The sequence below is a fragment of the Apium graveolens genome, chromosome 2 (assembly GCF_009905375.1).
Source record: "Apium graveolens cultivar Ventura chromosome 2, ASM990537v1, whole genome shotgun sequence".
Classification (NCBI taxonomy): domain Eukaryota; kingdom Viridiplantae; phylum Streptophyta; class Magnoliopsida; order Apiales; family Apiaceae; genus Apium; species Apium graveolens.
In genome coordinates, this window is record NC_133648.1 from 155435990 (window position 1) to 155508078 (window position 72089).

At 35.7% G+C, this 72089-nt stretch overlaps 1 non-coding gene across 1 annotated transcript; it reads left to right on the forward strand.

Moving 5' to 3' along the window:
- The first annotated feature begins 31046 nt into the window (after window positions 1-31046).
- On the forward strand, window positions 31047-31153 carry LOC141710302 (small nucleolar RNA R71). Its single transcript, XR_012570829.1, has one exon. It is a non-coding gene; the product is annotated as a small nucleolar RNA R71 (small nucleolar RNA).
- The last annotated feature ends 40936 nt before the right edge of the window (window positions 31154-72089 follow it).

Sequence of the window (72089 nt, forward strand, 5' to 3'; positions counted from 1 at the left end):
ATCCCCCAGGTTTTGAGCGAGTATTTAAATCCCCTTCGAAAGGAGGATCTTAAATATAAAAGAATGAGTTTTGGGATCCGCCCTAACTTTTAGAAATCATTTTGAAGACTCGAAAATATTTTTAAGAATGTTTGGAGTACTGCTGATTTATTAAAATAAATCAGTCCCGATATATTAGAAATATCTGAATATTATTATTTAAATAATATTCTCATAAAGATAATCCTTATAAAAATAATCGAAGTAGAAGTTTTAAAACTCATACATGAAATGGATATTAAATAACCAATGATATACTTATATGAAAGTACTATCTTTATTTGAATAATCGAAAATAAGTTTGATTATCGAACATTATTCTTTAATAAAATAAAGAATATTATTAAATAATAAGCGGAGTCATAATACCTCGAATGAATATTATAAATAATATTCATTAAATAAAATAAACGAAGTCATACATCCTCAAATGAATATCCAATTAATAATCATTAAATAGAATAAACAGAGTCATAAGTCCTCGAATGAATATTCAAATAATTTTCATTAAATAAAATAAAGTTATCGAATAAACCTTATTCGATCAATAGTTTTGAAAACTATATATATATATATAAATATATATATAATATACTCGGGAACATCGACTCCTGGTTTAGAAATATGTTCACCTTTGGGTCCCCTATACTAAGGGTATACGCAACTACTGCTTATCTCTAGCATAGGTATTATGCAACTAATAAGCATTTGAACCAACAGATATATAAATCAAGAATACGAAACAAGCATGCATATATACCATATCACATGCTCCAATATATCGCAAGAATTTGCTAATAACAAATATGCATTTATCACAAGATCATGCATATACACATATACATCACAACAACAGTTTATACGGGTAGAAAACTTGCCTGAGCGACTGGGGGTTATAAATGGCTCGGGACGAGTCTGGTAATCTATAAACAACATGTGAGTTGGAATTAAACCAAAGTCACTTGTAAATCTATACTTTAACCAAATTAGACTCCAACGCTCGCTTTGCGCTTTCTGATTCTCCTAAGTCACTCGAGTACCCTCGGCTCCACCATTTTTAATAATTTAACCATTATGAGTTTTAAGGTGATTCCTTCGCGAGTGTCTTACCAACTGCCTATTACACTTTACATAAATGTTTCATACTCCAATTAGTCCTTTAAGGTCTTTATCCTATGTTTCAAAGTAAGGCGAGGGGTAATGGTTCGTTCGCGAAACGTCGTTACGTAAAACGGCCGTTTCTCCTAAACCGTACATCGGAATCAAACGAACCATATATCAAAATGAAGCTCGTAACATGAACTATCTAAACATGGCAATGGTCAAAACCTAGCAGGGAGTTCTCGGGTCCTAATGTTATGAACAAAAGCAGTCTAAAGTAAATCGGACATTACGACGGCTATGTTTACGCGATTTCCCAAATTTATACCATTCCAAAACAATCACCAATCAACCCCAATCCATTTATACAACCAAAGTCCATCCATATCACACTACAACAGCCCCCAAAACCTCAAGTTCTCCAATTTATGTTATTCTCAATCATGAATTTAAAACTATACTTAAGTCCTTTACTAATCAACAAGTTTCAACATTCAATTCACTACAACTCCAACCCAAACTCTAAACCTACAAGCATTAAGCTACTCTTTTACCATAACAACCAAAATCATCCTAATATACAAAGTAAAGCTAGGGTTTGGAGATGATATACCTTCCTTGAAGTGATGTGAGTAGCTAGGAAGCCTTAAGAAGCCTTGAGATGTCTTAGGGATGCTTGGATCTTAAAGGAAAAACAAGAAAAATCAAGTTAAAAATCTTGAAATCACTATTCATTATCTTCTTCATTGATTTCTTGGAGAAGATTGTGAATGATTTGGAGGCTTAAACTTATAGAATAGCCATAACTATGCATAAGGAGTACTAGATAATTATCTTACCAATTTAGGAAGCTTGGAACTTGAATTTTGAAAATTCTTCTTCTTGAAATGAAGAAAAGCCGAGAGCTCCTTGGTTGAAGAAGAAATGATTTTGTGTTTTGCTTTGCTTTGTTTTGGTTGGTTGATTTTCTTTTGATTTGTTTTGGTTAATTACCTTTTTAACCTTGAACTTTGTGTGGTTTTAAATCATCCAATAATTCCTTCCCTTATGTCATGCTTATGTCATCATGTGATGTCACCCTCCCCTCTTTGTCCTCTTCTCATTGGTTGGATGACATCATCCCCTCTAATCTCTTTGATTAGCTTCTAATTACTTGGCTAATGACCGTTGATCTGTTATACGGTTCGCTTAACTTTCATTTTCGTTTATCGTTTGAGGGATCATACCCGAGATTTTATTACTTGGGTTCCCTTAACCTTTCTCAATACATTATATTCCTTTTATGATCCTCTCTTATAATCCTTGAATTTAAATCCTTTCAATCATGTTACCTTATACTCAATTCTTTCGGTATCTGGTGGATTCTCGAGAAAAATCAAAAGGTTCAAATTTGGATTCTGACGATCTTTACATACACTTATATACCACATAGAGTACTAATAATATCCCAAAAGATCAATAAAAGAACCCCTACATAGTGTGGCATGAAAAGTTTTCTTATTCAGCATAACACTATTCATAAGGGTTTCAAAAATTCCAAAAATTGGGGTTATTAGATTACACTTATATACATATTTTATTACGAATTTTAATTAAAACAACTTTAAAAAGTCATAATAATTAATCCACACATCAGAAAATTATGAAAAAATACCTAGACGATCTACAACACTTGTAGAACCCATATCTACAGTCAAAACAATTTTGAGATACAATTTCTAATCAATCATAATTAATCCATGATATAACTTGCAAAAATCATAATAAATTCATACAAGATTAGAAAATTCTGAAATTTTTATCAAAGATCTATATGCATACAACCTAAGCTCTGATACCATTGTAGGATTTTATACATCACAGAAGCATGGTAAAACATTTTCTTGATATAAAATCCATATTAATCGCATACAAATCATGGATAAAACATATGGGATCGATTTCTAAACTTAAAAAGCGATCCAAGAATGATGAACGGAGATCCCTAGCAGCTGATTCTCAAGTGTGAAGCACTCCACCGGTATCCACCAAGAGAGCGAAGTAATGACGGAGGAAGGGGTTGAGAGAATTAGGGTTGCCTCCTTTTCTTTTCTTCTTTAGAATTAGGGTTTGTTTTTGGGGTTCAGACAAATAGGGTTTATAATAGTATATTTATAGACAAAAATTTTAGCTGAAAATTTTCCCATAAAATATTATTATTATTATTAACCCTTTAATTGATTATTCTCATTAACCAATTAACTAATAATTAAAATACCTTTTAATCATTAACCCTCTTTCTAAACACTTTAGAAAATAATTCTCTCACTTGATTTAATTTCCAAAAGTTAAATTCTTAATTTATAATATTAAGAACTTTTTCTTAATAATTTATAATTAATTAAATCTCATTTAATCAATTATTAATTTTACTAATTAATTATTTATTTCACAAATAAATAATTACCAGTCATTATTAATTAATTCCTCCACCATTAAATTATTCCCTTTTATGGTGTGACCCTGTAGGTTCAATATTAAGCCGTTAGTAGAAATAAATAATAATAAAACTATTTTATCATTATTTATATAAATTCTCTAATTCATTAAATATTATTAATTAATAAATTAATCATATTTATTCTACATCGTGAGGGATACTTCTCAGCATATCGCGACTATCCGGATAATACGAATTCACTGCTTAGAATACCAAGAACCCATTCAGTGAATAGTTACCGTACAATCAATTCCTTTTACCCTGCAATGTCACGATTAAATACAAGGCATGGAACTCGTGTCAAGCCTATCTTATTTAATCATATGCTTTCCCATTCACTATGCTTAGTTCTAATTAATGGGAATTAGAAACTCCCTTCTAATTTCATTCACTCTGGGCAGAGATTCCTGAACTAGCATAAGTGGATCAGCATTGAACATTCTCTTTCTTCACTGGAAGGGGTAGATCCTTTATTGATCATGCACTATCTTCGTATACAAATTCCTACACCCAGTAGAGCCCCTATTATTGTCCCTGGAGACTAAGAACTAAACCAAAGTATAGTTCAGTGTACACAAGATGACTATGATGACCTCAAGTCTAAGGATACTTTTACAACTATCACTATATGAACATCTGCTGACACGTGAGTGAACTCCATCAGTTGTTCAGCTGTGTGAGTCATGTTCAGTGAACTTATTATATAATAAGCACCTACATACTAGCTATAGTGTCACTACACAAATGTCTATGAGAATAGACATCCTTCATAATGAAGCAAGCATAGTATATACCGATCTTTGCGGATTACTAGTTATTAGTTAGTAATCCTACGATCAGGAACTATTTAAGTTCAGAGTTATTATCTTTTAGGTCTCATTATTATGATCTCATCATAATCCATAAAAAGCTTTACTCTAAACTATGGTATATCTTATTTAAACACTTAAATAGATAAAGCCCGCAATAAAACCAAAACAAGTATTTTATTAATATCAATGAAATCAAAACAGATTACATAAAAGTTATTCTCAAATCATCATACATGATTGGACTTAAGACACATCTCTTTCAATTTATTCCATAATTACATATTTAAATAATAATTAAAATATACGGGTCGTTATACCCCCATCATCACTTGAATTAGACAAAGATTCATGCTACAATACTGAACACATCAACACAAATGCTTATTTGACCATGCAATGGATGAGACCCAAAAAGACCTATGCAATAATACCCATATAGTGAGCGTTAGGTTAGCGGATCCCAGACTGAACAAGCCTTAGGTCATTAGGCACTAAGTCCCCTAGAACTTAATTGCTCGAGTATTAAAGAGCTCACCCGTGGTCAATTCTGTATAATCATATATAAACACAATTTTTTTTCTTTTCTCTCTTTTTTTCTTTTTTGGAATGAGTGCGTTTCGCTCAATCTCATCCATCCCTAGACTACTCATGAGCGCTACTAGCCTTTTAACGCCTAACTTTTATTAACAACTAGCAATGAAATCCATGGTTTACCCTTTATATTTTAGTGCTCTTTCATCATCAAGGGAATAACAAACATTCTAAATGTAAACAAGTGATTAAATTTCAACAACCAAACCAGTATGGCCTTGATCTAGCCCAAAAGCAACCAATGAGACTCGTGAATAAGCTTTGCTTCTGGACATGCAAGTCAATTCATAAGAACTTAATCATCCCTCTATTCATCATCACTACACCCAAATCAACACTGACCTACCAACCGAAAATAGCTTATCCAACGGGATCATGCTATATGCTATGCAAATGCAATTAAATGGATCACATAATAAATATAAACAATTATGCAAACAATTATGGTCTATATGAATATCAATGCAAGATTATGAATGAACTACCACTACACATGCAATATGATTCCTATATGAACACGACTCTACTACAACTAATCCTTAAATTACCACCCCCAAACTTAAAATATTCAATGACCTCATTAAAGGAAATAATAAGTATAGAAAGAGTATACCTAACTGTCGGCAGGATCATCCTCTTCGGGTGGAGAATCAGGCGGCGGATACACTGTGTTAGCTCCAAAAGCTAGCCAATCAACCTCGACACCAGTGGCTCGAAAATCACTACCTAGAGCCTGTGCCAAGTTCTCTACAAAACGGCGGTGGATGTCATGCATTGCACCAATACACCGAGTCAAACATCTTTACTGAGCATCACAAACACTCGACCTAGCACTACCTAGGGTTTTGGTTTTTTTGATTTTTGTTTTTTTAACAGCGGGCAAGCGCGGGCGTGCTGAAAGAGAGCGCGGGCACGCTGAAAGATAGCGCGAGAATGCTGAAAGAGAGCGCGGGTGCGCTGAGCTTCTGCCAAAAAACTATTCTTCCCTTATTTTTTTACAAGCTACAGTACTCCAGAACGCATGGGTTGTCTCCCACGAAGTGCTTGTTTTCCGTCTTTAGCTTGACGTAAAACTTCTAAAATCAAGTCGTAGCAAGAACGACGATCACCGCCTCATGGTTCACCATACCTTTCCTTTCTTTGATTTCCGACTCGAATTCCTGAAGCAAGAGAATCCATCGAATCAATCGAGGTTTTGAATCTTTCTTCGAGACCAAATATTTAATAGCTGCATTATCAGTATAAATCGTCACTTTTGTCCCAAGCAAGTAAGGTATGAATATCTCAAACTCGTAAACAATAGCCAAAAGCTCATTCTCCTAAGTAGTGTAATTCAACTGAGCTTCATTAAGGGTTTTACTAGCATAGTAAACCACATGGAAAATATTCTTCTTTCTCTGACCGATGACAGCTCCCACTGCATAGTCGCTAGCATCACACATCATCTCAAAAGGCTCACCCCAATTAGGTGCAGTAATAACAGCTGTTGTAGTTAACATTTTTTTAAAATTTGAAGGGAACATCCTTCCCCAACAAATTGTACAAGGGTTTAGAAATTTTGGAGAAGTCTTTAATGAATCGCCGATAAAAACCCGCATGACCAAGAAAACTGCAGATTCCTTTAATTGAGAATGATGGAGGAAGATTTTTGATTGTCTCCACTTTCGCGTTATCCACTTCCAGACCCTTGCTACATACCTTGTGCCCAAGAATGATACCTTGTTGCACCATGAAGTGACATTTTTCCCAATTAAGCACCAGATTGGTCTCAACACACCTTTTCAGCACTTAGGCCAGATTATGCAAGCACTCATCATATCAAGATCCGAAAATGGAAAAATCATTCATGAACACCTCCATATTTGTACCAATCATGTCAAAGAATATGACCATCATGCATCTCTGAAAAGTAGCAGGTGCACCACAGAGCCTAAAAAAACTCGGCGGAAAGCGAAAGTGCCAAAAGGATAAGTAAAAGTGGTCTTCTCCTGATCTTCTGGGGCGATACAAATCTGATTATAACTAGAGTACCCATCCAGAATGTAATAACCCCAATTTTTGAGAAATTTTGAAACCCTTATGAATAGTGTTTTTGCAGAACGAGAAAACTTTTCATGACACGCTATGTAGGGGTTCTGTTATTGATCTTATGGGATATTATTAGTACTCTATGTGGTATATAAGTGTATGTAAAGATCGTCAGAATCCAATTCCGAACACTTTGATTTTTCCCGGAAATCCACAAGATACGGAGAGAATTGAGTATAAGGTAACAGGATAAAAAGGATTTAAATTAAAGGATTATAGGAGAGGATCATAAAAGGAATATAATATATTGAGAAAGGTTAAGGGAACCTAAGTAATAAGATCCCGGGTATGATCCCTCAAACGATAAACGAGAACGAAAGATAAGCGAACCGTAAAACAAATAAGTGACCAAGAGACAAGCTTGTACAAGAAGCCAGGGATTGTGACATCATCAAACCACAAGGTGTGGACAAGTGGGAGCATTATGACATGTGCAAGGTGACACAAGCATGACATGGGAAGGAAGGAGGTGTGGTGGCTTTTTAACCACACAAATTCAAGGGCAACAATGTAATTAACTAAATCAAACACAAAAACAAGCCAACCAAGCCAAGCAAAATCATTTTCATCAAAATCAAAAAGAAACCAAGGCATGGTTCATCATGCTCTCGGCTTTTTACTATTGCAAATGGGCAAGAATTCAAAAACTCAAGATCCAAGCCTCCTAAATTGGTGAGTTAATTCCCTAATCATCTTCATGCTTAGTTAGGGCTATATCATGAGTTTAAGCCATCAATTCCTTCTCCATCTTCTTCATTTAATCAAAGAAGAAGACTATGAATAGTGTTTTCAAGTTTTTAACTTGAAGTTTTTCTTGTTTTCTTGAAGATCCAAGCATTCTTAAGACTTCTCAAAGCTTCTTAAGGCTTCCTAGCTCCTCCCACCACTCAAAGGAAGGTATACCATCTCCAAACCCTAGATTCCTATATATTATAAGATGATTTTGATTAGTAGGGTGCTATTGTGGCTTGTTGTTGTGATTTAGAGTTTGGGATTTGAAATGGTAGTGAAATGGAATGGTGAATGTTGTGGTTTTGATTAAAAGGGCTTAAGTATGATTAAAGTTAAGCTTAGGCATAAGTATGAATGATTAAATTGAATTGGTTGGGGTTGTTATGATTTGATAAGGATGGATGTTGGTTGTATGTTGGATTTGAGGTTGATTTGGAATGGGTTTGAATGGTTTAAAATATTGGAAATCGCGTAAACATAGCCGTCGTAACGTCCGATTTTCTTTGGACTGTTTTTGTGCATAACATTAGGACCCTAGAACCCCCTGCTAGATTATGACCACGGCCATGTTTAGATAGCTCATGTTACAAGCTTCGTTTTGATATGTAGTTCGTTCGATTCCGATGCACGGTTTAGGAGAAACGACCGTTTCAAGTAACGGCGTTTCGCGAACGAAACTTTTCCCCTCGCCTTACTTTGAAACATAGGTTAAAGACCAAAAAGGGTTAATTAATGTATGAAACATTTATGGTAAGTGTGCTAGGCAGTTAGTAAGACACTCGTGAAGGAATCGCCTTAAAACTCGTAAAGGTTAAATTATTAAAAATGGTGGAGCCGAGGGTACCCGAGTGACTTAAGCGAATCAGTGAGCGCAAAACAAGCGTTAGAGTCTAAGTTAGTTAAAGTATAGATTTACAAGTGACTTTGGTTTAATTCCAACTTACTTGTTGTTTATAGGTTACCAGACTCGTCCTGAGCCATTCGTAACCCCAGTCGCTCAGGCAAGTTTTCTACCCGTTATACTGTTGTTGTGATGTAAATATATGTATATGCATTATCTTGTGATAAGTGCATGATTGTTATTAGCAATTTTTGCGATATATTGGAGCATGCTGATATGGTATATATGCATGTCTGTTTCGTAATCTGGTTATCTATCTGTTGATTTCAATGCTTATAGTTGCATAATACCTATGCTAGAAATAAGCAGTAGTTGCGTATACCCTTAGTATAGGGGACCCAAAGGTGAATATATTTCTAAACCGGGAGTCGATGTTCCCGAGTATATTATATATATATATATATTTATATATATATGGATATGGTTTTCAAAACTATTGATCGAATAAGGTTTATTCGATACCTTTATTTTACTTAATTGAATATTACTTGAATATTCATCCGAGGACTTATGACTCCTTTTATTTTATTAATCGAATATTATTTCGAATATTCATTCGAGGGCTTATGACTCAGTTTATTTTATTATTTGAATATTATTTGAATATTCATTCGAGGGCTTATGACTCATTTTATTTTATTATTTGAATATTCATTCGAGGGCTTATGACTCAGTTTATTTTATTATTTGAATATCATTTGAGTATTCATTCGAGGGCTTATGACTCAGTTTATATTATTTAATGAATATTATTTGAATATTCATTTGAGGATCTATGACTCCGATTATTTGCTAAGATATTTTCTTTATTTTATTAAAGAATAAGGTGTCGATAATCAAACTTATTTTTGATTATTCAAATAAAGATAGTACTTTCGTATAAGTATATCTTTGGTTATTTAATACTCATTTCAAGTATAAGTTTTCCAACTTCTACCTCAATTATTCATTATGGGAATATTATTTAAATAATAATATTCAGATATTTCTTTTATATTGAGACTGATTTAATTAAATCAGCATTATTCCAAACACTCTTTAAAGTGTTTTCGAGTCTTCAAAATGATTTTAAAAGTTAGAGCGGATCCCAAAACCCGTTTTCCGATTTAAGATCTTCCTTTCGAAGGAGACTTGAATATTCGCTCAAAAATCTCGGGGATCCGGCTCTGTGGTGTATTTTATATTCGCGACATGGTTGCTGTTTTGAGAAAACAATTTGATTACTTGCCCAATGTTCGGGAAGTAAGTCCATCTGATTGAGTCGGCATAAGCGACAGGCCGGGGTACGGTCTATAAAGTGTAAGTGGCTGGGTGGCAGTCCATCAACGCGTAAGAGGCCGGGTGGCGGTCCAGCAGAAGGTCCTTATGTGGCCAGGGTGATGACCGGTGGGGGATTCATCCATCTACTAGTAGAAAAGGTTACTTATTGGTATCTTTGCCTGATCAGCAAGATATCTGGTTTATGCCAAAATTCTTTTCCTTCCAAATTCATTGGATATTGTAACTCTGTTCATACTTTACATGACAGTGGTTTTCAGGAAATGTATGGGAGATATATATGAATATATTTATATATCGGGACTTAATGAAGTATCTCGTAACTTCGTTATTTATAATGATATTCAAAGATTGAATCTATTCAAATCTTGTCTTGTAGTCTCATCTATGTGTGAACCTTTGAAACTGATTATAACTTGAACGTGGGTAGTTCAAGTAGTATTTGGGAAAGATATAAGTATATTGGAGTACCTTATAACTTCATCTTTTAAACTTATATCTAGTAAATGATTATCTTATGCATGACAAAGATTTTCAGAAAAACGTTGAGACAAGGTTAGATATATGAGATCACCTTGCAACGATATTTTTATACAGTTATACACTGGAACTCTGTGTATATTATGCATGGAAGAGGACTTCCCATATTTTGAAAAGTATATATGTATATATATATACTGAATATTTTGCGACTTCATCGCATTAAGATATCAACTTGGTTCATTTCTTTTGACCAAGACTTTCATGAGTGCTATGAGAAGGCTCATATATTGTTAATCTTTATACATATTATTTTGGTGGGTTTGCTGCTCACCCTTGCTTTCTTCTTTCATCACACAACAACAGTTAGGAAAGATGGCCAGACTCCAGCAGACCCAGCGCAAGCGCATGGGAAGCGTTCCGCGTCTTCCCGTTGATGTTGTAGCTGCTATAGCTGCACAGGTAGACCTATTGTAGATCAGACCATCTACTTTTGAGAATCAATTATGTATAATTATAACTTGTGGCAGATAATGGCAATTAACTGTAAATTTATCAAGTAATCATTTTGGGTTGTAATAACTTTTAAATTGTGGATTCAAAGACTTGTACTTATTTAAATTTCATCTCTGAGACTATAACGGGTTGTGGTGTGTGTTAGTGTGGGGTCACAGCATAAGGTTATTTATTATTAATTAAGTGAAGTGATATTATGGAAAGAAAGACCGTGACGACCCGGATCCCCGACCCCGGATCTATGGGTGTTACAGAAATGGTATCAGAGCTAAGCGTTATAAACCTCAGAGATGATGGGACGTTAAGATAATAAGTTAACTAAGATAATAAGAACTCTTGCCAAGTTCATAGTCGGGCTACCTAACGTAGCACTGACAGTTAAAACCCTTATGGGAACCCTTATAAATATTGTGATAGGAGCATAGTTCGTTATCGTATATGGTAGCGGGACTCCGAACCCTGAGGTTGAGGAGCAACATCGCGATGATATTTTATTACTAATTGGAGATCGGATTGTGGATCTGATAGAGTGTCCTAATGCAGGACCGGATGATGTTGATATTGAGGATTTAGCGGTTGAGGATGTTGTCCTAGAAGGGATAGTTGTTGAGGAGGATCCCATGGAGGATCCTGACAGGATTGGATAAAGGACCACTGATGAATTGATGACCATGGTTTGGTCGACTACCAGAGGTAGGATTGGCCGGTCACTACCGGAGGTTCGTTCAAGTTGTAAAGATAGTAGCCCCTTTAACACGGCTTACTCGTAAGACTGAGAAGTTCGAATGGACAGAGAAATGCGAGAACAGCTTTCAAAAACTGAAGCAGAGGTTGGTGATGGCCCCTATGCTGGCGTTGCCGGATGGAAAAGGAGATTTTGTGAAGTGTAGTGACGCTTCGCACAAGGGCTTAGGGTGCGTGCTTATGCAGCACGGTAAGGTAATCGCGTACATGTCAAGACAATTAAGGTAGTATGAAATTCGATATCCCCGCTCATGAGCTTAGGCTCGTGGCAATAGTTTACCCTAAAGATTGGAGGCACTACTTGTATGGAGAGAAGTGCGAGAATTACCTAAGCCATAAGTGCTCTAGTACATTTTCACGTAGAAAGAGCTCAACATATGCCAGAGGAGGCAGTTAGAGCTAATCAAGAATAATGATTGGGAGATTCTTTATCATTCGGGGAAAGCCAATATGGTGGCTGATGCCCTTAGTAAAAAGGAGAGACTCAAGATGATAATGTCTTTTGGAGAGTTTATAAGAGATTTTGAGAAAATGGAAATAGAAGTGAAGGTAACCGGAGCCGGTACCGAAAAGCTGTTTGAGATTGCAATACAGCCCGAATTATTGGAAAAGATCATATTGTGCCGGAAAAAGTTGTGAATGAAGGCAGAGAGCCAACAATTAGATAAAAGATTAATATCGAGAAAGATGATAAGGGAATAATGAGGTATTCCTATAGAACTTGGGTTCCGAAAGTTCAAGAGCGTAAGGATGAGAACTTAGATGAGAGCCATAGTTTGAGGAATAAGATTTAGAGCAAACCCTGAACGTGATAGTCAGGGAGGTCGCCATCAAGATAGAAGGAACCCATGACATAATGGAGTGGAAAATGAGGATTTTAAATTAAAAGATGACCCCAATTATGGGGAGTATGATGAAACATTTCATACTAAGGAAACAGAAAGTCGAGTAAGGAAAGGAGACCCGAGACGGTACTCCTATACGGCAATTCATGGACCTGTCTAGACAGAACTTAGACTATTATCCCCAACCACCACCTTGAGGAAACAATGTGGTGTGAAATTCTTTCAGGACCTCTAAGTCGCTAAGCTCTCAGAGTTCCAAGGAACAAGCTGGCCCAATCGAGGCAAGAGCCTGGCTAAAGGAAATATAGGAATCATTTGAGATTCTAAATGATTGACGAATCTCAAAAGGACTGTTTTGTCACTTACCCTCCTAAGAGAGAGACCACCCGCTGGTGAAAGACTAAGAAAGGCACGGAGCCAGAGGTTAGAATAAACTGATTTAAGTTCAGTCAATTGTTTTCGGGAAAGTAATTCCCAAAGATAAGGAGATAGTGTAAAAGCTTTGGAGCTAGAACAAAGGCAGATGAGTATGATAAATTATGAATCTAAGTTGTAAAAGTTGTCAAGATTCGTTCTGAGGACACGAATCCAGAATGACGGGATGTTTGAAATCAATGTTTATGTTGTGTTGGTCCATGAAATAACGATAAGAGAAAGGAAAATAAAAAGAAACTGAAGTGGAAAGGAATATAAAGGCAATAGAGTTTGAGGAATGATAAAGGAATTGGGTATGAGGAAACCCTAAAGACTCGTAGCAATAGAAATAGAAAAAGTATGTAATCGTCACGATGAGGGTGATTCACCATGAGTTAAAATTGCTGGGTGAAGGCATAAGAGATACATATATTTTATCCCCTGTAAGTTGGGAGGATTTGAGGAAAACTTGAGATAGTTCGAAGGTTAAATATGAGACGCGGATAGACTGAGGAGACAAGGAAGTAAGAAATTAGGAAAATTGGATGAAGGAAGTGACCTTCAAGAATGTGAAGTGTAAGACCGGTGGCTTGATACCCAGAAAGGGAGACGCCAGGTATGAGAGATATCCCAACATTGAGGTGACTGTTGAGAAACAACAAAAGTAAATAAGGAATTATTAAGAAGAAGTTCACGTTGAACACGACCAATATCTTCCAGAACATCCTTGTTATCGTTACCAAATTAGGCAAGACAAGCAGATAACCGTTGTTATCTTTTGGAGGCCATATGGATTGACCTCAATATGAATAAGGATGCTATTATGAAGTTAGGTATAGACTATCGAGGTGGGAATGATGAATATGATAATCTATCAGGGATATATGACTTTATTTATCCATGGAAGGATGCTTGTACCTTTTTAAAGGTGGAATTAAGGATAGAACATCGGTAACTTAAAACGAATCCTAGGGGAATGCATAAAGGTTGGCATTTCACCCTTAATAGGGATAGTATGAGTTTTGACAGTATGAATTGGAAAGGATTAAGGTAATAATAACCTTTAAGGACAGTGGAGAAATTTTTCAGAAGTATATAGACAATGGTTCTAGTATTAGTAAATGGTATTTTGATATGCCCTGTATATAGGGAATACAGGAGGAATGATTGAACGATAACCTTAGAGGTTTTACAAGGAGAAAGGAAATATTCGAAATTCTCAAGAATAAAAATGTTGATAAAGGAAATATGACATAATTATAATGATGCCAAGTGGGGCACGTGTTAAACCACGAGAAAGTATGGATCGAACCAGTAAAGGTCGAAATTGTTCAGGGCAAGTAGGACCTAAGATAAAAGATGTTCTAAGTATGATTGAGAGTCAGTCGTGACAGTGATTAACCTCTAAAGATTGAGGCAATAACTTATGGAAAAATGGTGATATTTTTTTTTTACTTATCAGATTTTAAGGAAAACATCTTCACATAAGCTGTGATTGAAATGAGGTAGAAAATTTAGTTGAAGGTGGTTAAAAGACATTGACGGTAAGGAACTATTACTATCAGAAAAGGCCAAAGAGGTGGCCGACACTTTAACGGTAAAAGGAAAAATTATAGGCGCGTGTGCCAAAAGAATACAGTGATGATGGTTAAAAATGTGAAGGTTGAATTATGGTTTGGAAGATTGACATTCCTTCTGATGACTGTGCAATACCCAACCGTAATAGTAGTTGGTAAAGGTTTAATTTGTGTAATCGCCATGAACGGGCTATCTATCTTAGAAGGTCCTATCTTGAGATAAGCCAGGACCATGTTTCAAAAAGGACCAAACAAACCTTTGAGTTAAGTCTTCTATTGAAGGCATATGATTAAGAATGGTATTAACCTGCTATCGGTGCTTTGATTGAAACTCTTCTGCAATTTTATATGCTTCATGTCATGTATGTATGTCAGGATCAGGAGTGTACTCCATGAATCATGAATGGTGATTATGTTACCTCCTTAGAAGGATTTGATACGACATGTATGGACTCCGTATGGTTAGCTATTAAGACTTCATGGAAAATGAATGACGACAGTAGGTCAGTGGTGGACCATAGTAAGGCAGCAATGATTCTGCGAGTATTGAGCTGATTACAACCGTGAGAGTTGTATTGGAATGGGTGTTGAGATTGAGTACCACTAATCGGGTCGTGGTAGTGTATAAGTTATCATTGATAGACTAATTAAGTAGAGTATCTACCTAGTGAATAATTATTCTTTCTTATCAATAGAGAGTCGTATTATTATACGAGGAAGGTTGCGGTGCAAGCATAGAATTCTAGTAACGATGATGTATAGAATGAGATCCCAGATTCGATTTTCGATGTCGAGGGAGTTTCAAAGGTGATTATGTATAAGCTCGAGGAAGAGTGTGGGTCCATAGAATGATGGACGGGATAGCAAAAATATTTAGGCATGGGAAATACGAGGCTATAATGCTTGATGCTGATATAAATACGTATATGTTTTGTTCTCCTATGACAAACCTCTATAGTTCAGAGGTAGGTTCCAAGCAAGATATTTTGTGGCAGTATATTTTTTTCATATATACAATTCTCTTCAGTTCGTTTTTTTCTCTTCTTTTCATTTCATGTAAGCTGAGAAGAACAACCCTTCCAGAAGGGGAGGTATTGCCGAATGACTATCTATCTTTGTGATAGAAGCCTAGTAGGATACCACATGTTGTTTAATTGCTTGTCAAGTACTAAAGGCTGGCCACCTTCTGTACTAACTATGCGATATAACAAGTGTTCATGATCATAGTGATCTCTCAACAAATTCCTTTACTTCTATATGATTAATCAAACTATGGAAAATAGAAATAACTGAAAAAGGAGTAATAAAGTGGTGGTAGTATGCGGAATGGAAACACATTCATGATACTAAGGTTGACGTGGTTATTAAAAGGTTATAGAACGCTAACGAGCAAAAGTATAACCCGTATAATATTAGGAACGGAAGGTAGTAGCGATTACGAACTGGAAAAGAATGGGTATTGAGAAGCAAAAGTTCTAATGATAAAAGCTATAATGAGAGTCTGTGCAATAGACTTGAAAGAATTTGGAATGATCACTTAATTCGGATTGAGTTATCTTACGACAATAGATCATATGTCATTATCGAGATGTCGCCTTATGAGATCCTTGAGGGAAGATAATGTCGATCTCCCTTATGTTAGGATGAAGTTGTAGAGCGCAAGATGCTCGGACCCGCAGTAGTCCAAAGGACTAAGGATATGATAGATCTAATCAGAGGACGGCTGGTAGTAGCCCAAGATGGACATGATAAGTATGTTGATTTGACACGAAAGGATAAAGAGTATGAAATAGGGGACCTAGTAATGTTATAGGTATCCCTTGGAAAGGATTGATGAGGTTCGGAAAGAAAGGAAAGCTAAGTCTACAATTTGTTGGACCCTTGGATATATTAAGACGTTTGGGAAGTTAGCATATGAGCTAGCCCTGACCCAGAACATGTAGCGAGTCATAACGCGTTTCACGTATCAATGTTAAGGAAGTGTAATTCAGATGCCAGATAAATAGAGGCATATGAGCGCATAGATATGCAACCCGACGTAACCTATATGGAGCAACCAGGAAGGGTTATAGAGTGAAAAGGAACAAGTGCTTAGGAGAAGAATTATAAAACTAGGCAGAGTTTGGTGGTAGAACCACAATGTGGAAAATTGACTCGAGAGTTAGAAAGTGTAATGCTAAGAAAGTATCCCCATTTGTTTTCTATCTGATTCCGGGACGGAATCCTTTTAAGGAGGGGAGACTGTAATAACCCCAATTTTTGAGAAATTTTGAAACCCTTATGAATAGTGTTTTTGCTGAACGAGAAAACTTTTCATGACACGCTATGTAGGGGTTCTGTTATTGATCTTATGGGATATTATTAGTACTCTATGTGGTATATAAGTGTATGTAAAGATCGTCAGAATCCAATTCCGAACACTTTGATTTTTCCTGGAAATCCACAAGATACGGAGAGAATTGAGTATAAGGTAATAGGATAAAAAGGATTTAAATTAAAGGATTATAGGAGAGGATCATAAAAGGAATATAATATATTGAGAAAGGTTAAGGGAACCTAAGTAATAAGATCCCGGGTATGATCCCTCAAACGATAAACAAGAACGAAAGATAAGCGAACCGTAAAACAAATAAGTGACCAAGAGACAAGTTTGTACAAGAAGCCAGGGATTGTGACATCATCAAACCACAAGGTGTGGACAAGTGGGAGCATTATGACATGTGCAAGGTGACACAAGCATGACATGGGAAGGAAGGAGGTGTGGTGGCTTTTTAACCACACAAATTCAAGGGCAACAAGGTAATTAACTAAATCAAACACAAAAACAAGCCAACCAAGCCAAGCAAAATCATTTTCATCAAAATCAAAAAGAAACCAAGGCATGGTTCATTATGCTCTCGGCTTTTTACTATTGCAAATGGGCAAGAATTCAAAAACTCAAGATCCAAGCCTCCTAAATTGGTGAGTTAATTCCCTAATCATCTTCATGCTTAGTTAGGGCTATATCATGAGTTTAAGCCATCAATTACTTCTCCATCTTCTTCATTTAATCAAAGAAGAAGACTATGAATAGTGTTTTCAAGTTTTTAACTTGAAGTTTTTCTTGTTTTCTTGAAGATCCAAGCATTCTTAAGACTTCTCAAAGCTTCATAAGGCTTCCTAGCTCCTCCCACCACTCAAAGGAAGGTATACCATCTCCAAACCCTAGATTCCTATATATTATAAGATGATTTTGATTAGTAGGGTGCTATTGTAGCTTGTTGTTGTGATTTAGAGTTTGGGATTTGAAATGGTAGTGAAATGGAATGGTGAATGTTGTGGTTTTGATTAAAAGGACTTAAGTATGATTAAAGTTAAGCTTAGGCATAAGTATGAATGATTAAATTGAATTGGTTGGGGTTGTTATGATGTGATAAGGATGGATGTTGGTTGTATGTTGGATTTGAGGTTGATTTGGAATGGGTTTGAATGGTTTAAAATATTGGAAATCGCGTAAACATAGCCGTCGTAATGTCCGATTTTCTTTGGACTGTTTTTGTGCATAACATTAGGACCCGAGAACTCCCTGCTAGATTATGACCACTGCCATGTTTAGATAGCTCATGTTACGAGCTTCGTTTTGATATGTAGTTCGTTCGATTCCGATGCACGGTTTAGGAGAAACGACCGTTTCAAGTAACGGCGTTTCGCGAATGAAACTTTTCCCCTCGCCTTACTTTGAAACATAGGTTAAAGACCAAAAAGGGTTAATTAATGTATGAAACATTTATGGTAAGTGTGCTAGGCAGTTAGTAAGACACTCGCGAAGGAATCGCCTTAAAACTCATAAAGGTTAAATTATTAAAAATGGTGGAGCCGAGGGTACCCGAGTGACTTAAGCGAATCAGTGAGCGCAAAACAAGCATTAGAGTCTAAGTTAGTTAAAGTATAGATTTACAAGTGACTTTGGTTTAATTCCAACTTACTTGTTGTTTATAGGTTACCAGACTCGTCCCGAGCCATTCGTAACCCCAGTCGCTCAGGCAAGTTTTCTACCCGTTATACTGCTGTTGTGATGTAAATATATGTATATGCATTATCTTGTGATAAGTGCATGATTGTTATTAGCAATTTTTGCGATATATTGGAGCATGCTGATATGGTATATATGCATGTCTGTTTCGTAATCTGGTTATCTATCTGTTGATTTCAATGCTTATAGTTGCATAATACCTATGCTAGAAATAAGCAGTAGTTGCGTATACCCTTAGTATAGGGGACCCAAAGGTGAATATATTTCTAAACCGGGAGTCGATGTTCCCGAGTATATTATATATATATATATATATTTATATATATATGGATATGGTTTTCAAAACTATTGTTGGGTCCCAATGATTTTGTAGAAGGGGGGTTGAATACAAACGTTACCAAATAATCGAATAAAATGCGGAATAAAAAATGTGAAACAAAATTCAAGTTAAATAAAAATATTATTAAACTTGAAAGGTGTTACAACAACTGTATCGATTACAAGGTATTAATCTCAAATCAATTATCACAAATCTAGAATAAATTCGACATGAACTTTTTCTATTTTTGCAATAATTAGAATCAAATGCTAAACGCGATTTGAGATTAAGTTCTAGGGATTTTGATCCGCTAGATTGTTACACAAGAACAAGATAAATAATTCTAGTGGTTTGGATTTAACATTAACAAACTAGAAATTGATCTTGAATTTCTGCAGAGAAGATGATTTTATATTTCAAGGCGGCTGCTCTTTTGTTCTTGACTTGTGTTTGAATGGATGAACTTCTGCTGCTTCTTTTTCTTTTTAAGTAAACAGCCGAATGCAAAATGAACTGCAATGACAATCCTGTAAGCTTGCATGACAATCGGTGAGACTATCCTTTTGAATTAGCAAGACAATCATTTGAACCAGCATGACTTTCGGCAGGACAATCTATTTGAACTGGCATGACTTTCGGTATGACAATTGATTGTCATACCGATTGTCACATAAGTACAATTCAGATTGTCTTGCAAAGATTAATAACAGATTTTTAATCTAATAAAAATTCTAACAAGACAATTAAATGAATTAGCATGACTTTCGGTATGACTATTGATTGTCATACCGATTGTCATACTAATACAATCAGTTTGCCTTGTTTCAATTTAAATAGATTTTTAAACCAATTAAAAACCTGAAAATCCTTAATATTAATTCTGAATTAATTAATCAATTAATTTAATTAATCAATAAATTAATCTTTGCAGATATAATTTATTTTCTTAATTAAATTATATGACTTAATTAATTAATAGAGAATTAATACTAACCTTGAGCAGCATCCAATCTTCTGATAATCTTCTGAAAATCACTGAGACTTATGAATCAATTCCGTCACTTCAATGTTGACACTCGATGTACTGTCTGGTTCATGAGTGACTAACTTCCGTGATGTTTCTTCATGTCTTGACTTTGATACTCTGATTTTCTTCAGATTGAATCCTTGTAATTAATGATACTCTGACGAGATCTCTGTCACTTGATTAAATCCACGATCTTGATTTATATCACTGAGGCATGATCAACTTCTTGAACTTCTTCCAGTGAATTAACTCCTCAAGTCTGTAGATGAACCTTGTCTCTGAATCCTTTGACAGATATTACTTTGCGAGATCTCTCTGACGGTCGATCCACTATTTACTTATTACATTCTTATTTGAGTTGAGTTGAATCCTCGAATATACAAATAGGCTATGACATATGACTTACAATCTCCCCCTATTTGTTTGTTAGACAATAACACACAAATACCTAGAGGATAACTCAACTAACAAATAAGAAAAAGATATAAACATACATGCAAAGTAAATAGGAGAAAAGTTCTGGATGACATTTAACATTTTCCAGATTCCAAGTAAATGTTCCTCTAGACTGAACATATCTTCAAGTAGTTCCATCTTCATTTGTACAACCACATTTCCTGTTGAGAAGCACATATCTCTTGCTTCTCCCCCTATGAGAATCAACTGATTAAAGAAGATCACCTTCGTTTTACCACCTCTCCCGTACAATAGGATCCGCAGATAAAAATCAATGGTACTCCCCTAACAGCTTCTTCCCTTACTAGGAAATCACCTTGTGTTTACCACCTCTCCCGTACAATAGGATCCGTAGTTAGAAACAACAATGGTGTGGTGTAGTGTACATGTAGGATCTTTTTTCTTCCTCCCTGCTATTTCTCCCCCTTAGTTGAGGAATCCTCCAAACTATTACTTAAGCTTTTATCTCCCCCTTAAAGAAGGAATGTATGCCGTCGTCTGAAGGAGTTCTCATATTTCACTTGGTTTGGAAAAGAAATAACAAGTAGTTTCTCTTTCTACCTCACTGTGAGTGTGTGATTCTGTTTAGTGTACCTCACATGTGTTTCACTCTTCTCTCCACTCGTGTTTACACTCATTCTCACAAGTGTATCACTCTTCTCTCATAGCTCCAAAAATCAGCTGTACCTGCAAGGAAAATCACCTTAGCCATCCTTTAAGGAGGTCACAGGTGGTGCAATGGGAGTTCACAAATCCCCATCCTTGTTAAACTCGTCAGATAAATCTGAGTCATAATCTACAAGTTGCTAGTTTCCCTTTTAGGGTTCCAGATTTGAATTCTGGGAAGGTAAACAATGATCCAAAGATTTTAGCATAAAGATCAAGGTTCCCTTCTAATGTCTGTGAAGACACTTCCTTGTGACTCATCAGGTAATATCTGAATCATTGTCAACAAATTGCCGATCTGCACCTATGTCAGATCCACTATCCGCAGATGCATCCAGGGGATTTAAGCCTGGGGAGGTAGACACTGACCACTGACATATGGCTTTTGGATCAGTATCCTCTCCTAACACCTGTAAAGGCAATTGGTCCACTAACGAACCTTGAACAATCGAATCTGACCTTAAAATGGTCAAAACTCTTGTTTCCGTCAACTCATCCTTTGTGTGTGTAACCTCTCCTTGTGCATCAAGAATTGATTATGTTTGAAGTGGTGACACTACATCGGATACCTTGGCCGACAGGCAAAATTCAATAGACTCACCCTGTTGAGAGAATGAATCTAGTAACTGTTTTTTGTGCCTTTTCAGCCATTACATCTTTTTGAGAAGATGTATGGGGGCTAGCAGTTGTCTCGGTTTAAATACTACTCATCTATGTAGGAGACAGAGCTACTGGGTTGACTACAGAACCTTCCTTATGTGGTGCACTAAGGCACTATCTCCCTCACGCTCATTCATACTACATTTAGTGGTAAGAGAGTGTTGGTTGGTTCTATTTTTGTGTTTGTCTTTACAGTCTGGGATAGACGTTGTGGGTTTTCAACCTCATGACTGTCAATGAAAGAAAGTCATTGGAGACTGAACCTGTAACACAGAATATATGGTAATAGAGAGAAAATGATTTACAATAGTGATTTCAAAAGATTTTACATGAAATAAGAAATCACTAATGTAGAAAGAAGTTTAATTTTTATTTTTCAATATGAATGAGTTTTTGATAAAACATTGATCACTTAGGGTAAAGTCTAAGTAATTCTCATTCATGTCAAAAGCTTACAAATATCTGCAACATAATGTTAACAAGATATCATTGACCGATACTTGTCAAGTACTTTATATACTAATTGTTATGTTGCATAAACAATATACCACTGCACATATAAAACAATATGATTGTGCTTAGTGATAAGATAGTTATAAATATGACGACTCTACTAGTTCATATAAAATTATAACTTCTGTTAGAGTGCCATACCATGTCCTTGACGATTGCTTGAGCAGTATACTAGTTCATACCAACCTGAAGTGAGATTGTGAAGAAGAGATTGCATAGTCCAATAGATCTGCAGCTACAAAGTCCATGAATTGTGGTGCACTGACTTCCTCTTTTGACTTACCAAACAGGAGTACACTTGTACACATCTTACTAGAGTACAATTCCAAGTGTAATGTGCAGCAGGTGTCTGATATGTCGTAATATTCTCAAGTCTCGTCACTGGTGCTATATGTTAGATACTGCTTCCTGATAATAACCTAGCACAATATACAAAATTACAATGATAACATTCCCAACTTGCAAACAGCCATATCCCTCAGATAAACCTTTGCTGTTATCTCCAAAGGTAACCATGGGGCCAGCTTTCTCAACCACATTTGATAGCAGGGCTCTATCTCCGGTCATATGTCTTGATGATCCACTGTTAAGAATCCACACTACCGGTTATACTTGTTTAATGCCCTGCACTACAAATGGATTAGACCTTCTTCGGAACCCAAACTTGGTTGGGCCCGGCATACTTGTAGAACTGTCCTTTGTCAGGCAAAACAACATTTTTAATTTTAATTGCCTCAACTTTCTCAATGACTGAACATTTGACCTTGTAAACAGCGTTAACAAATTTCTGTTTAAGCTTAGGCACAAATGTCTCCTTTCTAGCCTTAGAAGGACTAGCAGTCTTAGACCTATCATGCTTCTTGTTATTCACATGCTGACGAGGAGTAGTCTTATCATTAGACACATGCTTACCATTAAAATAAGCATACATCATATTAAAAGCACAAGACATACAATTAGCAACACCACATGCTTTATGGGAGTGATTAACAGCAGGCAATTTATGCATGGTAGACATGGCATTATTGTTATCCAACTCATGTGTGTCTGAGTTAGTCTCAGTTGCTTTCACAACTTTGACTGGAACTTTCGACTCACTTGACTTGGAAACAATCTTCTCATAAGCATGATCCTCAGCACGTATTTCTTCTTGAATAACAGAAGAGGTCGCATCAAATGGTTCAGCAATTGATGCTTTATAGAGGGGTTCATCAACACCCTTAAGCACATGTGGTACTTCCCTCCCTTTAGCACATACATGGGGAGGGGAGTTTATGCCTAATTCTCCAATAGCAGCATTGTAATCATAACCTATTCCAGATGTTTGATTAACAGCTTACTTACTGTAGAACTCTTTAGCCTTCGAACAAGAATTGAAGTAGGCTCTAACCTTAGTCTCAAGACCGGTGATCTTGTCTTTGAGAATAGTTTCGAGTTTTCTATAACAGTCAACTCTATTCTCTAGAAAAGATACATGTTCTTTTAATTTGTCTTGATTAATGTGCACAAGTCTTAATTCATTGACCTCTTTCTCAAGGTCTGTGATCTGTAAACTTAACAGTTCATTATCACGACGTGCACAATCTAAGTTACCTCTTAGATGATAAACCATTTCAGCATCAGAAAGTTTTACCTCTATTCTTGACGATGAAGCTTTTCCATCAATAGCCATAAGAGCAAGATTTCCTTCATCTTCATCTTCACTGTCAGTATCATCCCAGCTTCTTCCCTTTGCCAGATAAGCCCTTTCAGAGTTCTTTCTTACTTGCTTTGGCTTCCTACATTCTGTGGCAAAGTGTCCCAACTCATTGCAGTTATAGCATCTAATGGTGCCCCGATCAACCATCCCTGTTTGGTATCCACCACTGCTGGTGTTAGAGGATGAAGATCCACCTTTCTGGAATTTGTTGTAGTTGGACTTGTACTTCAGCTTGGGATTCCTCTTGAATCTGACATGGGAGAATCTCTTGACAATTTGGGCCATTGACTCGTCTTCCAATTGCTCCAGCTCTTCCAAGGAATAAAAATCATCACTTGATTGATTTGTAGTAGGAGGATCATATTCTGCTACTAACATATTTTCCTCAGCCTTGGAATACTGTACCATTCTCTCCAATTGTTGAGATTGCTGTTGTTGTTGACCTTCAGCTACAAGTGCAGTAGATGTGCTGACCATTCTATCCTTCCCGTAGACTTCCTTCTGTTGAATCTGCTCCAACTCATAAGTTTTTAACACTCCATAGAGCCTGTCCAAAGAAATCTCACTCAGATCTCTAGCTTCTCTAATGGCAGTGATTCTATGTTCAAGATGAGCTGGCAGTGTTAAAAGGAACTTTTTGTTGACCTCCCTGATTGAATAATACTTTCCATTGATGTTCAGGTTGTTGATCAACGCATTGTACCTCTCAAACACTTCAGTAATTCCTTCTCCTGGATTTGATTTGAAATGTTCATATTCAGAGGTTAGGATTTCCAACTTGTTCTCCCTAACTTCCTCTGTGCCTTCATTAATCACCTCAATAGTTTCCCACATGTGTTTGGAATTTTTACAGTTCATCACATGTCTGTTCATCAAGGGATCAAGGGAATCAATTAATATTAATTGAAGGCTGGCATCCAAGGAGGCTTCTTCCTTCTCAGCAGGAGTAAAATCTTCAGGCTCTTTTGGATAGGTTCTAGCTTCAGTAGTCACCACACCATCTATTATTACCTCCGGTTCAATAACCATCGGAGTTTTTATACCCTTCTTTAACAAGTTTGAATATTTGGGATTTGCAACTTGTAAAAATAATAGCATCTTCTTCTTCCACATGATATAATTCTCTTTATCAAATTGTGGAATTTTAACGGTTCCAACTTTATGTGAAGTCATTATGAATTTTTGAATAAATAAAAATTCAAGGAGTTGAAAAATCACAAAAGTCTAGGATCTTGATTTGTTCGTTAATCAGAAGGCTCTGATACCAATTGTTGGGTCCCAATGATTTTGTAGAAGGGGGGTTGAATACAAACGTTACCAAATAATCGAATAAAATGCGGAATAAAAAATGTGAAACAAAATTCAAGTTAAATAAAAATATTATTAAACTTGAAAGGTGTTACAACAACTGTATCGATTACAAGGTATTAATCTCAAATCAATTATCACAAATCTAGAATAAATTCGACATGAACTTTTTCTATTTTTGCAATAATTAGAATCAAATGCTAAACGCGATTTGAGATTAAGTTCTAGGGATTTTGATCCGCTAGATTGTTACACAAGAACAAGATAAATAATTCTAGTGGTTTGGATTTAACATTAACAAACTAGAAATTGATCTTGAATTTCTGCAGAGAAGATGATTTTATATTTCAAGGCGGCTGCTCTTTTGTTCTTGACTTGTGTTTGAATGGATGAACTTCTGCTGCTTCTTTTTCTTTTTAAGTAAACAGCCGAATGCAAAATGAACTGCAATGACAATCCTGTAAGCTTGCATGACAATCGGTGAGACTATCCTTTTGAATTAGCAAGACAATCATTTGAACCAGCATGACTTTCGGCAGGACAATCTATTTGAACTGGCATGACTTTCGGTATGACAATTGATTGTCATACCGATTGTCACATAAGTACAATTCAGATTGTCTTGCAAAGATTAATAACAGATTTTTAATCTAATAAAAATTCTAACAAGACAATTAAATGAATTAGCATGACTTTCGGTATGACTATTGATTGTCATACCGATTGTCATACTAATACAATCAGTTTGCCTTGTTTCAATTTAAATAGATTTTTAAACCAATTAAAAACCTGAAAATCCTTAATATTAATTCTGAATTAATTAATCAATTAATTTAATTAATCAATAAATTAATCTTTGCAGATATAATTTATTTTCTTAATTAAATTATATGACTTAATTAATTAATAGAGAATTAATACTAACCTTGAGCAGCATCCAATCTTCTGATAATCTTCTGAAAATCACTGAGACTTATGAATCAATTCCGTCACTTCAATGTTGACACTCGATGTACTGTCTGGTTCATGAGTGACTAACTTCCGTGACGTTTCTTCATGTCTTGACTTTGATACTCTGATTTTCTTCAGATTGAATCCTTGTAATTAATGATACTCTGACGAGATCTCTGTCACTTGATTAAATCCACGATCTTGATTTATATCACTGAGGCATGATCAACTTCTTGAACTTCTTCCAGTGAATTAACTCCTCAAGTCTGTAGATGAACCTTGTCTCTGAATCCTTTGACAGATATTACTTTGCGAGATCTCTCTGACGGTCGATCCACTATTTACTTATTACATTCTTATTTGAGTTGAGTTGAATCCTCGAATATACAAATAGGCTATGACATATGACTTACAACTATTGATCGAATAAGGTTTATTCGATACCTTTATTTTACTTGATTGAATATTACTTGAATATTCATCCGAGGACTTATGACTCCTTTTATTTTATTAATCGAATATTATTTCGAATATTCATTCGAGGGCTTATGACTCAGTTTATTTTATTATTTGAATATTATTTGAATATTCATTCGAGGGCTTATGACTCATTTTATTTTATTATTTGAATATTCATTCGAGGGCTTATGACTCAGTTTATTTTATTATTTGAATATCATTTGAGTATTCATTCGAGGGCTTATGACTCAGTTTATATTATTTAATGAATATTATTTGAATATTCATTTGAGGATCTATGACTCCGATTATTTGCTAAGATATTTTCTTTATTTTATTAAAGAATAAGGTGTCGATAATCAAACTTATTTTTGATTATTCAAATAAAGATAGTACTTTCGTATAAGTATATCTTTGGTTATTTAATACTCATTTCAAGTATAAGTTTTCCAACTTCTACCTCAATTATTCTTTATGGGAATATTATTTAAATAATAATATTCAGATATTTCTTTTATATTGAGACTGATTTACTTTATTAAATCAGCATTATTCCAAACACTCTTTAAAGTGTTTTCGAGTCTTCAAAATGATTTTAAAAGTTAGAGCGGATCCCAAAACTCATTTTCCGATTTAAGATCTTCCTTTCGAAGGAGACTTGAATATTCGCTCAAAAATCTCGGGGATCCGGCTCTGTGGTGTATTTTATATTCGCAACATGGTTGCTGTTTTGAGAAAACAATTTGATTACTTGCCCAATATTCGGGAAGTAAGTCAATCTGATTGAGTCGGCATAAGCGACAGGCCGGGGTACGGTCTATAAAGTGTAAGTGGCACGGTGGCAGTCCATCAACGCGTAAGAGGCCGGGTGGCGGTCCAGCACAAGGTCCTTATGTGGTCAGGGTGATGACCGGTGGGGGATTCATCCATCTACTAGTAGAAAAGGTTACTTATTGGTATCTTTGCCTGATCAGCAAGATATCTGGTTTATGCCAAAATTCTTTTCCTTCCAAATTCATTGGATATTGCAACTCTGTTCATACTTTACATGAAAGAGGTTTTCAGGAAATGTATGGGAGATATATATGAATATATTTATATATCGGGACTTAATGAAGTATCTCGTAACTTCATTATTTATAATGATATTCAAAGATTGAATCTATTCAAATCTTGTCTTGTAGTCTCATCTATGTGATGAACCTTTGAAACTGATTATAACTTGAACGTGGGTAGTTCAAGTAGTATTTGGGAAAGATATAAGTATATTGGAGTACCTTATAACTTCATCTTTTAAACTTATATCTAGTAAATGATTATCTTATGCATGACAAAGATTTTCAGAAAAACGTTGAGACAAGGTTAGATATATGAGATCACCTTGCAACGATATTTTTATACAGTTATACACTGGAACTCTGTGTATATTATGCATGGAAGAGGACTTCCCATATTTTGAAAAGTATATATGTATATATATATATACTGAATATTTTGCGACTTCATCGCATTAAGGTATCAACTTGGTTCATTTCTTTTGACCAAGACTTTCATGAGTGCTATGAGAAGGCTCATATATTGTTAATCTTTATACATATTATTTTGGTGGGCTTGCTGCTCACCCTTGCTTTCTTCTTTCATCACACAACAACAGTTAGGAAAGATGGCCAGACTCCAGCAGACCCAGCGCAAGCGCGTGGGAAGCGTTCTGCGTCTTCCCGTTGATGTTGTAGCTGCTATAGCTGCAGAGGTAGACCTATTGTAGATCAGACCATCTACTTTTGAGAATCAATTATGTATAATTATAACTTGTGACAGATAATGGCAATTAACTGTAAATTTATCAAGTAATCATTTTAGGTTGTAATAACTTTTAAATTGTGGATTCAAAGACTTGTACTTATTTAAATTTCATCTCTGAGACTATAACGGGTTGTGGTGTGTGTTAGTGTGGGGTCACAGCATAAGGTTATTTATTATTAATTAAGTGAAGTGATATTGTGGAAAGAAAGACCGTGACGACCCGGATCCCCGACCCCGGATCTGTGGGTGTTACACAGAAGGCAATAATACTCATGACCAGCCAACCTATCAAGCATTTGATCGATGAATGGAAGCGGAAAATGATCTTTTCGGGTGGCTTTATTCAACTTCGGATAATCCATGCATACTCTCCACCCTATGACTGTCCGAGTAGGGATGATCTCATTCTTCTCATTAGCTACAACTGTAATACTTCCTTTATTAGGCAAACACTGCATCGGGCTCGCCCATGAACTGTCTGAAATAGGATAAATGATCCTTGCGTCCATCCATTTAAGAATTTCTTTCTTCACCACTTCTTTCATCATAGGATTTAGTCTTCTTTAATGTTCAAGAATTTTATGTATTTAATAAGAAGGGCTGATTCCCTTGATATCTGCTATAGTCCATCTGATGGCTGATTTGAACTCTCTTAGAATTCGCAAAAGCTTGTCTTCACCGCTACTGACAGGTTAGATGCAATAATAACAGGTAATGTAGATGTATCACCTGAAAATGCCTACCTCAAGTGATCTAGCAGTGGTTTGAACTCAAGTGTGGGAGCTTCTTCAATAGATGATTTAAGACGCTCCTGAGAATTTTTTAGCTCTGCTATTCCAAGAGACTCGAATGGCTTATCCAACTTCCTCTTCCACGAAGATGCATTCAACAACTGAAGTTGCTCTGCTCCTTCTTCATCTTCAATCTCAGATTCCCCTGTTAAAGCTCTCTCTAAAGTATCTGACCTTAGCAATCGCTCCATCTCCGAATTCACTACCGAGTCGACCAGTTCTACTTATAGCACTCCTCTTCATCTGTTGGGAATTTTATTGCATTGAACACATTAAAAGTGATATCCTGATCTTGAACCCTTGTTGTAAGCTCTCCTTTTTTTCTTATCGATCAAAGTTCGACATGTAGCTAAGAATGGTCTTCCCAAGATCATAGGAATCTTTTTATCCTCTTCAAAGTCTAGAATGACAGATAATGGGATCATATTGATACTAGCTCCCAAGTCGCACAAGCACTTGTTGAAAGATAACTTGCCAATGGTGTATGGTATCGTGAAGCTTCCCGGATCTTTAAGTTTGGGAGGCAATTTCTGTTGCAGCACCGCACTGCACTCTTCCGTTAGAGCAACGGTTTCCAACTCCTCAAATTTCAACTTCCGAGATAGAATACCCTTCATGAACTTCGCATAGTTCAGCATCTGTTCTAGAGCTTCCGCAAAAGGTATGTTAATATGCGATTTCTTGAAAATCTCCAAAAACTGGGCAAACTGCTTGTCGATCTTCTGCTTCTAAAGTATTTTTGGATATGGAGGAGGCGGATAGACCTGTTTGTTTCCTATATCCTGCTCAGGAGTAGATTGTTCAGCAGAATTTTTGTTCATTTCCACTTCACCATCCTTCTGATCAGCTTTATCAAGACTTCAATTTTCTGGTTCAAGGGAGAGCGCGGGCGCGCTGAGAGGTAGCGCGGGCGTGCTGACCTTCTGCCCATGCACTTCTTCGTTTTTCTCAGCTACTGATTTTTGATGGTTAACAACTTTTCCAGATCTCAAAGTGATTCCTTTCAACTGTTCTTTGGCTTCCCTCTTTCCTGGGTTAGCCTCTGTATCACTAGGAAGAGTTTCTTGTGGTCTATTCAGCAACGCATTGGCAATTTGTCCTATTTAATTCTCCAAAGTTTTGATCAAAATCATTTGGCTTTTGCACATTACCCTCAATTCTTCCAATTCATATTTTTCATTAGCAGATTTACCAGCACTTCCATGAGCTTGTTGTTGCATTCTCTGTGGTTGAAATTGTTGCCTTGGTTCATACTGTTGTTGAAAACCAGGAGGGTTGAATGACTTGGCTCCAAATTGCTGGTAAGGCTGTTGTGGATCTTGCATACCACTCTGATTATTGCTCCAGCTGAAATTAGGATGGTTTCATTTTTTAGGATGATAAGCGGCATGAACTGGTTACTGTGATCTCTAAAACTTGCTCACAAAGTGTGCTCACTCACTAGATATAACAAATTGATCCATCGCATGGGCACCTGCATAAAGCTCACAAACACTTGCTATCTGATGAACTCCATAGTTGGTTAGAGAATCCACTTTCATAGTCAAAACCTTTAGCTGTGCCACTATAGTCGTAGCTGTGTCCACCTCCAGAATTCCTGCTACCTTGCCTTGTGGTAGTCTCTGAGTTGGATTCTGATATTCATTAGCAGCCATCATTTCAATTAGCTCATAAGCTTCCTCATAGCTCTTAGCCCATAAGGCTCCACCTGATACTGCATCTAACATGGGTCTCGACTGTGCTCCCAACCCATTATAGAAGTAATTGATAACCATCCAATCAGGCATTCCATGATGAAGACACTTCCTAAGCATTTCCTTGTAGCGTTCCCAAGCTTCATATAAAGATTCTCCCAATTGTTGTGCAAATTGAGTAAGAGCATTCCTGATTGCAGCTGTTTTTCCATAGGGAATAATTTAGTAAAAAATTTCTGAGCAAGATCCTCTCATGTCGCAATCGAACCTGCTGTGTTAGGAGCAATTGATGATATAAAACAGAAACTATCAGAAGTTCACATCAGAACTTATATATCAAAGGATGTTGATTGTAACACCCCCAGATCCGGGGTCGGGGATCCGGGTCGTCACGGTCTTTCTTCCCACAATATAACTTCACTTAATTAATAATAAATAACCTTATGCTATGACCCCACACTAACACACACCACAACCCGTTATAGTCTCAGAGATGAAATTGAAATAAGTACAAGTCTTTAAATCCACAATTTAAAAGTTATTACAACCCAAAATGATTACTTGATAAATTTACAGTTAATTTCCATTATCTGCCACAGGTTATAATTATACATAATTTGATTCTCAAAAATAGAATGCCTGATCTACCAATAGATCTACCTATGCAGCTATAGCAGCCACAACATCATCGGGAAGACGCGGGACGCTTCCCACGCGCTTGCGCTGGGTCTGCTGGAGTCTGGCCATCTTTCCTAACTGTTGTTGTGTGATGAAGAAATAAAGCAAGAGTGAGCTTTACAGCTCGCAAGATAATATATAGTGATAACAATAATATAAGTATCTAAATGGATACTTACTAGAATCTTTTATCATGTGTAAGATAATTACTTACTAGATATAAGTAAAAACAAGGGATGAAGTTACCAATTACTTCACTATACTTATATCATTTATAAAGCTACTTGAACTACCATTGTTCAAAGTATAATGAGCTTTCAACAGTTCATCACCTAGATGAGACTACAAGACAAGATTTGAATAGATTAAATCTTTGAAATATTATTAAAGGAAATGAAGTTATGATATACTTCATTAAGTTCTGATATATATATATATGTATATATATCCACATATACATCTTCTTTATATATTTCCCGAAAACCTCTGTCATGTAAAGTATGAACAGAGTTTGGAACATCCAATGAATTTTGGAAAGGAAAAGAATTTTGGCATAAACCAGATATCTCGCTGATCAGGCAAAGATACCAATAAGTAACCTTTTCTACTAGTAGATGGACGAATTCCCCACTGGTCATCACCCTGGTCTCAATAGGACCTTATGCTGGACTGCCACTCAGCCACTTATGCATTTGATGGACTCCCACTGAGCCACTTACACTATCATGGACGCCCACTGAGCCCATGTTGCTTATGCCGACTCAATAGATAGACTTACTTCCCGAACGTTGGGTAAGTAATCAATTCATTTACCAAAACTGCAACCTTGTTGCGAATATAAAATACACCACAGAGCCGGATCCCTCAGGTTTTGAGCGAGTATTTTTAGTCCCCTTAAAAAGGAAGATCTTAAATATAAAAATGAGTTTTGGGATCCGCTCTAACTTTTAAAAATCATTTTGAAGACTCGAAAACACTTTAAAGAGTGTTTGGAGTAAAGCTGATTTAATGAAGTAAATCAGTCCCCAGTATATTTAGAAAATGTCTGAATATTATTATTTAAATAATATTCCCATAAAGAATAATCTTTATAAAAATAATTGAAGTAGAAGTATTAAAACTTATACTTGAAACGAGTATTAAATAACCAAAGATATACTTATACGAAAGTACTATCTTTATTTGAATAATCGAGAATAAGTTTGATTATTGACACCTTATTCTTTAATAAAATAAAGAATATATTGCAGTAATAAGCGGAGTCATAATACCTCGAATGAATATTATAAATAATATTCATAAAATAAAGGAGTCATACATCCTCAAATGAATATCCAAGTAATATCCAATAATAATATAAAAGAGTCATAAGCCCTCGAATAATATTCGAAATAATATTCAATAAATAATATAAAGATTCATAAGCCCTCGAATGAATATTCAAATAATATTCATTTAATAAAATAAAGTTAAAGTTATCGAATAAACCTTATTCGATTAATAGTTTTGAAAACTATAACCATATATATATAAAAATATATATATTATACTCGGGAACATCGACTCCCGGTTTAGAAATATGTTCACCTTTTGATCCCCTATACTAAGGGTAAACTCAATACCGCTTATCTCTAGCATAGGTATTATGCAACTGTAAGCATTTTAACCAACAGATATATAATCCAAGAATATGAAACAGGCATGCATATATACCATATCACATGCTACAATATATCGCAAGATCATGCATATACACATATACATCACAACAACAGTATAACGGGTAGAAAACTTGCCTGAGCGACTTGGGGTGATAAAAGGCTCGGGACGAGTTTGGTAACCTATAAACAACAAGTAAGTTGGAATTAAACCAAAGTCACTTGTAAATCTATACTTTAACTAACTTAGACTCTAACGCTTGTTTTGCGCTTATTGATTCTCTTAAGTCACTCGAGTACCCTCGGCTCCACCATTTTTAATAATTTAACCTTTACGAGTTTTAAGGCGATTCCTTCGCGAGTGTCTTACCAACTGCCTAACACACTTACCATAAATGTTTCTCACCCCAATTAGTCATTTAAGGTCCTTAACCAAGGTTTTAAAGTAAGGCGAGGGGAAAAGTTTCGTTCGTGAAACGCCGTTACTTGAAATGGTCGTTTCTCCTAAACCGTGCATCGGAATCGAACGAACTACATATCAAAACGAAGCTCGTAACATGAGCTATCTAAAAATGGCAATGGTCATAATCTAGCAGGGGGTTCTCGGGTCCTAATATTATGCACAAAAACAGTCTAAAGAAAATCGGACGTTACGACGGCTATGTTTACGCGATTTCCCAAATTTAAACCAATTCAAACAACCACAATTTCAACTCCAATTCACAACCCAATCAAACCTCCATCTAAACTACATTACAACAGCCCCAAATCAACTCAATATTACCAATTTATTCATCTAAACCAAGTCAAAAAATGTGACCAAGAACTTCAAATCTAACAAGCATCACTCCTAACTCCAAAATCAAAAAAACCACTTACTAAACAAATCTCTATCATGAGTACACACTTATTACACTAACCCATCATCTAACATTATGAAATCCAAACCAACAAAACTTAATACTAAGGGTTTGAGAAGTTATACCTTCCTTGGAGAGTGGAGAATCACTTAGGAAGCCTTAAATAACCACTAACTATCTCTACTAAGCTTGGATCTTGAAGAAACCTAAGAAAACACAAAGTTAGTGTCTTGAAAACACTATTCACCAAGAACTTTGATGAATTAATTAGCTATGTTAAACATGGAATCTTGAGCTTAAACTTATGGCTCATCTTAGTTATGAATTATGGAAGATAAAGAAACAATCCTCTTGATTTTGAAGGTGTGTAGCTAGGGTTTTGAAATTCTCATCCTTGCATTTCTTCAAAAAGCCGAGAGCAAGATGAAGAAGAAAGAGAGATTTTTGTGTTTTGCCTTGTTTTGCTTTTGGTTGGTTGATTTTTGTGTTGTTTTAGGTTAATTACTTAATTAACCTTGATTTTGTGTGGTTAATAACCATCCACATCTCCTTCCTCCTTATGTCATGCTTGTGTCATGCTATGATGTCATCTTTCCCTCCTTGTCCTCTTCTCATTGGTTGGGTGACATCATCCCCACTAATCTCTTTGATTAACTTCCTAATTGTTTGCCTAATGACCGCTGATCTGTTATACGGTTCGCTTAACTTTCGTTTTTGTTTATCGTTTGAGGGATCATACCCGGGATCTTATTACTTAGGTTCCCTTAACCTATCTCAATACATTATATTCCTTTTTATGATCCTCTCTTATAATCCTTTAATTTAAATCCTTTTTATCCTGTTACCTTTTTCTCAATTCTTTCCGTATCTAGTGGATTTCCGGGAAAAATCAAAGTGTTCGGAAATTGGATTCTGACGATCTTTACATACACTTATATACCACATAGAGTACTAATAATATCCCAGAAGATCAATAACAGAACCCCTACATAGTGTGGCATGAAAAATTTTCTCATTCAGCAAAAACACTATTCATAAGGGTTTCAAAAATTTTCCAAAAATTGGGGTTATTACATTGATAACATTAACGGATGATGAAATATCAACAGATGATAGGATATCTACGGATGATTGTTTCAACAGATGATGATGTTAACGGATAATAAAATCAGTATTTGTCACATCAGTTGATCTTCAAAGAGGAAAAGGAAACAGGAATTTCAAGGTGGTGAAGGACTTTATCTCAGAAGCAATAGTATAGGTTTCCTTCTTGGTAATAGAATAGGATTCCTTATACATTGGTAGTTGTGCTCCGCATAAAGCATAGTTTAGGTTCATGGTATATGCCTTGCGATATTGTTATATATTTCGTATAACCTAGCAGCTCTCAAGGATTTTTGTTCATCCTTTCGAGAGAGTACATGTGTAATAAGTTTTTATTAGTTAATATAAAAACTGTTGATTATGTTGAAGCTTTGTCGATTAGAAAGTATTAACTGTATTCACCCCCCCCCCTCTACAGTTGATTAAGGGCCTAATAATTGGTATCTAGTTTGCTGTTAACATATAAACAGTTTAAGATCTGAAGATCAATCTATAATGGCAGATAAAGAAGAAGAGATACAGAACCCGAAGCCATAACCCCCAGTCGGATCACAGATAAACAACAACATGAGTAGGTATGAAGCAATCAAGGTGCCTATCCTGAAGATACATGAATATCCAATCTGGAAAGTCAGGATGGCCATGTGTTTAGAAGCCACAGATCCTGAATACCTAAGCATGATCTATGATGGTCCTCATAAACTAATGAAGGTAGCTGTTATGAACAAGGTTCAAATAAAGACCATTAAGTTTAATCCAAGTGCTAATAATGTTAAATCAATCCATGAGGAAGGTACTACCTCAGCACCTAGATCAAACTTAACTACTAAAAGAGTGAACAATTTCACACAAATTCAGTAAATATTAGTTCAATGACTCAGAAATAGCTTAAGCAAAAGCTGAAGGATCTACGCATGAAAGACAAGAGGAAAAGGTCTACGAACAATAGGAATGACAAGGTAGGTGTTAATAAGAATGGAAATTATATAACCCCACATAATGCACCTAGAAAGACCTGTTCAAACTGTGGTAGCACTAATAATCTTGATAATTCTTGCAAGAAGAATAAAATGATAAATACTGTTTCTTCCAAATCAGAGTTTAGGAATAAAATAGTTAAATATAAACCGAGGAGTCCTTGTTTTTATTTTGGAAGTGTTTGGCATTCTATTTATACATGTAAAGAGTATCAAAGTTTGTATTATGATTATTATAAACTGAAACCCTCTTTAATTAAAGCAAAATCTGATTCTGCATGTATAAATACTGATAGTAAGGATGTTAACATTAATTCTGATAAAAAGTCTTCTACTACATATATTAACAAACTTAAAAGGCCAAAGGATCCAAGAAAGTTTGGGTTCTTAAAAACACTAACTGATTCAAATTACTGATTGCAGGGTGACAGGAGGAATGCTCTAGTCTTGGACAGTGGATGCTCAGGATATATGACTGGTTATAAATCCTTTCTATCAGAATTTGAGGAGAAGGCTGGCCGAAGTGTTTCTTAAGGAGATGGAAACTTAGGAAAAATCTTGGGATATGGAAAAATTAAAATTGGAAATGTCATCATTGAAAATGTAGCTCTAGTTGCAGGACTCAAGCATAATCTGATCAGTGTGACTCAAATCTGTGACTAAGGTTACCAGGGTCTCCACAAGAATTGATAATTCAGAAGTTTGTCTACTAAGTAGAGCATCTGTGAAAGACAGCTAGAACTGGCATAAAAGACTTTCTCACCTCAACTTCAATAATATCAATGAACTTGTGAGGAAAGATCTTATAAGAGGATTGCCCGATGCAGTGTTTACTCCTGATGGCTTATGTGATTCATGCAAGAAAGCCAAATAAAGGAAGACATCTTTCAACAGTAAAACTGAATCCTCAATTCTTGAACCATATCATCTACTTCATGTTGATCTCTTTGGTCCAGTGAATGTTATGTCTATTTCCAAGAAGAGGTATGTACTTGTGATTGTTGATGAATATAAAAGATACACATGGGTGTATTTTTTGCACACCAAGGATGAATCTCCATCCATTCTTCTTGATCATCTGAGGGAGCTGAAAAAGGATCAACATACAAAATGAAGATCATCAGAAGTGATAATGGAACTAAATTCAAGAATAGCTCTATGGAAGAGTTCTACAAACTCAAGGGGATAAAACAAGAGTTTTCTGCTCCTGGAACTCCACAAAAAAATAGAGTTGTTGAAAGAAAGAATAGAACTCTGATAGAAGCTGCAAGAACCATGCTAGAAGAAGCAAGATTACCTACCTACTTCTGGGATGAGGCTGTGCAAATTGCTTGCTTTACACAAAATGCAACTTTGATCAACAAGCATGGAAAACCACCATTTGAGATGGTGAAAGGAAAGAAACCAAATTTGAAATACTTTCATATATTTGGTTCTAAGTGCTTTATTCTCAAAACTCATCCAGAGAAGCTTACCAGGTTTGACTTAAAAGCTGATGAAGGAATCTTTGTGGGATATCCATTGTCTACAAAAGCCTTCAGAGTTTATAATCTGAGAACAAGAATAGTCATGGAATCTATACATGTATCTTTTGATGAAAATAAGATAACAGGTCTAGAAGATGCAGATGATCATGACAAGTTAAGATTTGAAAATGAAGTACTTTATACTGAACTTCTAAATCCTGACTCTAATTCATAAATCCGTATATCACTCAAAGCTCTGAGGTTCCACAGAATAGTGGAAATTCTTCTCACACTGAAGCATATATTGAGGGGGTGCAACATGACTCAAATCTAGAGACTACTACAAGTGATTTAATTCAAGAAACATCAGTAAAAAAATCATCAGACTCATCTTCCTCAAACTCTGATGAGTTAAATACGGATAACAATGGGAACACTGATTCAGGGGAGCATCAGAAAACAATAGTGGTACTACTCAAGGAAATAGCAGAGAATTCATGGATAAAGGGGAGGTTCTTCTTCTAGGAGTCAACTTCCATCTGCAAGAAAATGGTCTAAGTCACATACACCTGATTTAATCATTGGAAACCCTGACAGTGGTGTAAGAACAAGAAAAGCCACTCAGAATAAATATTTCTACCATTCTTTTTTATCTCAAACTGAACCTAAGAAGGTTGAAAAAGCTCTGCAAGATGCTAAATGGGTCACAGCAATACAAGAGGAACTCAATGAGTTTGAAAGGAACAAAGTCTGGACTCTTGTGCCAAGACCAAAGAACATATATGTAGTTGGCACAAAGTGGGTGTTCAGAAACAAAACTGACAGTGCGGGCATTGTTACAAGAAATAAAGCAAGACTGGTTGCAAAGGGTTACTCACAACAAGAATGATGAGACATTTGCTCCAGTTGCAAGGTTAGAGGCAATAAGGATCTTTCTTGCCTATGCTACTCACAAGAAGTTTAAGGTGTTCCAAATGGATGTGAAGAGTGCATTTCTAAATGGAGAACTCGAAGAGGAAGTTTATGTTGAACAACCTCCAGGGTTCATTGATCCAAAGTATCCAGATCATGTCTACTTACTGGATAAAGCACTCTATGGATTGAAGCAAGCTCCAAGGGCCTGGTATGAAACACTTGCTCTATTTCTGCTAGAGAGTGGTTTCATAAGAGGTACAATTGATAAAACTCTCTTTTATAAATACCATGGTAAGGACTTGTTATTAGTACAGATATATGTTGATGATATCATTTTTGGATCTACCAATGATAAATTATGTGAGAGATTTGCAAAGTTAATGCAGTTCAGGTATCAAATGAGTATGATGGGAGAATTGAGTTACATTCTGGGGTTACAAGTTAAACAAAATGACGAGGAATCTTCATAAATCAATCCAAATACACCAGAAATTTACTCAAAAGATTTGAAATGCAAGACTGCTCAACTGCATAAACTCCTATGGCCACTGCAACCAAGTTAGATTTAAATACTAGTTTTTTAGTAGATATAACTAACTATAGAGGTATGATTGGCTCACTCTTATATCTGGATGCTAGTAGACCTGATATCATATATGCTACATGTCTATGTGCAAGGTTCCAAGCTGACCCTAGAGAACCTCATCTATTAGCTATGAAGAGAAATTTTAAGTATCTCAAAGGCACCATGAATCTGGAATTATGGTATCCTGGAGATTCAGATTTTAAGCTAATTGGATATTCAGATGCCAATTTTGCGGGATGCAAAATAGACAGGAAAAGCACTTCTAGAAGTTGCCAAGTCCTTGGTGGAATATTGGTTTCTTGGTATAGAAAAAAACAAAAGTCAATTTCCATATCAACTGCAGAAGCAGAATACATTGCTGCAGGAAGCTGTTGTGCTCAGATTCTATGGATGAAGAATCAGCTACTGAATTATGGGTTAGACTATTCTTATATTCATATATATTATGATAATAAAAGTGCTATTACAATGACAGGAATTCAGTGCAACATTCAATGACTAAGCACACCAGTATCAGATATTATTTCATAAGGGAACATGTGGAAGCTGGTCTAGTGGAATTGGTCTTTATTTCAACAGATCGATATGTAGTAGATATTTTAACCAAACCTCTTTGTTAGTCCCTAACAAAGCAATAAGAATTACAGAAGGGGGGTTGAATGGAATTCTTGAACCCAAAAAAATATAAAATGTTCTATCTTAATAATATATAAGTGTTTGATTTACAAAGTGCGGAATAAGAAGTTAGTAAAATCAAAACACAAGTAATTAAAAACACAAGTCTTTAAAAACTTTCTGGTGGATTTGAATGTATCCACCAGAGATATATATTATATCAAGAGAACTCTGTGTAGCAAGATTAGCTCACAACTGCTTACAAATATGAACAACTAAGTTTACAGAGAAATGCTAAGGATGCAACTTACAATTGTTTCTCTGAGATAATGTTCTTAGTCTTGTTCTTTTTGTTCTATTTGCTACTTCTTGGTTTATATATCACCAAGATTACAAAGTAATAAGACAAGATAATAAAACAAAACCTATCAAGTCAAATAATATGCTGCTTCATTACTTTATTCCAGTATCTTTGAATATCTTCATAATAGCATGGAAATGGCAATGCTTCTTTGTTTTCTAAAACTCAGTTGAATAGGCTTCCACATTCCTTTTGCATAGACTCGACGCATGTGACTGTATTGTCACTGTCAACAGATGTTTGAATTGATTATCCGTCGGTACATGATCATCCGTCGGGTTGCCTTGTTGAACATCCGTCGAGTGGCATTGTTGTTTATCCGTCGGGTAGCTATCTGGCACTTGACTTTATTTCATTTATGCAGAATTACAAGACATCATCTATGTACAATTAATCAACCTATTCTGCATATCTAATTAAAGTCAACATGACTTGAGTGCTACTACAGAATCTAAACAAGGTGTATGCAGAAATGTGCTATAGACTCATTATTACACAAGCTACTCACTCGATCGATAATAAATCATCATCCTTCGGGACTATATTGAGTCATCCATCAGGACTATATTCCTTATCCGTCGAGTGCTACATTTTTCACTAAGTAATCTACTAAGGTGTTTTGTTAATTAAATCATCAAGTTCACAACATATCCACAATAATCTCCCCCAATTTATGTCTACTAGAATTGTAGCCATAAATTAAGAGAAACTTGATGATAACAAAACACCCTAAAAATACAACTTTAAAAGTAAGCAGATAAAACTGTAAAGTGCTTCAAATAACAAAATGCACAAAGATTAGCTCACAATCATTTTCAAGGTGCTCCTCTAGCCTGAGCAGATTAATCTAATTCCTTGAAGATCTGGATTTCTTTCCAAGCTTTCTGTTGCTTTCTTATATCTGATTTTGGAGCTGTCTGTGGAATTCCAGTTCATCAGATTCTGAGAGATTTAGCTTTTCTTGAATTTCCAAAAGAGTCTCATTACTAGAGATGCTCAATTGGTCTTCTAATCTGAAAAATCTTCTAACTCATTTGTCATCCATGAACTCCATAAGCCAGTAGGGCCTTGGATGCACTCTACTCCCTGTGTAAGGAATAGTTAGAGTCTTTGAGAGTGCATCTTTAGCTCTAATACACTTCAGTTCTTCAATCTTCTTTAGAACAAGTCTTCTTGCAGTTATATTGAATCCAAAGTTCTTCTTGAATGATGAATAAACCTTTATCAGCATAGATTGGCCTTATTGAAGGATCATGTGAAGTGGCCATTGAATCTCATTTCCTCCCTTGTACTTGAAAACTAAACTTTCACGTAGATTCCTGTAGGCATCAATCCTTCTAACTTCTTCCAGTTCATCTAGATAGAGGTTTAGATCAGAGAATTCCTTGATATCACATAAGTACATGTAATATCCCTTGTTAACTTTGGATTGAGCTTTAGTTAGAGATTTGGATTTGAGAGGTGACAGCTTCACTTTCTTGACTGCTCTTGACTTTGTTCTCTTTGGCTTGTTAAGGATTGGCAAATTGAAGTCAGGAATTGGTAGACTTTACCAGTCTATTGGTTCATCCTTAGGCACAATAGGTTCACCATGAATGTTCCTGTAAGGATCCACCACCTTAATGTCTTCAAATACCACTAAGGGTTTTGATGCTTGAGTTGTAGTTGGAATGGATTCCTCGGGAAACTAATCCTCCAATTCCTTACCAACAAAGTTCAATATCCTTTTGGTTCTTTTGGCCAATTCCTTATATCTGTGAGATTTCTTCTATTGTGGTTCAACTTGCTTCTTCGGATCTTGAGATTCAGTGATTTCAGATGGCTGAGCAGGAATTTGTTGTGTTGGTTTCACAGCTTGTAGCTTGGCCAAGATAGCAGCTTGCTCTTTCTTTTGTTTAATCTTTTTAGCATCTAGAGCATCTTGCTTCTTTTCTTGCTTCAATCTTGCCTTTTCTTCTCTCTTTACTTCAGCAAATTGAGGATGTCCAGCCACCACACAAATTTCTTTACCATCCCTGAAAACTTTAGCAATTCTCTTTTTCAAAGCTGAATCAGCTGGATCCTTATAGAAGGCAATGCATCTTGACAACAGTTTCTTCTCATCAGGCTTTGGTGTCTCATACACTGTACCCAAAGGGTTCTTTAGTGATGATTTTGGATAGTTCACCCTTGGCTTCAAAAGTAGTTCAGCCTTTGGAAATTTGATGCAGGATGGTTGTCCTCTTTCCAGATAGTTCATGCTCATTTCATTCACGGAGATTTGCCTGACTTGAGAGTGATGAATTGCTGACTTTTATGGTTTCTTTGCTAGCCTAAACTTCTTTTAAATATCCTCATCAATTTTCTCCCAGTTGATTAGATTCAACTGCTCCTTTTCAGCTGCTTTCAAAGTAGCTGTTGCTTCCTTTATCAGATCAATACTTTCCTTAGCCGGTGACTTTGAGATAGTAATTGTAGGCACAATTACTTTGCTAACTTGAATGTTGAGCACTTTTTGCTCCCCCTCACTCCTAGAACTCTCTTTCTCCCCTTTTTTGTTATCATCAAGCTGAGTAGAGGAGGAGGTTTGTGCAGCCACCAGTTTCTGAAGCAAGTCTATTTGTTGAGTTTGGTGTAGATGAATTGCTGTAAGAGATGCTTCCATTGTTGTCATTCTTGTATCCAAGGCATCTATCTTTATGGAAAGATTAAAATTTTTCCTGAGTTGTCTTTTAATGTCAAGCATTGTAGCTTCTAGAAGTTTAGAGTCCATCTTGTCAGAAATGGCCTTTTTTATCTCATCAGTATCACCTTTGATAGTGTTGACATCTTGAGCATATTGAAAACCTTGGATTTGTTATAGTTGCAAAGAAGCAATATGTGCTTGAAGGAGCTTTTTGGTGCTGGCATTTGTGGTGGTTTGAAGAGCATAATTTGTCTGATTTATGAGTTGAATCAGGGTTGTCTTGAAGTAGTGTTCATCACATTGCTTTGAAAATGCCCAAGATGGTATGCCTGATCTTGAACTAGAGCCTATTTCTCCCCTATGTCCAATGGCTCTTCTTCACAATCTCCACCTTCACCTCCAAAGAATTCTTCTGAACCACCAGTCTCATAATCAACGTCACCAGCTGTTGAAGGCAAAGCTGTGATGGCATCCCAAGCTCTTTGAAGGGACTGTGTGGTGTGCACCAAGTTTAGCACCCTTTCTACATTGTCATTGCCATGTCCAGCTAGAAGTTGGTAGGCTGGAACAGGGTGAGTAAATGTCTCAGCATCTAAGGAGGTGGAATCTGTAATAGCTTGAGTTTGCTGAGATAGTCCCTCCCTGTCTGCATCCTGGACATTCATTAACTCACTTACAATAACATCTACCTTTATATCTTCAGTACCTGCTTTTCTCTCATTTTCTCTATTTTCTTGCATCAAGGTCTCACCTTGGCTCACCACTCTCACACCCTCACATTCACCATTAAAGGTGGGACTCCTCACACTCTCTTTCGCCAATCTTGAAGATCTGGATTGCATATTTTCACTCTTTTCCTCTCCTTTTTCCTGGGAGCAACCCAGACTCTCACTCAATTCACTCCCTTTCCTCAATCCTAGGAGTGATTGTACTACCACTAAGTCTTCTGCACTGAAGATAATTGATGAAATTTGAAGTTGTGCAGAGACACTCGACAGATAAGGGATATCCGTCGGGTTAGCATTTTGACTATCCGACGGATAACTATTGTTAAGCTTATCCGTTGGGATACAATCACTACTCGACGGATGAGCAGTATCCATCGAGTGAGTAGAAATGAATGTGTTTGGAGTGGAAACTATTATGGACTATGTGCAGACTGATGAGAATTTTGGCAAAGATGTCTCAACAGTTCCTGAAAGAATTGGCCAGTGAGCCAACAAATCATCCAAAAGATGATGCTCACTTGCACTAGATCTTGGCTTCCCCAACAGAGTTAAAGAAGGGGAATCAGGAATTGATGTGTTGATCATATTCACATCCAGAGAGTTTGTGGGAGAATTTGGTGTTTGAGCTTCTATAACTAAAGATTTTGGCTGTGACTCCACATTTATTGGAGCCACATCAAAATGACTTTGAAAAGGTGCAGTTACTGTGTCTTCAACACCAGTTTGCACAGTTTGTGAACCCTGTGCATCCCCAAGGGTTTTTGGTTTCTTCTTTCTAGTATAGGTTTGGGGTGAGCTTGTGTCCCTTACCCTTTTGGCCTGTGCTCTTGGCTGAGAGCTTTGTTCAATAGTCACATCCTTTTGGGAGGATGCAACTAGCAATGAGCTTATGTCCTTATTATGCACTACAGTTTGTTGGGAAACTGCAGTGTGGCTAGGCTGGGAAATACTCACCTCTCCAACCATATCCTTAGGGTTTCTTTAATGTTCACCCTGTCCCTCACCTTTCTTACCCACCTTCGCACTCCCCTCTTTTGGTTTGGTGGATTTTGCAACTGGCATCTTTTGAGAGATACCAGAGGGGCTTTCTTTGACTTAGATTTAGAAATTATTGATGGTTTGGTAGCTTGGGTAGGCAACTATTGGGTCATTGACACAGTTGCCAGAGCTGCACTATAAGGCAAAGAAATTTGTGAGGCTGGAAGAGTAGGGACAGCTGAACTTACTTCACTTACCTGAGGTGCCTCCATAACAGGAAAATAGAAGAGTGGCACCTCTTTGTGATGGTTTGCCCTGTTCAAATCTGCAACAATCCTTCTCTCTTGAACCCAACAATCTAATTTGTTGGTTGGGTTCTCAAGCACAATATCCTCAGAGAGGTGGTTAGCAATCATCATTAAAAATCTAGCATAATAAACATTTTTACCCCTCTTATTTAACTCCCCTAACTTAAACCCCAACTCAATTATGATAAGATCACTAAAGTTGAAAAATTTATCAGTAACAAGCATGTAAAGCATGTTAAACATAGAGATATTGACAGAATCAAAATTACTGATTTTACCAGAAAAGACCTTGGTAACTACATCACACAGATAACTCCATTCCTTTCTAAGACCCAACCTCCTAATTTCACTTATTTTAGAAGTAGAGAGTGCATAGTTCATGGAGTTAAGCATGTTAATAATGTCAGTTTTTGTGTGTGGTGAAGTTACAGTATTATCAGGAATCTTGAAATATGCTTTAACAATGTCACTATTAACACATAATTCCTTACCTTTAATAGTGAAAATGATAGTCTTAGCAGCTGAGTTGTATGTGAAGGGTTTTTAGCACATAAATGCAACGAAAACGTAAATTTAAATCTTAAAAAAAACGAAACCCTCTACAGGATCCATGCGAAAAATAATATTTAATTCATAGTTCAGTATGTTTACCTTAAGAAGCTTTACGTTAATGGAAAAATGGAGGTCTTGAATGATCACCACGTAGCCCATCGCTGGAACGATCTACGCCTTGAAGGTATCCACACGAATGATCGCCCGGAGGATGGGTGTGTACTAGCACGTTCTTGAGGCCACCTTCTTGCTCTCTCTATCTCTCTTCAAGCTGCTAGGGTTTATGTTTTATCAAATAAAATATGTAACCCTAATTCTATTAGAAAAAGATATAATATAGGGAAGAGCTATTGGGCCTCCAACCCTAAACTTAATTTTAGAGTTAGTATTATTATTAAATTCGAAATTCTAATTATTGTATTATTAAGTCTCACTTAATCATCCAATAACTTAATTTCAGATTTAATATTAAATTCAAATTTCCTATTTATTTAATTAATTAAGTCACACTTAATTAATAACAAATAATTCGAATTACTTACATTTAATTTAAATCCGAATTTAAATTAAATAATCCTCCAATCATTCTTTGTGCGACCCTTTAGGTTATTATTACGTTGGCAATAATTTTAAATCTAATTTAAAATCATAAACAATGAGCGGCATCTAGTAATACATCATTGTTACCCAAGTAATAATAATTAAATCGGTGATCGATTAAACCTTTTGTGTATGATGTACAATGTACTATAATCCTTTTAACCATATATTATAGATTAAACTCGAGGCATGTTATGTGTCATCCTCTTCATAATTTAATCCAGGTTACCTTTATCGATGAGTAGACTATAACATCAAATCAACATTTGAGCATGGCCATGCATTTCATAGTCTAACTCAAACAAGAGGCCAATAATATCACTCCTAAAATAGGAGGGTTAAACCCTTTCTAGATCATTCATATTTCTCATATGATTCATAATATACCCAATATACACTTTTATCATCACCCAGTCAAAGGTACCTTTTAATGCAACCAAAGTATATTAATTCTCATATAGAAATATAATGATTTCAAGTCTATGGACCGATACATCATTATCACTATGAGAATTACTTATGACACAACAGACATGTAGAATCTCACATTGGGTCTTCCAGCACCATGTATATAATACATGTGCCTGTGTTTTGACTTTAGTATCACTATACCTATGATCAATGAGATGTGATCATCAGTCAACATTCACACTAGTCTTAATTCATTATTATTGTCCCTTAATAATAATACTCGACTACGGATCTTTAGGAATATCGATACTATTCTCATAATCTCATTTCCAAGTCACGTACTTAGAGATATAAAATTACATATCATATTCCAAGGACATTTATTAATCTAACATCTTATCGCAGAAAATAAAGATATAATAAATTACTAAAGAATAATCCATATAATCAGAATTAATAATCCAAATGTTTCATAATATAAACATAATAGTGTTGTCTCTAGGGCACAAACACTAACAATCTCCCACTTGCACTAGAGCCAATCACCCAGATATCTAATACCCATGAAACTAGTATGACCTTCGTAATTTTGCTGCGTCAAAGCCTTAGTCAGTGGGTCTGCAACATTATCATCAGTATGCACTTTACATATATGTATATCTCCTCTTAGGTCACACACACTGTAGAAGGGGGTTGAATATAGTGTTTATCACAATCAAATCGAATTAAAGAACTCAAGTAACAAAAAACAGACTTTATTCAATATAATAAACTCTGTTACAATATGGAACTGTCCTCTTTCAGTGATGAACAAATATCACGAGAGCTGTTAGGGTTACAATGAATATTATTCTCGATGATGATAACATTTATAGTGTAAATCCTATATCTGTGTTTATATACTACACAGTTACAAGATAATCGCTAATTGATATGGAATATAATTCTGCTTCCTATTATATATCAATCGGATATCTTTTCTTCCAAGTATTCTATTCTTCATAGAATTCCTTCTTCATGCATATCTCTTCTTGTGTTTGTCTTGATCTTCTTTCCTTTCAATCAGCCGCCTTCCTTATCTAAAAGTCCCCTTAAGTCCTGATATTATCTTCTGATAAATATCTCCTGATAACTTAAGTTCTGACCACTTAAGTTCTGACTTCAGTATAAGTATTGATTTCCAGTTAAGTACTGATTTGTCCTATTTAAGTAAGATCTGAAAACTAAACACAAATCATATTAGACATGACATTATCAAATATATCTAACAATCTCCCCCAACTTGTAAATTAACATAATGTACAAGTTTAACAGATATTTGATGATGTCAAAAACATTAAGTACAAATGCATGAGAATTTGACTAGATAACTACAACTTACAGTCCTTAAAGCTTTACTAACTTTAACTTCTGATAACATCTTCAGTCTGTATACACATCAGAATTTGAGCAGTTGTAGATCTTGACTTGACTTCAATTACTGATCTCTTTGATGTCAGGAGTTGTTCTGAGATAGTTCTTTAACAAACATCTCTCAGCATATTTAAGTTCATCAATCATCCTCCTTTTAGCATTCTTCAATTCAACTATATCTTCACCAATTTGAAAGATAGCAGCCCTGAGATCATTTATTCTAGCTTTCCTTATGTCTTGATCCAGTCTGATCAAATATGCCTTGTTAGACTCAAGATTGAATTCCACAGCCTTATAACCCAGAAAGGTAGTTATAATCTTAGCAGAGTTAGGCTTCATCTCAACAATATCACCCTTGTGATCTCTGTACTTGGGATAGTATGTGCTGTCAGACTTTACAGAATAAAGCTTATTTTGCCTCGGAATTTTAGTTTTCAAATAATTTGCAGCACTTTCTATTAATTTGTTCTTCACTTGAAGTAAGAATAAAACATGTTCTAGTTCGTCAAAATACTTTAGTGGCATAGCATTCTCCCTTATATGGTAAACCCTTCCATCTATCATGAAATATAATAAGATGTGTTCTTTCAAGAAGGTATGGTAAACCATCTGTACAGATTCAAGCTGATTCAATCTTTCAGGAGTTGCTCCAACACCTGGTTCACTTAAGGAAGTTGGATCATTGGTTGTGTTCGGCACTCTTCTTTCATCAGCACTACCTAATCCAGATTTATCTCTTGCTTCCTTTCCCGTAACAACTCTTTCTTCAAAACCACTTGCTGCAGTCTTCAAAGGTTGAGTCTGTTTAGCTTTGGTGAATCCTGGTAGGAGTAACTTTGAGGATTTAACATGAGCAATGTCAGAGGTTTCCTTTAACTTATCTTCTGAAATTAAGCTAACTTGAGCTATGTCAGAGGTTGCTTGCTTCAGTGTCATATCAGAACTTACTATATCTTGACTCTGAACAACTTGAGCCATGTCAGAGGTTGTTTGAGAAATCTTCTTTGAATCCAGAGTAAGATTAGCATCTTCAACAGATATTTCTTCATCCATAGGAGGCACATAAACCTTTACAGGTTCACCAACTTTTTCTTTGCCCTTGGACCTTGGATCTATCTGCATTTGTGATTTGGCCTTGGTTGCCTCAGGATTTACCCTCTCTTTTATCATAATGCCTTTAGCCTTAGGAATTTTCTTTTCAACAACAGAAGCTTCAGATTTGGAGTTGACTTTTTCTAACTTAAGTCTAGCTTCTTCTTCCTTTAAACTCTCAAAGTCCATTCCTGGATTTTCTTTCAGAAATAACTGTCTTGAAATTTCCTCATCAAGTTCCAGATGTTCATCAGAACTTATCCTTTTACCAGTATCAGAAGTTATTCTTCTCCCAGTATCAGAACTTGTTCTTTGACTTGTAGTTCCAGTTCTACTTGATGAAATTCCAGTTCTACTTGATGAAAGACCTTTACCTTGACCATGACCTCCACCCATTCCAGAGTTTTCCGGATCATCTTTTCCATCATCCTTTCCCTTCAGTGTCTTGATAGGTTTGCATTTGGACTTAATTACTTTCTCCCCCTTTTTGGCATCAGCAGGTAATAGAAGAGAGACAAGCAATTCCACTGGGGATTGGATCTCATTGAGTTGATTTTGATGAGAAGCTTGATTTTTTAAAATTTCATCAATCTGAGACTGTTGCTTCTCTTGGGTTTTCTCAATGTAGGCAATTCTGTCAAAGGTAGGTTGGAAAAACCTTTTCTTTTCAAGTTTCAGATTCATATCTAGCTGGATCAAGTTTTCTTGAATTTTATTCACCTTGTCATGAGTTATTGAGTGTTGACCTTGAAGGTGCCTTGTACTCAATGCAGTAACTCTCAGCTGAGTCTTGAAATCATCATTTATCATCAGTTCATCAGCTTTTGCAAGATGGTCAGCAAGAATCTTTTCAGAAGGAACAAAACTAACTGTGTTCCACTCCTTAGTCCACTCCTGTCCTCTAGGAGTTTCACTCCAAGGTACTGGTGCTTCCCCTATAACAAACTTCTTGACTATCTCAGCTTTATGAACAGTTTGTTGAGGTGCATGTCCTGATGGACCAGCTGCATCAGCATCTACATTTGTAACAGCAGCTTCACCAGTAACTTCATCATTAGCAGCATCAGAACTTATAGAATCAGCATGAGCAGCTTCTTCAGATAAAAGAATAGTATGAGAGGCTATTGAGGCTTCAACGTCATCCTCTAAGTGCTGATCTCCACCTAAGTTCTGATCAACAAACATATTCTGATGCTCACCTAAAATCTGATCTTCAGTATCTAGATGCAGAGAGGGTGTTGTAGGCAATTCTGGATTAAAATCAGCATCAAGAAGTGGTGTTGGTGGTGGAGTGATTGGAGCTGGTGGAGCTTCTAAGTACAGAACCTCAGGCATAATCAGGTTGTGAATATCAATCTTAGCACTTATGCCTGGGTCTTCAGTAGGTACTGGATGAATTACAGGAGACACAGGAGGTGTAGATACTCTATCTTGAGCAGTTTCCTGAATTGGTGACAATGGTGATGTAGATGCAGTAGCTTCAGCAATTGGCTCCTTTGAGATCAGAGATTCCTGATCTCCTTCCTTAGCTGCTGCTTTCTCATCCTCTGAAACTAGCTTAGCCCTGTCCCTGTGAGCTCTCTGTTTCTTGTATCTCTTTGAAGGTGGAGATACCGTGGAAGTTTCATCAGAATACATCCTTCTAAGCCTTTTGAGAAGCTTAGAACCCCCAATTCCAGTATCCTTCTGAGAAGAGACCTTCTCACCTTCTTCAACAACAGGTTCTGATACTGGAACATGTTCCTCACTGTTTGACTCATCTTTTAAAACAATCCTCCTTCTCTTATGTTGTGTCTGAGGTACAGTCTTTGTCCTCTTAGGCTTTGAAGATGAAGACCTCACAGGATGTGCTGATGATGAAGGTTGAGATGTCTGTGAAGGTTTGAAATATGTTCTGATTGAGGGTTGAGTAGGTTGAGGTTGAGAAGTTTGAGGTGTAAGTGTGGTTGTAACCCTTGTGAATAGTGTTTTTGCTGAATGAGAAAACTTTTCATGCCACACTAGGTAGGGGTTCTGTTATGGATATTCTGAGATTTTATTAATACTCTATATGGTATATGAGTGTATGTAAAGATCGTCAGAATCCAATTCCGAACACTTTGGTTTTTCCCGGAAATACACTAGATACGGAGATAATTGAGTATAAGGTAACAGGATAAAAAGGATTTAAATTAAAGGATTATAGTAGAGGATCATAAAAAGGAATATAATGTATTGAGAAAGGTTAAGGGAACCTAAGTAATAAGATCCCGGGTATGATCCTTCAAACGATAAACGAAAACGAAAGTTAAGCGAGCCGTATAGCAGATCAGCGGTCATTAGGCAAACAATTAGGAAGTTAATCAAAAGGGATTAGAGAGAGTGATGTCACCCAACCAATGAGAGGAGGACAAAGAGGGAAGGATGACATCACAGCATGACATAGGCATGACATGGGAAGGAAGGAGATGTGGTGGCTTTTTAACCACACAAAATCAAGGGCAACTAGGTAATTAACTAAATCAAACACAAAAATCAAACCAACCAAGCCAAGCAAATCATTTTTTCATCAAAATCAAAAAGAAACCAATGCATTGTTCTTCATGCTCTCGGCTTTTACTATTGCAAAAGGGCAAGAAATTCAAAACTCAAGATCCAAGCCTCCTAAATTGGTGAGTTAATTCCCTAATCATCCTTATGCTTAGTTAGGGCTATATTGTAATATCCCATATTTTAAAATATTATTATTATAATTATTTGGAATTATTTATGTGATTTTAGGTGAATTTTAGTGAATTATCTGATAAGTGGAATTGATGTTTGGGTGTTTAGATGTGATATTATTTGAGTATTTGAATTTTTATATGTCCAGAATAAAATATAGATAATTGTGATATTTTTCTGGTAATTTTTGGACTGTTAAATGATTTTATATTAATTTATGAATTATTAATTATTTTCTGAATAATTACCAAAATTATTTTATAAAGCCGGGAATCGTCCGACTTCAATCGTTTTTGCGTTTTTACAACCCGAAACTCTTCCGAAAACTCCTTCCTAACCTAATCTGGTAATTCCGGACATTTTCCGTGTTTTGACTTTTTCGATTCGGATTACGGTTTGACCCGTGCGCGGCCCGGGGCAATATTTTCGATACGATAGTTATTTCGGTAATCAATAAAACCCGTATTTTCGAGAGACGGGATATTTTTATATTATTCTCGTATATAATGTTTTATAAAAAGCTCGGTTTTGATAATTATCCAATTTTGGTATTGAATCGGATCGTTATTGCAGTTACTTAGCGGCTAAGCAACTAATTTAATGATCCAAAACGATCCAAAACGATCCAGAACGATCCAATATTCCATAAATATAAATAGCCTATTTCTTATTTCGTTTATTCCGTTTATTCATTTGCAACCAGTTAAAACACCGTAAATACAGAGAAAAACCCGAGAAAACCGATACGTTCCCGAGAATCAAACACACGAACGAAGGCGTTATCGAACCCCGATCCGGGCGTGCAGCATATCAAAACGAAGCTCTCGAAATCTTCTTTCTGAATCAATCATCAGTTTCTGCCCAGAAATCACAGTAATTTTCTTATTTATTTAATTATATTCGAATTATTTGATAATTAAATTACGAATTTTTGTTCTTGATGTTGTTGATGTGATTTGATGCTTCCATGTTGTAGAGCATGTTTTTCTGGTCAATTTGGTATATTATACTTCAAAAATAGGATTCAGTATCATATAGAAATTAAGGTTTGATTTTCTGAAAATTCTTTGAATATGTGTTCTTGGTGTTCTTGAAAAATTCTGAAAATCAAAGTCAATTTTGAAGGCGTTATTGAACACCAAATCACAAGTATGAATAACCAAAATGAATCGCAGACCATCCTCTACCATTTTATATCATCAAATCATACCTCAGGTTAGTGGATTTTAAAATCGATTTTAGGGTTTATATTCGAGAATTAGGGGTTTCTTATTGACTGATTGTTGGATTGTTTTGATGGTATTAATAGCTTCAGTAGGTTTCTTAGAGTCGATTTATGTATAAAAGTTTATTGTTTGATTGCGGAATCACGTAAATCGAGTTGTCCGGAATCTGGAGCTTGCTAACGGCGTTAATGGCGGTTTCCGCCGGAGCTGTCGATCTTTGGATCGTTTGTGAAGATGATTCTTGTGTTTGTGTTTTTGATACGACTGTGAATCATTTTTGTATTGAAAAGAATTGTAAAATCGGGACACAGGAGGGTGAACGGCGTTCGCCGGAACCCGGAGTACTCGCCGGAATCTGCGAATTTCCGGCTTGTTCTTGGGTTTCTTGACGACCCGGTTCGACCCGTTTTTAACCCAATTTCCGACCCGATTTCAATTCATTTTTCCCCAAATCAATTTCCATAAGTCTGTTTCTGTAATTTTCTGTTTTATTAATAATTCAAAAAAAAATACTATTTTAATTTCTGAAAATTCATTTTATTTTGAAAATCATTATTTTAATTCTGAAAATTTATTTTAATTCAAAAATAAATCCAAATTATTTAGTTAATTAATTTTAGTTGATAATTAATTATTTAATTAGTCAATTAATTTAAATATTAATTGATTAATTAATTTAATTATTTATTAATTAATTTTAATTAATTATTTAATTAGATTTAATTATTTATTTTTGATTTAAAAATTCCGAAAAATAGTTTCGAGCTTTAAGATATTATTTTAAATTATTTTCCAAGCTCGATAATTCTTATAAAATTATTTTAGGGTGTTCGAACCCTATTATTTTATTATTAAATGATTCGGAGATCGTTTTTATTCCGAAAAATGTTCAAAAATTCATAATAACTAAACCGTTCGTCTGTTTAATACGAAACGAACGTGTACAAACTCAGAAAAATATTCTGCTTTCATTAAAAATACTTTCGAGACCCAAATCCTTTTTGTTTCGAAAGGTCGTTTGTTTTACAAGTTATTCTGAGTCGATTATTGATCGAAAAATCATATTTTTGACCTGATTTCAGTTTTAAACTTATCGAGTCGAACCTTTTTAATGAACCGAGTCATATGTGATATGAATTATGTGATATATGAGTTATGTGCTTATGTGTTATGTGAATTAGGTGTGTATGTGGATCAAGGGTCCTATGTTTGTCTGTTATATTTATGTGAGGGTCATAAGAATCTTGTGATGGACTGTTTCTTTTATGTGCGGGTTATCGTATGGGTAGACGATAGGCTTTTGACGCGTAGTTCGTCGAGTGGTTATCGTTTAGACGATTAAAGTTCTATATTTTAATTATAGATGTGGATCTCTCGAGCTGGTCGGGACAAGACGTTGGATAAAGAATGAGATGGAATGGTATTGGATATTTGGCTTCTAGCAATCGCAGGAGCAGCATATCGGTGAAGTGTTGAAAAGAAAGACGGTGATGTTTTAAGACAAAATGTCAGAATAAATACGTCTTTGCGAGTGTGACTAACTGCTAAAACCCAAAGGCAAGTACCCCTGACTTCACTTATCGTTCAAGTGATGTTTATTTCGAATCATTTTATGCAAGTATCCCTATCATCACTTATTGTTCAAGTGATATTTATTTTGAAGCTTATTATGCAAGTATTGCTTTCCCTATTCTCAGTTCGGAATAGATAAATGTTTTACATATCGCTGAATTGAATAATTCTGTTTATGCAAGTATTCTTCCGCTATTCTATATTCAGAGTAGCTAAGTGATTTTACTTATCCAATTATCGGATTTATAAATGTTTTGGATTTTGAGAAAAGTGATTTGGTTGCGAATATTCTTACCCAAGAATTGGGGGAATAAAATTATTTCGGGTGTCGATTATTATGACCCCATTTCAATAAAAGGTTTTAAGATTGGATCATAATTGCGTAAGTGACCGGGACGGACGGTCCAGCGGAGGGCTATTTCTAAGTGCCATATGAAATATTATGACACTATTTTGCCACAGGCTAGTTATGCCTTTTTGTTTGAGTACTCGTATTTTTGGGGTCACGTTTCTATGAATCATGACCTTGTGCTATCACACGGGCTGATCAGCATGTGATAGTACGTCCGTCGGAGAATGATCCTAATCTAAATTATCATATTGTTTTTTTTATATTCATAGAATAAATGATTTATCAACTGTTTCTGTTTTGGAATAATGGTAAAGTGCGGTTTGATTCAGATTTTGATTTATGTTGATACTTACGTTGTTGCTAAATATCAAAGGTGGTATTAGTATAGATGAATGATGTTGACTTCAGTATGGAATGTTGTGAGCATCAAAGTTCGTATTGATATCTAATTTGATATGACAGCAAAATAAGTATTAATTTGAAGAGTTCGGTTTTGAATAAAGTTTATGATTCAATCCATAATCATTGTTTCATGTTATTGTGGTTTACGATATTTCCGTAAACACTGTTTCACGAGTTTTATTCTCGTCAAGATTCAAAGTATTGCTGAAGCATTTCGCTCAAAAATATCAAAATGGTTTTGAATACAATTAAGGAATCAATTATGGGGTTCCTCAACTAAAATTTTATGATTCAGCTATTATGATTTTTAAATGTTCTACGCTATTGCAGATGTCAGTTTTATATCAAAATGACCCGATATTTACTGTAATAAACTTGCTGAGCATTTCTTCCGCTCATACTTGCCTGTTTTCAAATTTAACCTCCAGTGAGGATTAGCTTGCGCTGCTTAGCTGCGAAATTCGAGGAAGCAAAGAAGAAGCTCTTGGAAGGTGGTTGGTCCAGGGTTTGCGGACTAGTGTAAGTTTTATTGTATAAAGTTATTTATATTATATTATATTATAGTTTTGTATTTTATTTGGGCCTAGTATACTTCATTTCGAAGTTATACTAGTGGGTTTAGTTTTGAGATTGAGAATTGTTGTAAAGAAATGTAAAAGAAAGTGAAAAATTTATTTGTGGAATTTGGATTTCTTGTTTCTAGAACTGTAACCTTAAAAGATCTTGGATTAGTTTGGGGTCATTTATGATAAATATATTCCGCTGGCATTTATTTATTGATTAAACAGGTTAATTTGGATTGAGGTTTCATAGTGACGACCAAATCCTCTGACCCCGGATTTGGGGGCGTGACAGGTTGGTATCAGAGCTGAGGTTATAGTAAACTAGAAACGAGAGTGTGTAGGAGTGTGTATAGCTATGCGAGGACGTTTGAGCTCATATCGAGTTCCTGTTGGACTATTGAATATAGTACCAACGAATAAGTTAAGATAAGGCGTATTCGTTTGAGATGGTTGTGTTAAGCTGGATGGAACTCCGGGAAACTGCAAACTTATATGGTGGAATCTTTCGAGGCTACTACGTTTTGATGACGATGAAGATTATCGATATCCTTGGAACATGAAGAAGCGTCTAGCATCAGATGGCGAGTCAACTGGAGAGTTCAAATTGAAGATAAATATTAAGACTTTGGCAATACCTTCTATTTCTATAAAACCTTTTGACATCTCGTAAAAAGAGGTATTTGTTAGGGGATATATTCCCTAACACTCATTTTCAATCATATTTGTGTTTTAAATGTGCCAGAGGCTATCATAAAGCCTATTTTTCAGGTTTTGATAGCTCTGCCAAGTTATGATAATTTAACTTCCACTTTTCTTATTTGGTGGATAGTTTCTTGGTGATGTGACACCACTTGCTCATTTGGTGCCAGGATTTTGTTCTCTGGATTTCATTTTCTTCAGAAATATCAGCTTTGAAATCTTTCCACTTTTATTCTTTTGATTTTTGGATTCTTTTGATATTCTTTTATTTTGACTGAGATGAACAACTCTAACTATAGGGGACACAAGGTATACCTGTCTGTGTGATAGGAGTTGGATGGGACGCCATCACTTGTGTGTGTTGTGAATACATGAAGGTTAACAACCTTTAGTAGTGTCTTAATTTGGACACGCAATACCAAGTTCATTTGATCATATTGATCTCTCAGTTATTCTCTTATTTCAACAAAACTTTTTCTCAAATTCAGATTTTGGTTCCGTTATGATATCAAATTCTTTTCTTTTTAAAATTCCATGATTTTATCATTCCAAATATTCGAAGGTATGCCAATCAAATTAAGCTGAGTTATCCTGGTCAAGTCAAATCAAGGTTATGTGATGGGATTACCAATGGCAGCAGTGGAATGCAATGTGATTAAAATATCAGTGGCATATACTGAAGTCGGTCTGTTTCTTTAATTTTCTCTATCTATCTCTCTCTTTCTTTTCTTTCTCTTTCTCTCTGTTCTTCTTTCTCGCGGTCAATAAAAGTGATTCTATTGAGGAATTGGTCAAAGGGTGTGAATGGAACAAGGTGCATGGTGAAGCTCCTGTAAAAGTTTTATTATATAAGGAATACAAGATTTGTTTGAGATTATGGAAAATTGAGGTTATTTGGAAATGGAAAATTTGTGATAAGATCCTTAGTGCTTTCTTCTGTTGATTCCGAGGACGGAATCCTTATAAGGAGGGTAGATTGTAATATCCCATATTTTCAAATATTATTATTATAATTATTTGGAATTATTTATGTGATTTTAGGTGAATTTTAGTGAAATATCTGATAAGTGGAATTAATGTTTGGGTGTTTAGATGTGATATTATTTGAGTATTTGAATTTTTATATGTCCAGAATAAAATATAGATAATTGTGATATTTTTCTGGTAATTTTTGGACTGTTAGATGATTTTATATTAATTTATGAATTATTAATTATTTTCTGAATAATTACCAAAATTATTTTATAAAGCCGGGAATCGTCCGACTTCAATCGTTTTTGCGTTTTTACAACCCGAAACTCTTCCGAAAACTCCTTCCTAACCTAATCTGGTAATTCCGGACATTTTCCGTGTTTTGACTTTTTCGATTCGGATTACGGTTTGACCCGTGCGCGGCCCAGCGCAATATTTTTGATACGATAGTTATTTCGGTAATCAATAAAACCCGTATTTTCGAGAGACGGGATATTTTTATATTATTCTCGTATATAATATTTTATAAAAAGCTCGGTTTTGATAATTATCCAATTTTGGTATTGAATCGGATCGTTATTGCAGTTACTTAGCGGCTAAGCAACTAATTTAACGATCCAAAACGATCCAGAACGATCCAATATTCCATAAATATAAATAGCCTATTTCTTATTTCATTTATTCCGTTTATTCATTTGCAACCAGTTAAAACACCGTAAATACAGAGAAAAACCCGAGAAAACCGATACGTTCCCGAGAATCAAACACACGAACGAAGGCGTTATCGAACTCCGATCCGGGCGTGCAGCATATCAAAACGAAGCTCTCGAAATCTTCTTTCTGAATCAATCATCAGTTTCTGCCCAGAAATCACAGTAATTTTCTTATTTATTTAATTATATTCGAATTATTTGATAATTAAATTACGAATTTTTGTTCTTGATGTTGTTGATGTGATTTGATGCTTCCATGTTGTAGAGCATGTTTTTCTGGTCAATTTGGTATATTATACTTCAAAAATAGGATTCAGTATCATATAGAAATTAAGGTTTGATTTTCTGAAAATTCTTTGAATATGTGTTCTTGGTGTTCTTGAAAAATTCTGAAAATCAAAGTCAATTTTGAAGGCGTTATTGAACACCAAATCACAAGTATGAATAACCAAAATGAATCGCAGACCATCCTCTACCATTTTATATCATCAAATCATACCTGCGGTTAGTGGATTTTAAAATCGATTTTAGGGTTTATATTCGAGAATTAGGGGTTTCTTATTGACTGATTGTTGGATTGTTTTGATGGTATTAATAGCTTCAGTAGGTTTCTTAGAGTCGATTTATGTATAAAAGTTTATTGTTTGATTGCGGAATCACGTAAATCGAGTTGTCCGGAATCTGGAGCTTGCTAACGGCGTTAATGGCGGTTTCCGCCGGAGCTGTCGATCTTTGGATCGTTTGTGAAGATGAATCTTGTGTTTGTGTTTTTGATACGACTGTGAATCATTTTTGTATTGAAAAGAATTGTAAAATCGGGACACAGGAGGGTGAACGGCGTTCGCCGGAACCCGGAGGACTCGCCGGAATCTGCGAATTTCCGGCTTGTTCTTGGGTTTCTTGACGACCCGGTTCGACCCGTTTTTAACCCAATTTCCGACCCGATTTCAATTCATTTTTCCCCAAATCAATTTCCATAAGTCTGTTTCTGTAATTTTCTGTTTTATTAATAATTCAAAAAAAAAATACTATTTTAATTTCTGAAAAATCATTTTATTTTGAAAATCATTATTTTAATTCTGAAAATTTATTTTAATTCAAAAATAAATCCAAATTATTTAGTTAATTAATTTTAGTTGATAATTAATTATTTAATTAGTTAATTAATTTAAATATTAATTGATTAATTAATTTAATTAGTTATTAATTAATTTTAACTGATTATTTAATTAGATTTAATTATTTATTTTTGATTTAAAAATTCCGAAAAATAGTTTCGAGCTTTAAGATATTATTTTAAATTATTTTCCAAGCTCGATAATTCTTATAAAATTATTTTAGGGTGTTCGAACCCTATTATTTTATTATTAAATGATTCGGAGATCGTTTTTATTCCGAAAAATGTTCAAAAATTCATAATAACTAAACCGTTCGTCTGTTTAATACGAAACGAACGTGTACAGACTCAGAAAAATATTCTGCTTTCATTAAAAATACTTTTGAGACCCAAATCCTTTTTGTTTCGAAAGGTCGTTTGTTTTACAAGTTATTCTGAGTCGATTATTGATCGAAAAATCATATTTTTGACCTGATTTCAGTTTTAAACTTATCGAGTCGAACCTTTTTAATGAACCGAGTCATATGTGATATGAATTATGTGATATATGAGTTATGTGCTTATGTGTTATGTGAATTAGGTGTGTATGTGGATCAAGGGTCCTATGTTTGTCTGTTATATTTATGTGAGGGTCATAAGAATCTTGTGATGGACTGTTTCTTTTATGTGTGGGTTATCGTATGGGTAGACGATAGGCTTTTGACGCGTAGTTCGTCGAGTGGTTATCGTTTAGACGATTAAAGTTCTATATTTTAATTATAGATGCGGATCTCTCGAGCTGGTCGGGACAAGACGTTGGATAAAGAATGAGATGGAATGGTATTGGATATTTGGCTTCTAGCAATCGCAGGAGCAGCATATCGGTGAAGTGTTGAAAAGAAAGACGGTGATGTTTTGAGAAAAAATGTCAGAATAAATGCGTCTTTGCGAGTGTGACTAACTGCTAAAACCCAAAGGCAAGTACCCCTGACTTCACTTATCGTTCAAGTGATGTTTATTTCGAATCATTTTATGCAAGTATCCCTATCATCACTTATTATTCAAGTGATATTTATTTTGAAGCTTATTATGCAACTATTGCTTTCCCTATTCTCAGTTCGGAATAGATAAATATTTTACATATCGCTGAATTGAATAATTCTGTTTATGCAAGTATTCTTCCGCTATTCTATATTCAGAGTAGCTAAGTGATTTTACTTATCCAATTATCGGATTTATAAATGTTTTGGATTTTGAGAAAAGTGATTTGGTTGCGAATATTCCTACCCAAGAATTGGGGGAATAAAATTATTTCGGGTGTCGATTATTATGACCCCATTTCAATAAAAGGTTTTAAGATTGGATCATAATTGCGTAAGTGACCGGGACGGACGGTCCAGCGGAGGGCTATTTCTAAGTGCCATATGAAATATTATGACACCATTTTGCCACAGGCTAGTTATGCCTTTTTGTTTGAGTACTCGTGTTTTTGGGGTCACGTTTCTATGAATCATGACCTTGTGCTATCACACGGGCTGATCAGCATGTGATAGTACGTCCGTCGGAGAATGATCCTAATCTAAATTATCATATTGTTTTTTTTATATTCATAGAATAAATGATTTATCAACTGTTTCTGTTTTGGAATAATGGTAAAGTGCGGTTTGATTCAGATTTTGATTTATGTTGATACTTACGTTGTTTCTAAATATCAAAGGTGGTATTAGTATAGATGAATGATGTTGACTTCAGTATGGAATGTTGTGAGCATCAAAGTTCGTATTGATATCTAATTTGATATGACAGCAAAATAAGTATTAATTTGAAGAGTTCGGTTTTGAATAAAGTTTATGATTCAATCCATAATCATTGTTTCATGTTATTGTGGTTTACGATATTTCCGTAAACACTGTTTCACGAGTTTTATTCTCGTCAAGATTCAAAGTATTGCTGAAGCATTTCGCTCAAAAATATCAAAATGGTTTTGAATACAATTAAGGAATCAATTATGGGGTTCCTCAACTAAAATTTTATGATTCAGCTATTATGATTTTTAAATGTTCTACGCTATTGCAGATGTCAGTTTTATATCAAAATGACCCGATATTTACTGTAATAAACTTGCTGAGCATTTCTTCCGCTCATACTTGCCTGTTTTCAAATTTAACCTCCAGTGAGGATTAGCTTGCGCTACTTAGCTGCGAAATTCGAGGAAGAAAAGAAGAAGCTCTTGGAAGGTGGTTGGTCCAGGGTTTGCGGACTAGTGTAAGTTTTATTGTGTAAAGTTATTTATATTATATTATATTATAGTTTTGTATTTTATTTGGGCCTAGTATACTTCATTTCGAAGTTATACTAGTGGGTTTAGTTTTGAGATTGAGAATTGTTGTAAAGAAATGTAAAAGAAAGTGAAAAATTTATTTGTGGAATTTGGATTTCTTGTTTCTAGAACTGTAACCTTAAAAGATCTTGGATTAGTTTGGGGTCATTTATGATAAATATATTCCGCTGGCATTTATTTATTGATTAAACAGGTTAATTTGGATTGAGGTTTCATAGTGACGACCAAATCCTCTGACCCCGGATTTGGGGGCGTGACATATATCATGAGTTTAAGCCATCCATTCCTTCTCAATCTTCTTCATTTAATCAAAGAAGAAGACAATGAATAGTGTTTTCAAGTTTTTAACTTGAAATTTTTCTTGATTTCCTTGAAGATCCAAGCATTCCTAAGACTTCTCAAAGATTCTTAAGGCTTCCTAGCTCCTCCGACCACTCCAAGGAAGGTATATCATCTCCAACCCTAGATTCCTATGTATTATAAGATGATTTTGATTAGTAAGGTGATATTGTAGCTTGATGTTTGTGATTTAGAGTTTGGGATTGAAATGGTATTGAATCGGATTGGTAAATCTTGTTGTTTTGGTTAAAAGAATGTAGTATAGTTAAATTCAAGCTTAGGCATAAGTATGAATGTTAAAATTGAATTGGTTGGGGTTGTTATGATATGATAAGGATGGATGTTGGTTGTATGTTGGATTGAGGTTGAATTGGGTTGGTTTTGAATGGTTTTAAATTGGGAAATCGCGTAAACAAAGCCGTCGTAACGTCCGATTTTCCTTAGACTGTTTTTGTGCATAACATTAGGCCCCGAGAGCCCCCTGCTAGATTATGACTATTGCCATGTTTAGATAGCTCGTGTTACGAGCTTCGTTTTGATATGTAGTTCGTTCGATTCCGATGCACAGTTTAGGAGAAACGACCGTTTTATATAACGGCGTTTCGTGAACGAACCATTACCCCTCGCCTTACTTTGAAACATAGGTTAAAGACCAAAAAGAGTTAATTAATGTATAAAACATTTATGGTAAGTGTTTTAAGCAGTTGGTAAGACACTCGCGAAGGAATCGCCTTAAAACTCGTAAAGGTTAAATTACTAAAAATGGTGGAGCCGAGGGCACTCGAGTGACTTAAGAGAATTAGTAAGCACAAAATGAGCGTTAGAGTCTGAGTTGGTTAGAGTATAGATTTACAAGTGACTTTGGTTTAATTCCAACTTACTTGTTGTTTATAGGTTACCAAACTCGTCCCGAGCCTTTTATCACCCCAAGTCGCTCAGGCAAGTTTTCTACCCGTTATACTGTTGTTGTGATGTATATGTGTATATGCATGATCTTGCGTTAAATGCATATTTGTTATAGCAGATTCTTGAGATATATTGTAGCATGTTATATGGTACATATGCATGCCTGTTTCGTATTCTTGCCATATATATGTCTGTTGGTTCAGTTGATAATACCTATGCTAGAGGATAGCAGTATTTTGCATATACCCTTATTATAAGGACCCAAAAGGTGAAAACATTTTCTAAAACTGGGAGTCGAGGATCCCGAGTAGATTTTGTATATATGTATATATATACATATATATTTATATATATATATGTTTATAGTTTTCAAAACTATTAATCGAATAAGGTTTATTCGATAACTTTATATTATTTATTGAATATTATTTCGAATATTATTCGAGGGCTTATGACTCTTTTATATTATTATTGGATATTACTTGGATATTCATTTGAGGATGTATGACTCCTTTATTTTATGATTATTATTTATAATATTCATTCGAGGTATTATGACTCCGCTTATTACTGCAATATATTCTTTATTTTATTAAAGAATAAGGTGTCAATAATCAAACTTATTTTCGATTATTCAAATAAAGATAGTACTTTCGTATAAGTATATCTTTGGTTATTTAATACTCGTTTCAAGTATAAGTTTTAATACTTCTACTTCAATTATTTTTATAAAGATTATTCTTTATGGGAATATTATTTAAATAATAATATTCAGACATTTTCTAAATATACTGGGGACTGATTACTTCATTAAATCAGCTTTACTCCAAACACTCTTTAAAGTGTTTTCGAGTCTTCAAAATGATTTTTAAAAGTTAGAGCGGATCCCAAAACTCATTTTTATATTTAAGATCTTCCTTTATAAGGGGATTTAAATACTCGCTCAAAACCTGAGGGATCCGGCTCTGTGGTGTATTTTTTATTCGCAACAAGGTTGCAGTTTTGGTAAAAGAATTGATTACTTACCCAACGTTCGGGAAGTAAGTCCATCTATTGAGTCGGCATAAGCAACATGGGCTCAGTGGGCGTCCATGATAGTGTAAGTGGCTCAGTGGGAGTCCATCAAATGCATAAGTGGCTGAGTGGCAGTCCAGCATAAGGTCCTATTACGACCAGGGTGATGACCAGTGGGGAATTCGTCCATCTACTAGTAGAAAAGGTTACTTATTGGTATCTTTGCCTGATCAGCAAGATACCTGGTTTATGCCAAAATTCTTTTCCTTTCCCAAAATTTATTGGATATTTCAAACTCTGTTCATACTTTACATGACAGAGGTTTTCAGGAAATGTATAAAGCAGATGTATATGTGGATATATATATATATATCAGAACTTAATGGAGTATATCATAACTTCATTTCCTTTAATAATATTTCAAAGGTTTAATCTATTCAAATCTTGTCTTGTAGTCTCATCTATGTGATGAACTGGTAAAAGCTCATTATACTTTGAACAGTGGTAGTTCAAGTAGCTTTATAAATGATATAAGTGTAGTGAAGTATTTGGTACCTTCATCCCTTGTTTTTACTTATATCTAGTAAGTAATTATCTTACACAGGATAAAAGATTCTAGTAAGTATCCATTTAGATACTTATATTATTGTTATCACTTTATACTATCTTGCGAGCTGTAAGGCTCACTCTTGCTTTATTTCTTCATCACACAACAACAGTTAGGAAAGATGGCCAGACTCCAGCAGACCCAGCGCAAGCGCGTGGGAAGCGTCCCGCGTCTTCCCGATGATGTTGTGGCTGCTATAGCTGCAGAGGTAGATCTATTGGTAGATCAGGCACTCTACTTTTGAGAATCAAATTATGTATACTTATAACTTGTGGCAGATAAAACTGTAAATTATCAAGTAATCATTTTGGGTTGTAATAACTTTTAAATTGTGGATTCAAAGACTTGTACTTATTTCAATTTCATCTCTGAGACTATAACGGGTTGTGGTGTGTGTTAGTGTGGGGTCACAGCATAAGGTTATTTATTATTAATTAAGTGAAGTTATATTATGGAAAGAAAGACCGTGACGACCCGGATCCCCGACCCCGGATCTGGGGGTGTTACAGAAATGGTATCAGAGCCAAGCGTTATAAACCTCAGAGATGATGTGACGTTAAGATAATAAGTTCACTAAGATAATAAGAACTCTTGCCAAGTTCATAGTCGGGCTACCTAACGTAGCACCGACAGTTAAAACCCTTACGGGAACACTTATAAATATCGTGATAGTAATATAGTTCGTTCTCGTATGGGGCAGCGGGGCACCGAACCTTGCGGTTCAGGAGCATCAGCATGAGGATGTTTTATTACAAATCGGAGATCAAATTGTGAATCCGATGGAGTACCCTAATGAGGGACCGGATGAGGTTCAGATAGAGAATGTTGCGGTCGAGGATGTTATTCCGGAAAGGATTGTGGCTGAGGAGGATCTCATGGAGGATCCTGATGAGAATGAAGAGAGGACCGCTGAGGAATTGATGATCGTAGTCAGGGCGACTACCAGAGCAAGAATGGCCGCGAGGGTGGCACTAGAGGATGAAGAGTTACCAAGGGCACAAAGGTTAATGAGGGCAGAAGGAGTGGGGCCTTCCACGACACCAATTATACCAGTATCAGACCCTCTTCCAGAGGCTCCTGTAGACATCCATGAGGTTCCACCAATTCCTGTTCCCTCCCCTGTACAGAGCCCAGCACATACTGAGGAAATGCCACCTTTATCCCCTGCACCATTGTCACCTGATACCGTGCTTGGTTATCCATTTGGATCTCCTGGGTCTGCACCACCTGCACCCCATGGACTGCTAGATGCTACCACTCAGGTTTCTCTTATCGCCGATTATCACATGACTTTGGGTGGCCTGTCCGAGGCCCGTAATGTTAGGAGTGATCTGTTGGATCGACTTACTGCACCAAGGATTGAGGGCGGGATACTTCCGGCGGGATTAGCTCATAGCATGGAAAGGATTGAGGCTACCACCCGTGTTACAGCTAGAGGCCATCTTGAGGGTCAGATTGATCCAGCTCTACTTGCAACTATCCTAGACCTCATCACCGCTTTAATGGAGCAGGTTAGGGATGTCGTGCGTGCTCGCATTTCTTGATCCATGGTAGTGTGCAGAGCCAGAGCAATCAGACAAGAATTTCATGCAGCACCGCTTTTGGAGGATTAGCCTAAGTTATGAATGATTAGTTTTAATGACGAGATGACTATCTATGGTAGTACTTTTGGGATAGGAGCGATAAGTTCAAATGATGTAATCCTCTTTAATATGTTCAGTTGTTATACCCTCGAACAAATGGTTATGTATATATTCGTTAATTTCAGTTCAGATCAGTTTGTTTGTGATAAATCACATTGTTAATTGCTCTATTAACACTTAAGAGAGTGTCATGAAGTTTATCGAACTTAAGAATTCATAATTTGCAATCGTGCAAGGACTAAACGAGGGGAAGACTTAAGCAAAGTAAGTAAGACAAATATCCGGAGATTCTCAAAATTTTTCCAAGTAATATGCCCCCACAAGGAATAAGATTAGGGGCAAACCTTGAACGTGATAATCAGGGAGGTCGCAATTAAGATATAAAGAACCCGGAATATAATAAAGTGGAAAATAAAGATTTTAAATTAAAAGATGACCCCAATTATGGGGAGTAGGAAGAAATATTTAGACTAAGAAAACAAAAGTCGAGCGAGATAAGGAAACCCGAGACGGTACTCCTATACGGAAATTCATGGACCTGTCTAAACAGAACTTATACTTTATTTCCCAACCACCACCTTGAGGAAAACAATATAGTGGGAAATGCTTTCAGGACCTTTAAGTCGCTAAGCTCTCAGAGTTCCAAGGAACAAGCTGACCCAGTCGAGGCAAGAGCCTGGCTAAAGGAAATATAGGAATCATTTGAGATCCTAAATGATTGACGAATCACAAAAGACTGTTTTTATCACTTACCCTCCTAAGAGAGAGACCACCCGCTGGTGAAAGACCAAGGAAGGCACGGAGCAAGAGATTATAATAAACTGATTTAAGTTCAGTCAATTGTTTTCAGGAAAGTACTTCCCAAGGTTATAGAGATAGAGTAAAAGCTTTAGAGCCAGAACAAAAGCGGACGAGTATGATGTATTATGAATCTAAGTTGTAAAAGTTATCAAGATTCGTTCCGAGGACACGAATCCAGAATGCCGGGATGTTTGAAATCAATGCTTATGTTGTGTTGGTTCATGAAATAATGATAAGAGAAAGGAAAATAAAAAGAAACTGAAGTGGAAAGGAATATCAAGGCAATAGAGTTTGAGGTATGATAAGGGAGTGGGTATGAGGAAACCCTATCGACTCGTAGCAATAGAAATAGAAAAGTATGCATTCATCAAGATGAGGGTGATTCACCATGAGTTAAAATTGATGGTTGAGGGCATAAGAGATACATATATTTTATCCCCTGTAAGTTGGGAAGATTCGAGGAAGCCTTGAGATAATTCGAAGGATAAATAATGAGACGCGGATAGACTGAGGAGACAATAAAGTAAGAAATTAAGAAAATTGGATGAAGGAAGTGACCTTCAAGAAGGTGAAGTGTAAGACCGGTGGCATGATACCCAGAAAGGGAGACGCCAGATATGAAAGATATCCCAACATTGAGGTGACTGTTGAGATAAACAACAAAAGTAAATAAGGAATTATTAAGAAGAAGTTCACGTTGAACATGACCAATATCTTCCAGGTCATCCTTATTATCGTTACCAAATTAGGCAAGAAAAGCGGATGACCATTGTTATCTTTTGGAGGCCATATTGATTGACCTCATTTTGAATACAGATGTTATTGTTAAATTAGGCATATACTATCGAGGTGGGAATGATTGAATAAGACACCCTTATCAGGGATATATGACTTGATTTATCCATGGAAGGATGCATGTACCTTTTTAAAGGTGGAATTAAGGATAGAACATCGGTAACTTAAAATGAATCCTAGGGGAATGCATAAGGGTTGGCATGTCACCCTTAATAGGGACAGTATGAGTTTTGACAGTATGATTTGGAAGGGGTTAAGGTAACAACAACCTTTAAAGAAACAGTGGAGAAATTTTTTTCAAAAGTATATAGATAATGATTCTTGTATTAGTATATGGTATTTTGATATGCCCTGTATCTAGGGAATATAGGAGGAACGATTGAAGGATAACCTTAGAGGTTTTACAAGGAGAAAGGTAATATTCAAAATTCTCAAGAATAGAAATGTTGATAAAGGAAATATGACATAATTATAATGATGCCAAGTGAGGCACGTGTTAAACCACGAGAGGGTATGGATCGAACCAGTAATGGTCGAAATTGTTCAGGGCAATTAGGACTTAAGATAAAAAGATGTTCTAGTTATGATTGAGAGTCAGTCGTGACAGTAATTAACCTCTAAAGACTGAGGCAATAACTTATGGAAAAATGGTGATATTTTTTTTTACTCACCAGATTTTAAGGAAAACATCTTCACATAAGCAGTGATTGAAATGAAGTAGAAAATTTATTTGGAGGTGGTTAAAATGACATTGACTGTAAGGAAATTTTACTATCAGGAAAGGCCAAAGAGGTGGCTGACACTTTAAAGGTAAGAGGATAATTATAGGCGCTTGTGCCAAAGGAATACAGTGATGATGGTTAAAGTTATGAAGGTTGTATTATGGTTTGGAAGATTGACATTCCTTCTAATGACTGTGCAATACCGAACCGTAATAGTAGTTGGTAAAGGTTTAATTCATGTAATCGCCATGAGCAGGCTATCTATCTCAGAAGATACTATCTTGAGATAAGCCAGGACCATGTTTCAAAAAGGACTAGACGAACCCTTGAGTTAAGTCTTCTATTTAAGGCATACGAGTAAGAATGGTATTAACCTGCTATCGTTGCTTTGATTGAAACTCTTCTGCAATTTTATCTGCTTCATGTCATGTATGTATGTCAGGATCAGGAGTGTTCTTCATGAATTATGATTGGTGGTTATGTTAACTCTTTAGAAGAATTTGATACGACAGTTATGGACTCCGTATGGTTAGATATTAAGATTTCATGGAACGTGAATGACGACAGTAGGTCAGTAGTGGACCATAGTAATGCAGCAATGATTCTGCGAGTAATGAGTCGATTACAACCGTGAGAGTTGTATTGGAATGGGGTTGAAATTGAGTACCACTAATCGGGTCGTGGTAGTGTATAAGTTATCATTGATAGACTAAGTAAGTAGAGTATCTACCGAGTGAATATTTATTCTTTCTTATCAATAGAGAGTCGTATTATTATACGAGGAAGGTTACGGTGCAAGCATAGAATTCAAGTAATGATGATGTCTAGAATGAGATCCCAGGTTCGATTTTCAAAATCGATGGAGTTTCAAAGGTGATTGTGTACAAGCTCGATGAAGAGCATGGGTCCATAGAATGATGGACGGAATAGAAAATATTTAGGCATGGGAAATACGATGCTATAATACTTGATGCTGATATAAATACATTTATATTTTGTTCTCCTATGACAAACCTCTATAGTTCAGAGGTAGGTTCCAAGCCAGATATTTTGTGGCAGTATATTTTTTTTCATATATACAATTCTCTTCAATTCGTTCTTTTCTCTTCTTTCTATTTCATATAAGCTGAGAAGAACAACCCTTCCAGAAGGGGAGGTATTGCCGAATGACTAACTATCTGTGTGATAGAAGCCTAGTAGGATACCATCTATTGTTTAATTGCTTGTTAAGTACTAAAGGCTGGCCATCTCCTGTACTAACTATGCGATATAACAAGTGTTCATGATCATAGTGATCTCTCAATAAATTCTTTTACTTCTATATGATTGATCAAACTTTGGAAAATAGAAACAGCTGAAAAAGGAGTGGTAAAGTTATGGTAGTATTCGGAATGGAAACACATTCGTGATACTAAGATTGACGTGGTTATTAAAAGGTTAAAGAACGCTAACGAGCAAAAGTATAACCAGTATAATATTAGGAACGGAAGGTAGTAGCGATTACGAACTGGAAAAGAATGGGTATTAAGAAGCAAAAGCTCTAATGCTAAAAGCTATAATGAGAGTCTGTGCAATAGACTTGAAAGAATTTGGAATGATCACTTAACGCGGATTAAGTTATATCACGACAATAAATCGTATGTCAGGTATCGAGATGTCATCTTATGAGATCCTTGAGGGAAGACAATGTCGATCTCCCTTATATTAGGATGAAGTTGTAGAGCGCAAGATGCTCGGACCCGCAGTAGTCCAAAGGACCAGGGATATAATAGATCTAATCAGAGGACGACTGGTAGTAGCTAGGAAGGACATAAGAAGTATGTCGATTTGACACGAAAGGACAAAGAATAGGAAGTAGGGGACCTAGTGTTGTTAAAGGTATCCCCTTGGAAACCCTTGGAAAGGATTGATGAGATTCGGAAAGAAAGGAAAGCTAAGTCCACAATTTGTTGGACCCTTGGATATATTAAGAAGTATTGGGAAGTTAGCGTATGAGCTAGCCTTACCCCAGAACATGTAGCAAGTCATAACGTGTTTCACGTATCAATGTTAAGGAAGTGTAATTCGGATGCCAGATAAATAGGGGCATATGAGCGCATAGACATGCAACCAGACGTAACCTATATGGAGCAACCAGGAAGGGTTATAGAGTGAAAATGAACAAGTACTTAGGAGAAGAGTTATCAAACTAGGCGGAGTTTGGTGGTAGGACCATAATGTGGGAAAATTTACTCGAGAGTTAGAAAGTGCAATGCTAAGAGAGTATCCCTATTTATTTTCAATTTGATTCCGGGACGGAATCCTTTTAAGGAGGGGAGACTGTAATAACCCCCAAAATTTTCAACTTTTTGTAACCCTTGTGTATAGTGTTTTTGCTGAATGAGAAAACTTTTCATGCCACACTAGGTAGGGGTTCTGTTATGGATATTCTGAGATTTTATTAATACTCTATATGGTATATGAGTGTATGTAAAGATCGTCAGAATGCAATTCCGAACACTTTGGTTTTTCCCGGAAATACACTAGATACGGAGAGAATTGAGTATAAGGTAACAGGATAAAAAGGATTTAAATTAAAGGATTATAGTAGAGGATCATAAAAAGGAATATAATGTATTGAGAAAGGTTAAGGGAACCTAAGTAATAAGATCCCGGGTATGATCCTTCAAACGATAAACGAAAACGAAAGTTAAGCGAGCCGTATAGCAGATCAGCGGTCATTAGGCAAACAATTAGGAAGTTAATCAAAAGGGATTAGAGAGAGTGATGTCACCTAACCAATGAGAGGAGGACAAAGAGGGAAGGATGACATCACAGCATGACATAGGCATGACATGGGAAGGAAGGAGATGTGGTGGCTTTTTAACCACACAAAATCAAGGGCAACTAGGTAATTTACTAAATCAAACACAAAAATCAAACCAACCAAGCCAAGCAAATCATTTTTTCATCAAAATCAAAAAGAAACCAAGGCATTGTTCTTCATGCTCTCGGCTTTTACTATTGCAAGAGGGCAAGAAATTCAAAACTCAAGATCCAAGCCACCTAAATTGGTGAGTTAATTCCCTAATCATCCTTATGCTTAGTTAGGGCTATATCATTTGTTTAAGCCATCAATTCCTTCTCAATCTTCTTCATTTAATCAAAGAAGAAGACAATGAATAGTGTTTTCAAGTTTTTAACTTGAAATTTTTCTTGATTTCCTTGAAGATCCAAGCATTCCTAAGACTTCTCAAAGCTTCTTAAGGCTTCCTAGCTCCTCCCACCACTCCAAGGAAGGTATATGATCTCCAACCCTAGATTCCTATGTATTATAAGATGATTTTGATTAGTAGGGTGATATTGTAGCTTGATTTTTGTGATTTAGAGTTTGGGATTGAAATGGTATTGAATCGGATTGGTAAATCTTGTTGTTTTGGTTAAAAGAATGTAGTATAGTTAAATTCAAGCTTAGGCATAAGTATGAATGTTAAAATTGAATTGGTTGGGGTTGTTATGATGTGATAAGGATGGATGTTGGTTGTATGTTGGATTGAGGTTGAATTGGGTTGGTTTTGAATGGTTTTAAATTGGGAAATCGCGTAAACATAGCCGTCGTAATGTCCGATTTTCCTTAGACTGTTTTTGTGCATAACATTAGGACCCGAGAACCCCCTGCTAGATTATGACCATTGCCATGTTTAGATAGCTCATGTTACGAG